The following is a 72,089-nucleotide window of genomic DNA, read 5'->3' on the forward strand; positions in this document are numbered from 1 at the left end:
TGCAAGGAAAAATGATCACTTCAAGTAGCTATGAAAAGAATGTCATCATATTAGCATGTCATCATATTGTCATCATATCCTAATATTGTCAGCCTGACCCAAATCTACTCCCTCTGTATTGCCAATCCTGCTTTCCTAAGGAAGCTTAATTTAAAAGACTGACCATTAGTTCTGCATTCTTGCAGCTTGGAAATAATATATTCTGTGATTTTTCTGCACACAATTAACGCTCTTCCTGTACCAGTAATAAAAATTAAATTTAGATCATATATATCCAAGTAGGTGTTAAAAAAAAGTTTAAGAACCTGAGTACCTGTTGAAAAAGTGTACATTTTTATTCAGTAAGTACCACAACTGACACATTTTGCAATTTTTATGTACCCATAACTACAAAATAGTTTTTGTTAGCCATATAAATATCCAAGCACATTTTTAAATCTCTTAATGACCTGTTTCTTCTATATTTCTTTTTATTTGATTAATTTTTGCTGTGGCTTAATTGCACCTACAGCTTTTATATTATGGGAGAAGGTGTAGAAGCAGTCATGATACGGAAAATAATACACAGTCAAATCCAACTAAATCTGTATGAGGTAATATTCACCTTTATGTCTGAACTAACACTACTTCATCCTCCAAGGGAATACTGCTGACTGAAGGTAATCCTTTCATACTCAACACCCTATGATATGTACACTTTTTTCTTTCAAGAACTTACTCTTTTTGTTTTGACTCTTCTTTTTGTTGATAATTGATCGCTTCTTTTATATAATTGTGCAAGACCATGCAAAAATGTGACAGCAAACAACAATGTAAAAATCTGTTAGTAAATGAAAAAAGCTATCAAAAAGAAATCCACATTAAGGAAGTTGGTTTAGGAAACAAACTTGAAAGCAAGAACCTCCTTAAATTAGATTTCTAGGCTCATTTACGTATTTCAGACCTACGGCACAGCAGAAAGATACCAGTAATGTGGGAAATCTGAGTTTTGTATAAGTTCCTAAGTTTCTTCTTTTGCATATCTTGGAAGTCAAAGGACTCACTTTTTTAGGAAGGTACAAAACCATTGGAAATCTATGAAAACACTTAGACTTCAATGAAGCTAAGTTCTGTAAGAGCATCATGCTCATCACCTGGGTTGTACCGAGCTGTGTCTCGCAGTCTCATTAACAGTATTTTGACTCCATTTCCTCACACTGCTTATTTTCTTGTTCTCCATTCAGATGAGATATGTCTCCGACTGTAAAAGTGTAACTCATAGTTTTTCTTTTGTCATCCCTTCGGTAATGCTGTAGGCATTCCTCATGTGAAACAAATAAGTAAACAGTAATCCTGGAGCGAAATCATAAAAGGCCTTGCTCCCTTTTTCAGCTGCCCTGGATAGCTTGTTTTACAGATTGTCCCACATCACATTTCTGAAAAATATCAGGGCGGGGAAAAATAAAGATGTTCAACACAAATGCAATTTCCATGGCAAAACTGTAAGGTTGCAATGATGCTGTTTTATTCACTGGAAATTTCTGTATGTGTACTTGTATTCTTTTTCCTGCTTTCTTTAACCTTTGGTTTGCACAACATTGTAGATAGCTTAATGTATATATTCAAACAAATTTCTTCCTTCCAGAAATTGTTTGGTATCTGTTTGCCCTTGTTGCTTATCCCCCCTTGATTTCAGTGATGTCATGAAACACCGTCCGCTGCCATGGTAACGATCAGTGGTGTGTGGCGTGAGCTGCGATGATTACAGGTCTGCACTGCTCCACTGTTTTTTCCAGTCAGTTCACAGAGACATCTTTTGTTTCACAGTATATTCCAAGTTGTGTTATTAACATGCTTAACCAATTCTGTGCCTATGTAAGTGCCTGTCACTGTAGAAAACACATTCCCTGAAGGGTTTCCCATACACCCCTTTGTGTACATGCAGACACACTACTCGAACTAGCATTTATGTCTTTGAGTGGCATTACCTTATATATGTGGAGAAAAGGATATGGAAGGGTTAATTTCTCATGTGAAACAGCACTTAAGTAAATTCTTCTTCCTAGGCCTAGAGGGAAACAGGCTCAAGCAGGAAGAATGTGGCAAGTTGTGAGTAGTTATTAAATGAGGGGGAGAGTGCTGTGCGGGGGGCTTTCCCTTAACAAACACTGTCACAGAAATCCTCCTCTTTTTTTTATTTTTTTTCATTTTAAGAACAAAGGTTGAGCTGTGATTTACAATCCACATCCGTGTTCCATAAAGAGAGAATTTCCTGACGACATCTCTGCTTGCAGAAGAACTCTGATTCAGCTGTTGGAGACACACAGCCACAGCTCAGCCTTTCTCACATGACATGTAGCAAACATTTCTTTCTAAGTTTTAGTTACATTTTGCATTTGGAGGGAAGGCAGACAGAAAAGCTCATTCTGCTTAATTTTGTGGTCATCAGTGCTTCATACCAAGATGTAGCTCTGAGCTCTCATGCTCAATTTATTAACGTGAAATAAGCTCAGATAGCATTCATCTGCACTTTTGTCAACTTGTTCCCAAATGCTTGCCAAGGACAGTAAAAAACCAACCAACCAAACAAACAAACAAAACCCAACTACGACAAAAACAAAACAAAACAAAAAATAAAACAAAAAAATCCATAAAGTTTGATGATTGCCAAGTATTTACCTAAATCTCCCCCTCCAAACCTTATGACTACGTTATTGTATGTAGTATCATTTGGAAAGTTAGGGTAATAACAAATACAGATTTTCTATCCATTCCTTGTCCTCTATTAAGTGCATAACCGAATTTCCTCATGAATACTATAGAGCAACACCTGCAGATGTGCGAATCAAGGCAGGTGGAAGGAAGTATTCTGCTATGTGGTGCAGAGGTGCAGTACTCCTGTAGCTTGGCAACACTGACAGGGAAAGGATCTGTGCATGACCTCATATAAATCCTTCCTGTTTTCAGAGCCATGGGACTCTGAATTATATTTACTTTAGAAAACCATGTGGTACAAAAGAGTGGATGCATATACAGCACAACTTCTAGTTTTGTTGCAACCTAAAGGTTGCGAATGGTAAGAGTTTGCTCACTTGAGACAAAAGTACATCAACTGGGAACAATGAGATTCACTTCAGAAATGTTTTTCTCATATGAAATGAAATTTGACCCTGAATTGAAAGCTGTCCAGGGATGTTTCAACTCTTGTTGCTAGTGCCTTCCTTTAAAGAAAAGCCATTTTGTTTGTTTCTGGGTTTTAATTTTTTTTTAAAAAAAGAAAGTTATCTGTTTTCATTCCTCACATTCCTGGATAACACTTGAACAGCTCTGAACCATGCTTCATTGTATGCTTTGCTTCCATATTTAGATTACAGTCTACCTAGGGGACTTCAAAAATTTCAGGGATTTTCTTTGCCCCCAGGGAGAAACTTCAAATTTATTTGAAAAATATCATGAAATAATAGATTTAATGGTGTATAAACATTCGTAGCATAGTATCTTAAAATATTAGTTGAAGAAAATACTTTGCATTTATTTCTTAATTCACCTTTTACTCTCAAATGAGAGCCATAGGGGGAGAAATTTGCCTTTTTTAAAGAGCAAGTCAGCCACACAATGCCTCAATATATTCTTTCCCCTTCAAAAAACCTGCTAGAAGTGGTCACAAATACATGATGAAATCTGTCGATTAATTTGGCCAGTTTGTATTACTGTTTCAAAAATCAGTGACAAAACAAAGGGTTTATTTCTTCTCTGCTGGAATCTAAGATACTCCTTGGTAGGCAGTGATCTTTCCTTATCTCTCAGAGAAAACAGTTTACCTCGAGATCACTGTACATTTTAAATTCTATAACGGACTTTATATATATATATATTAAAAAATATTCCTGATTTAACCACTGACTTTCATTTCTTTCTCCGGTCTTTTTGTTCCTTGACAGTACAGAGGTGAACTGCTATGAGAAATAGAAATTTAGAAATAACTTCAATGTCCAAAGGACATGAACTTTTCAAGCACCAGTTTTATTTTTCTTTGGTAATGAAGGTGAACTGGATTGTTTATTTCCACTAATTCCTTATGCTCCCAGGCACGGACAAACATTGTCTGCTCCTGGACTGCAGGTGCAGGCTGCTTCCTGTAATTTATTTCCATCTTCTTTATCTGTTGCTTTTTCAAGGCTAGAAATAAAAAAAAGGAAGGATAAAGAACATCTTACATATCCTATGGTAAACTTTCCTCTTTCTTCTAAATTTCTGTTCTTCCTGAGTCTCAACAGTATATCAGTGTGAATCATGTGCTTGCATATAGAGAGAGATTACAACTGTATTTGTGCATGAGTGTTAGTCATTAATTCATTTTGGATTTTGGGATAAAATTATAACTAGCCATGTATCTAAGAATGTTGATGTCCTGACACATCAAATACAATAGAATGAAATCACAGAACCATCACTGATTATTTCCCTGTCCAAATGTTTGGCATTTAATCACTGAAATGACACTGTACCAAAACCCAGATACTGATGTAAATTAGCCTGATCCTTTCAGCTGAATATACATTTTTGGGATGTGTTTCTCCTTGTCATTTCCAGCATATGTCCTGTGGAAGCAAAGCAGTTAATGTTAACCAGTTGGTTAGATAGTTAGTTAGACCTTTGCAGGACTCACTAGTTGATAAACATTTGCAGCTAATGGTCTGTCAGCACAGTTTAACTAACAAAGGAATGTGATATTTGTAAAGGGATGCACTGTCTGCAGCCTCACAATCTCAAAGATTTCAATTGCTGCTATTATTTACCATATATGTGTCTCTGATGGTTTTGGGGAAGAACAGGTTGTGTAACCTAAATGTACATAAGCTCTGTAACTGCCCTGTGCAGGCAGAGTTGGCATTGGCAGAGCCTGGCTCTGCTGCCTTATGCTCTCTCCCACAGCTACAGGAATAAACTACTTCTCTTCTGGTCACATTTCAGCCACAGTTATTTCTGCAACGGCCCCTTCCCTCTAAGAAACCAAAAATATCTGTTCAAAATACTGTCTGAGTGTTGGCTGATAGTAGGCTGAACTATCAGGAAGGGGTAGCTTCCAAACACTGTGTAATGTCTCTTTACTCTGGCCACTGATGTGAGGATTGGGTAAATACCTCATGACATTCATGCACCTGTACTGACACAGGGCTCACAAGAGAGCAGAGAAGGCGTTATGGCTGTGCCCTTTTTCTTCATTCTCATAATATCATTTCAAGCAATTGATCATCTGCTTGGAAAAGACCATCTAGGAAATTTTCTCTGTGTGTTGCGGCTGCGATTAGCTGGAGTTCTGTGAGGTGCAAATTACTGTCACCTATTAGAATAATTAATACGCAACTGATACTACACAAATATTTTGCATTTTAACAGGCATTTTGCCAAATAAGATAAATGAACCAATACACATCTTTGGTTAAAATATCAGCAGTGTCAGTAATAGTTGTGGCAAGGCAGTTTTGCTGTTTGTATTCTGGTTAAGAAAGAATATGGGTCTGTCTTGGCATGGAGAAATTTATTATGTAAATATCACAGTGCTTGCAGTCCCTATTAAATTCCACTTAAGATTTGCTGAAGGTCTACTAGCCTATATCAGAGCAACACTGAGGTACCTAAGCATTTTTACATCAACTACTTGCTATTGGAAGGGCGAGATATTGTGCCAATGGTTTAAAAGATTTGTCTTTCCACATCAGAGCTAGCTGAATCCACAGGAGTGAAAGACTTGAAGTGTATCATCTGTTACTCTAATAATGATGCTTTACCTCCTTCAAATGAGGAAAAATGTTTAATGCAAATGGCTGTCTGCATGAAAGATACTATTATATGGAATGCTTCAGATTTCCTCAGAGACCTGTATACTATAACTAGGTGTCTCAGGTGATGTTAACTTTTTCACTAATGTATTGAAATTTTCTCCTGAACAAAGAGTATCGTTTCAGTAGATTTGTATATTGCATTGGATTTTTGTATATTTAATTTGTCAAGTTCATCTTTGTAATCAAAAATTTTTGCACTAAATTTTTGGTCTGTATTTTCTTCTTTCTGGCTTTTTTCTGTCTTTCTCTCATATAACTCAAGTAACTAACAGTTGCTGACAAAAAATTTTCTTTAAAAATAAGCAATGAAATAATGTCTAGTCTTGGCTAAAATGACAGAGGTAAAATAAATGAAAATAGTAAAAAAATTATATTTTGAGATATTTAGTCTTTTAATTTTATTTCCTGAAACTTGAAGGTAGTTATCCAGAGTTACAGAAGCAGAATATTCTGAAGACACACAACAAATACGTCTCACCCAAAATTGTAATTATGATGCATCATAAATAAATCTGATTGCAAAAGCAGCATCTATCTATCTATCTATACTTCAACTTCGGGGTCCCTTTCAACTTATTTTTTCTTATGTTAGTCACAGTAATTCCAGAGAGTCTACTAAAAAATCACAGGTCACACCAATAATCAGATAGTAAGCAGTTCTAGCTGTCTCTTCTTGTTTTGAAATCTATTCAGTAATTTTCCTCTCTGCTGTGAAAGCATCAAGAAAAAGATTTTTTTTTCTTAATTGTAATCTCCTTCTGCAAGGAACTATTTGGGTTTTATCTGTAGTATGTATGTTCTTATTTTTAAGACTCTATGTGAGTTTTTAACCACAAGATATTAAGCAGCCTTAGATCCTAATGCAAATGTAATTTAAGATGTAGGTTAGAAATGAGACTGTTTTACTGTATATGAGAGAACAGGCAATCAGCTTTATGGGGTAAGGCAGAAATGTGACTTTAAGTAACTATGATATTTCCAACAGCTGGAATTTGCATATATATTTTTTCCCATTATTATCAAGAAAAAATATGAAATTAAAACAAATCAAAATTCAAATTGATGAAGAAATTTTTTCTGTAACAGTTTTATATAGATAATTAAGATATGGAGATATAAAGCCTTTACTGAAGGAAAATAATTAATTTTAAAATATTTAACAAATATTTAAATATTATGTTTTGAGTTAAACATACATGAAATAAAATATTTTGTTGGGCTGATCTGGAACACACCATCTTAAGTTAGTTCAGTATAGCTCAGTTCTACTCTTTTATCTTAATTCCTTCTACATGGAAGATATGAGCATTCAGATTAATTCTATGCTCAGATCCTCAGCCTATATTATGAATATATGTTCTAGCTATTAGAGACAGGAGCGCTGGGTTCTTGAAATCCATGCTAGGAAAGAAAAATTAAGTTTATTTAAAGAATGTTGTGCCAGTTCAGAAGACGTTTTGTTCAGGAACATTTTGTTTCAATATTGAAAATGTTGGAATATTTAGTGTATAAAGAAAAGATCTTTTTGCACACCTTGTTAGAGCCATATCCTAATATATGTATTAAAAGTTTAACTTTTTCTTCCTTATTCTTGTCAGAGTAAAAATTTGCAATCTTGTTCAGTATTACTTACTTCCAGTCCAGTTGGATCTCTTTGTGACACAAAATATGACAAGATTTACGATTTTCTTGCCCTAACAGCAAAGTACCCCAAGGAAGGCAAAGCTTTCACTTATCTAAGTAGAGCAGCTGAACTTGGCTGTTTTCATTTTCAGATCTACACTCCTGTATTTTAACTAAAAATCTCTCTTTAGTAAAAATCACTTTGAACCAAAAATGACAATACATGGCAGAACCAATCTTATTAAAGCATTCACAGCAAAGCAAAGCAAAACTGCTTCTGCCCTATTTGGCTTAAGCTCTTCCATTAAAAAACAGAACAAACCACGGTAAGAGATGCAGGAGGTATGGCCATGAAATGGTACAGTGGAAGAGATTTCTGCTTTTGATATGGGACAATCTCCGTTAGCTTCCTCTTCATAATGAACTTTAAGTTTAAAAATACTTGTAAACAAATTCAAAAAGTGAGTTTAGAAGCCTAGTTATAATAATTTAGAAGACGAAATTAAGTAGTAGCTAATTCCAGAATTAAGCAAAAGTAAACAGATAAAAATCTGGGCTGTAGAGATGTCCAGGCATTTACATTCCAGCATTCTACAAATTCAGAATGATAAACTACTTTAAATGTTTTCAAAGGCTTTTAGAAATAAATAAACAAGATCAGAATTTGAGTTTCAGAAAACAAAACAACACTTTAAATATGTTTGAGGACTTATTATAATTACATTTTAAATCCACAAGCTAAACATATTTCATTGTATCTGTGACCTTCATTGGGACTTGACAAATGGCCATGAAAATGATCAGAAGGCTATAACACCTCTTCTACGAAAAAAGGCTGAGAGAGTCGGGGTCGTTTAACCTGGAGAGGATAAGGCTCTGAGAATACTTTATTGCAGGCTTTCAACACATAAAGGGGGCTGATAAGAAAGGTGGAGAGAGACTTTTTACTAAGGCCTGTAGTGACAGGACAAGGGATAAGAGTTCTAAACAGAAAGAGTGTAGATTTAGATTGGGCATAGGGAAGAAATTATTTGTGATGAGAGTGGTGAGACACTCAAGCAGGTCATGGATGCCTGACACCTGGAAGTGTTCAAGGCCATGTTGGACAATGGCAACCATGGCAACCTTATCTAGTGAAAGTTGTTTCTGCCCATGGGACTTTAAAGTCCCCTTCCAAACCAAACCAGTCTATGATTCTATAGTTTTGCTTTTTTTTTTTTTACCCAGTGAAGCTTGAGAACAAAATCTAGATAAATTCCAGTAAAAGCAAACTTTCTTGGGCTCCTTTTGAACATTCCAGTTGTTATAAAGAATAGACTCACCAAAAACCATTCACTGGAATCCAGTGAGTGATTACTGGAAGATGCAGGATTCTCCTGTTTTAAATTTTTGGTCATTTGGTTGAGGTTTTTATAAAAGACCCCCGTTTAACCTTTTGTAACATCCATTTTTGCATGCACAGGCCACTATAGAATTGTATTGTGCTACGCTCTGAGCAAATAAAAGTGTTCTGGTTTTTTCCTAAAACATTTTGTTCCTCAATTTCATCGAGAAAAAGAAATATAAAAGTGAGAACTGTGGCTAGTGTCTGAACCAGCTGCACTTCACTCAGACTAAAACCAATCAACTAGAACTGGAGTCTAGATTTTGTATTGGTTTCTATGGCAAGTTTCAGTAGGGAAGGGTGGGTTCAGAGGTGACTTCTGTGAGCAGATAGCAGGGACTGCTCTCATGTCAGAAACAGCCAATCGAAGCTGACTTTAAAATAAGAGTATTCCATCCCATTGGCATCATGCTCCATATTTAAAGAGTTGGTCTCTTCTGCTTTTTCTCTCTGGGTTCTCGGGGGCTTTCTCTTGTGTGCATTGTGTTTTTTCCTTCGCTCCTCTTTGTTGGAGTTGGGGGAGTTTTTGGTGCAGGACATTTAGTCCAGCTTTTGCCGTTTTGCAGAGGCCTCTGAGCCTTTCTGCCTTTTTCCTCTCTTTTCTCTCTCTGGGATCGGCTTTGGGACCAGGTGTGTCTTGCTGGGACTGGCTGCTCAGTTGTGAACAGAGCTTGTGAGGAATTGCCTTGAGTATCTTTTATTTATATTATGTATATATATATATTTACTAGTAATGTATTAGTATTTTGTTATTTTATTAAACTGTATTTATCTCAATCAAGTTTCTCCCTCCCCTTTTGATTCTCTCCCCTATTTGGGGAGGGGGGGATGGGGTAGGATGGGGTAAGTGAGCAGCTCTCGTGGTTGTATTGCTAGCTCGGGTTAAACCACGACACAAACCCATGACTTACCAAAGCTGAGGCCATTGGTGATGCTGGTGGTGCCTCTGTGAAAACATATTTGAGAAAGGGTAAAAAATGAATCAGAATCAGAAATGGAGCTGCGCTTGGGAAGACGGGTTTGGGGGCAAAGTAGTTTTAGTTTCAATTTTTGATTCTCACTCTCCCACTCTGTCTTTAATTCACAATAAATTAAATATCTTCCCCGAGTCTATTTTTCCATGACACCAATTGGCAAATAATCTCTCTGTCCATATCTTGACCTACGAGCTTTTTCATTTATTTTCTCTCCCTGTCCTGCTGAGAAGGCAAGGTGAGAGAGTAGCTTGGTGGGCACCTGGCAGACAGCCAAGGTTAATCCATCACAGATTTACAAAAGAGAAGAGAGGTGAATAATTATCACATATCTGAAGTGTGTGTCTGGCTTGTAGTTTGCATTTCTTGTGTTCATATTGGTACTTCTTTCTGAAGATCTAGTTATACTGGAAGAGGGTTATGTTACATCTTTTTAGTCTTTTACAAGGCTGTTTTAGAACAATGCTTATTTTAGTATTGGTTTGTTCTATTCACAGATTCTTGCTCTTTCCATTAAAACTTCATAAACGATTTTCATTAATCTGTCCTAGCACCTGTTGATTAATTTGAAGAATGAGACAAAACCACTGTTGGAAAGTAAGAATTACTTAAAACACATTCAAGCTTTTGGAGGCCATTGCAAGTAACAAGAATTTTGAATACAAATATCTGTAAAGTGTATAACAGAGACTATGATCCAAACACAATTATATCAATGAAACCATTCTTATTTCTTTCACTGAGCTTTAGATTAGGATGTCTATTTGCCTTAGGGGACTTAGGGTGTATTTACTTTTTTGTGAGTCTTCTTTATTGTCTGCCTTAAGTTTCCTTTTTGGAAAGAAAATATTGCTCTTTATTAAGTGGTTTAATGAAGTACGAGATTTCAATGTTACAGGTCTGTAGGTTTCAATAATATAGTAGGTATGACAGACACTTCTTAAGACATGAAAAATTAACCTGCTGGTGATTGGATTGAAACATTGCAAATTCTTGGATGGTTTATGTTCTGTGTTTTGATCTTCCTTATTTTTCTTTTTGTACTCCCCATTCTCACCCAGAGGTTAACATGTTTGGTCATTGTTATTATTTCATCTTACCTAAGAAGATTTGAAATTTCAGTTCTAAAACAGCTCAGTCTCCCACATCCAGCTGTTCTCTGCTGAAGAACAGGTTCTTCTGCCTCATACTTTCCTCAGTCCTTTCCTCTCATTGAGTTTTGCCCCACATCTGACCCGCAATCCCAGTGTGATACATTTTGCCTCTCCTGACCTTTTTCCTCTCCCCCTAATATTCTGCGCTCACTTCTGAAGGGAGCAGAAGAATAGAGCAGCCATGTCTGTCACCCCTTCCTCTTACCCTGTGGGATACAGGGAGAGCAGGGAAAGCATCTCACAGGGATGGAAGTGTCACGTCCTGCCCAGAGGTATGAGTGGGAGGAGAAGTGACTCAGGTTTACTGGTCCCCTTGGTTGGAAAACAGTACACACGGTGCTTAAGCTCCATAAACAAGAAAAGCAACACTTTTTGTTTTGCAGTGTGGCCCAATTGACAGATGGTTCAACAGCAGAAAGATCTACCTTCCTTAAGCCTAATTGGTAAAACAGTTTAACAGCAAAAGTATTTACATAAAGGAGTTTGCAGCACATGTAGGGTTGTAAGCCTGATGTTATTACACTACTCACAGAAGGAGAGGCAAAGAAATAGGGATATAGGAAAGAAAAAGAGAAGGGAAGAAATAAGAGAACAAAAGAAAGTGAGGGATCCCACCACCCTTATGGCTCTGCAGCGTGGATGATGGGACTTGTAGTCTGGGTCCAGTGATGTGTGGCATCCAGTGTCCCACAACGAGGATGCTGGGGTTTGTAGTTTGAGAGTGTAGTGTCCTCAGGCGGCTGGTTTGGCTCCCCAACAAAGCTGGTGGGCAGAGTGGTCCTCAGGATATTCGGTTCCCTGCCAGTGCTGGTGTACATGAGCCTTTCTATAGCCCTCTGAGTTGCCTCCTTGCGTAATTTTTTTCTTTTGTCTTTTGCGGAAGTATTATTGCAAAAAGGTAGAAAGGTCTGGGGGGTGATTGCGAAAGATAGACAAGTTTTGGGCCATCTTGAAGGGTCTCAGCTTTTCCCTTTGCGCCATGCTGGGCGTATCAGAAGATGGATCTATGCGCCCTCCAGCACTACTGCCAGCCAGGTGGCCTTTGTTTGTGGCTTCTTAGGGTGTTGTTCGTATGTAAATTGCAATTCACCTTATCCTGAGTGTTCCATCTCCTGCTACTAGGCCACAATGTTTGAGACGTGATTCCTTTCAGTCTCTGTCAATGACCCATCTCCTGCAGCTGGAGGAACTGGTTTTGGCACAATGTTTGAGACCTAATTCTTTTCAGCCTCCAACAGGAAGTGAGTGGAGAGAATGGGAGAGCCGCTGAGCTCGTCACAGTCCCCTCTTCTCAGCTAGTGAGAGCATCAATGACCTGCTAAGCTGAAGTTCATTCTGCTTGTCAAACAGCTCTGATCAGATGCCTCCACCTTGAGAGGTAGTAAACTGGGACTGAAAACCTAAGGAGTTGCCTTCCTCCTTCCCCAGAATTATTGATGATTTGTCCACAGTTCCAATAGAAATGCGGATCTTCTTTTCAAAGTTTACTCACATGAACAGAAGGTAAGTTACGTCAGACATAAGGAAAAAACTGCATAGCTTTTCTAGGTGATACATCCTTTGGGGGGCGTTTTCTCTCAAGGGAGTGCTGTTTAAATCAAATGCCAGTTCCCTATTAAAATATAGAAACAGAACAAGTAAAGAGAACTTTATTTTTACTATTTAGTGCTCATGGCACCACTGTTGTCAATCTATGTCTAAACACTCAGTCACATTACTAAGTGATCCCTAAGTCAGATAAGGAAAAGTTGTCTTGTACTGAAATACTGGTCCGTTAGCTGTTTGTCTCTTTTTTCATGCTTAATTGGTGCCCACCACAGTAGACAAGATTGTGGAAGAGTTGGCATATAGGCAGCTCTGCTGCAGCAATTTCTGTTCCTGCTTACCTCCTTTCTTTTGCTATCAAAAGCTAGAAGATGTAAATACATTAGCTGAAGGCCAGATCTTGGTGAATGGTATTTGAAATTTAATAGCAGTCATGAGGTTGATATACTGAAAAGGGACTTTGGGATGTTTGGAAAGCAATAATAAAGAGCAAGGGAATTCCAACAGTCAGCTATTAAAATGCTTTCATAAAGAAAAGAAATTTAAGTTAGAGGAGTCATTTTTATTAAAAAATATTGCTTGCAGGAAGAAAATTGTATGAACTAATGGAAACTCAGTATGAACTTAAGCTTTAGGGTGGAAAATGTAAGAACTTGTGGCTTGTCCTATTAGGACAATGTTAGGTTAATGTGGCCATTCTGGAGACATATCCACAGCATGCAAATCATTGGCCATCTCTGATAAGAGAGAATAATACCTCTTCCTTATTTAAAAAAAAACACATTATATTTATTTTTCTATTATGTGTTAATGTTGTAGTGTTTCTAAGGATTTAAAAGTTATTCTGTAAAAACTCAAGCTCCCAGGACTCTAAAGATTCAGACTGGCAAAGCTGATTGAGGATTTGTTGAAGAAAAGCACAGAAGTAATAAAATTTATTAAAAAATGAATAAATATTGCAACCACAGGCAATGACTTGTCTTTTGAGACCAGAGAGAAATTATTTATCTCCCTTGATGCATAACTTGTTTTTTGCATTTTTATCTCTTGATTTTGAAGTACTAGAAATGTCATATGAAATTGGACAGTTAGGTGATGACCCAAGACCCTAGAGAAATATCTCTCAGGTAATTTTTTAATGTCTCTTGCTGAAATAGTCGGGGTCCCATCAATGCTAGTGCATATTACCTTTCTACATGGGTGTGGGTGGTCACCAGAAGATATCCGATCCTCCTAGACCATAGAGTTTCTTCAGAGTAATGGGAAACACATGATAGGGAGTGGGACACTTGTAAGGCTGCTCAAAAATCCCAGGTTTGCTTAACGTATCCCTGTGTGACAAACGGCTTGATATTAATCAGTCATCTTGAAAATCACCCTTAAATCAAGTGAGTTAAGGTAAAATATAAGTGAAGGTATTTGTTTACCACATCCAAAACAATCAACAAATTTAGAAATATACATTAAGATAGAAGTGAGGCATTTAAAAAATAATAATAAAAGAACCCAACAGCAACAACAAAACAGCTTGATACTCACTTTAATCCAAAATTATGTTTACAATGTCTCTTTCTTGATTCACATGGACTTTCTTTTCACAGATGCCTGGCACTGCAGGCTGTGCACCTCAAATAATAGCATTCATTGCTAAAGCATGCAGGTTTTACAAACTATTTCTGGATTCTTCCAAGGGTCATCTAGAGGTTCTACTCAAATTTCGGATTTCACCATGAAAACATACTCCAACTGCCAGTAAATCCCTTCACTACCTTTCTCTGCTGACAAAGACTACAGTTTCATATCATGTTTCTTTCAGCAGCACATTGCCCAGCTCCCATAATCTTCTCCAGCCAGTTATTCCCACACACATGGCACCATCTCCCTTTTTTCCTGACTCTTGGTGGTTGAGGTTGGACACAACAGGTGCCATCCCCTTTGAAATATGGTATATCTGGCATGGTGGAGTTTGCAAAAGTAATTTTCAATGTTTGCAGTAGCATAGGAAGCTGTGATTCCCTACAATTTTGATGCTGCGATTTTATGATGTAGCTGCCATTCTAAGAATCCAAATTAGAGATCAGAAGGGGATTTTTGGCTTAGGTCAGACTGACAGGATGAACAGAAAGGATTTTGTAGCAAGTAGTCTGCTTTGCAGCATTGTTTAATGGCCTTTACTAAAACTGTCCTCAGCCTTGACCCCTTGTTCCTAAATTTGCATCTCCTTTATATTCTTAGAACTGTAAGAACAGATCCAGCTGATTTTTTTTGGCATTTTTTCTCTTGCAAAAAAATGAAACTGCAGCCTAATTTAGAAAATCAAAGGAACGTAGAATACTGATGAGGATCTTGATCTGTACTTTTCTCTTTTTGTGGCCAGCACGGTTGTGGATTATGACCTTTGCTTTAGTTCCCAAATGTGTTTTAAGGTAATAAGAAGACCTTGGTAACCTATGTTGTATGCAGCTGCCTTTATGGGTGTTCCCATGAACTAAACTGCTACACCACTGGTGCTTGCAACAGTTGAGAGTGGATTTGGCAACCCAGGAGTTTAATTCCATTTCTAAATTTGAATGAATGCAACTGAGGTTTCTAGATGGCAGTCTTCCCAGGACAGATGTACAACATCTGTCATTTATACTAGGAGTTGGTTTGGGTCTGAAACATGGGATATCAGTTCTGTTGAGAGTTAATATTTGCCTAGGCACTACAGATTGAAGGATTATATTGTGTGCAATACTATCAAATTGATAGGACATATTTGGAAATAGTGTTTGGGAAGTTTGCTGACTATAGAGTAAATATAAATAAACGAGCAGAGAAAAAGATCAGATTGTTTTAATTTGGACCATGTATATGTTTTGGAAAAATGCGAGGAGGACATATGTGCTATAAATTGTTTTATTTTGTATATTATATCTTGCAGTTATAAAGGATCTTATATTCATACCTACCTAGCTTTTCAGTAACAAAGACATTATATTGAAGACTGTCAACACTGAAGAAGAGCATTAAAAATGGAAAGTAACTGTGAAGTATGACCTATAATATTGCAGTATAATATTGCAGTGATAAATATTAACTCATTGCCTCAGGACTACAAAGTGCTGTGATTTATTTCAGCACAAGGCTTTACACTTATTTAATCAGTTACATCTATGCATGTTGCTTTGAACAAGAGCAAATTACAACCATATCATCTAACTGCTTATTTATGTTGAAGTTACAGTTTCACAACACCTGTAATAAAGCTGGAAAGAAAATGATACTGGGGCAGAGGAAGAGGAACTGTATGTGGAAGGGTGTGGTACCGGGAAAGGAGTGGATGCTGATACAGGGGCATATGGCTGGATACAGACACAGGAAGGGAGAGCTTACATTTGCTGTGTAAGAAGAGGAGAATTTGGCCTGAGTTTTGCTTAGTAAAAAGTCCACATATGAAAAGATGAGTGTCAGCAAGAAACAACATGAAGCATATGCAAAGAATTGCAGCTAAACTGAACACACCATTTCAAGATTCCTGTTTCTTGATTTTGAGTTCTAGCCTTTGCTACCTCAAACACACTCAAAAATCTCTAGAAAAGGAATGTGTGTCTTTTCTTTCTGGCATAGTAGCAGTGCCAGAACATGCTGAAGAAGCCAAAGAAGCAATGAGAACAGGAAACACAGTATCAGTAGAGGATTCATCTTACCTTGCTACAGATTAGAGAAAGGTGACATGGAAACATGATGCTAAGGCTGAAGGCTGAGGCTTATCATGACTCCTTCACTAATTTAACAAAAAGAGAAATCCAGCATAGCTGTGCAGTTTTCAAAAAGAGAACCACAAGAAAATGAGAAAACTATCAGAATTAGTCAAAAAAGAAAAATTTTGGAAAGCAGCATGGAAACCATATTGAAGGAATACAGCACAAGCATACCACCTGTAAATGAAGACTTGAGAAATGACAAAGAGAAATAACTAAACAGCAGTGTAAAGGAAACTAATAAATTAAGAAGGCATTAAAAAAAAATTATTTCCAGGCAAATATTATAAATTTCAACAGGCACAGTGTAAAAGCACAACAAGATGGATCACAAAAACATCTGAAGAACAACTTGGAAAGGTCCAAAAACTGATCCTACACATTTTTTTTGTATACAACAGAAAGAGGAAGCTTTCCAGAGAACCTACAGAGATAATAGGACAACTGAAAGATAGAAAGAATGTTCTAAATAGACAAAGGTTATGACTTCTTTTTTTTTTCCCTGCCTTTGTTAACCATGGAGGAGTTTGAAGTGTAGAAGCAAGGTTCCTTCTTCTCAGAGTATGTGTCAGAGGCTTTATCTAAAATTGAAGTATTGGCAGAAAAGGTTATGGATCAAGGAGACGATGTGAGCAACAGCAAATCACCAGGAACAGATGGCTTCTGCCCCAGAGTTCTGAGGGAACTCGAGTGTGAAATAGCCAAACTACAAACTGTAGTGCATAGAAAACTGACTCAGTGTCAAAGGACTGGAAAGTGGTTAAAACAATGCCAATTTTTATAAAAAAGAACTCCAGGGGAACTACAGATGAATAAAGACTGGAATTAAGGGACATATGGATAAATATGAGATGTCACAAACCTACTGGAGTTGTTTAAAAAGATTAACATGCATTTATATAAAGGAGATCTATCATTTCTTTGGATTTGCAGAGTGCTTTCACTCATGTACCTCACCAAAGATTTTTAAGAAAACTAAATGAAGAAAGTACTTTTAAGGATAAAGGCAAATCAATAAATATGAAACAGAAGACAGGAGTCAATGAACAACTGTCCTTGCAGTGGAAGACAGCTCACTGCAGAAGTTCCATAGGTATTCATGCTAGTTCTCTGGTGCTCAACATGTTCACATGTATTCTGGAAAGGGAAGATGAATACTGAAATGACAGAAGCTGCTGATTCTGTTAAGCTATTCAGCAAAAAGTGAATCACTGTAAACTGAACTGACAGCTGAAAGGCAGTGTAGACAGCTGAAAGGTAGTAGACAACTGTAAGTTAAGTCAGAATCTCTGCCTGAACTACTTTCCTTCCAAGATCCAAATCCTATCCTGCAGCAGGAAAAATGCAGCATAGGTTAGAAAATCACCTCCCTGATTTCCCACCTCTCAGATTCTCAAATTTTATATCCCATATGTGTATTCCAGATATCTTGAAACAGTTGTAAAATAAATGTACTGGACCTGGTCCCTATTTACATGATAGAAAAAGAACAAAACCTAAAGGAGGAACAGGCACTTAAACCAAAGCCTGCCTGTGGAAACATGTGGGTGATTTGGTCTTTTCTTCCCAGTCCTTCACTCATGGCAGTTCCAAACATGACTCACTTTATTGTGACTGTGTTAGGATCCAACCAGGATCAGTATATTTTTATGATGGTCAAAACTCTGAAAGATTTTTTTTTTCTTCTTCTTTATATCTAAAGTGAAGAGTAAAATGACAGACAGGGCTAAATTACTTGCTTTTCATATAAAGAAGCTCTTAATTGTTGTGTGGTGTTGTTAAAAGCAGAGAGAATACTCTGTCAAATTACTTTTCTTTACTGATTGGAAACCAAACTCTGTGAAAACGTTGCAGAAACAAAATGCTATGGGGAAGAGGGGAACACAAACGACCATCAGGTATAAAATTGGAGTGAGAGCATTATGCATTGACTGTGCAATTTTTGGATAACTTTGCATACCTATTTTTAAAGCAACATGGAAACTGATGATGTAAGACATTGACACCAAATGCACTGCTCATGTGAAGACATCACATCAAGCTGTGAATTTTATTTTAGCTGCCAAATATTTATTCAAAATTACTACAGTGTCAAATATTCATCTGTGTTCTGACAAGACCTTTTCCATTCTTCAGTTTAAAACATAAAAGAGACCTTAGATACAAGCATATTGGTAAAGAGAGTTAGAAATACAGTCCTTGGTCAGAACCACTTTCACCTACTTTTTTGTTCTGTGCTATTATTAAGCTTCATGAACTCCACAGATAGGTGTCTGTTCTGACATTGTATGATCTTTTTGTTGGCTGTTGGCGAAAGACAACATGAATGGAAACATCAGTCAAAATAGATCATTATATGTGTGTACATAAGGATATGTGTGTGTGGTTATAGGAAGTATTTAATGCACGCCAAGCACAACCTAATTTCCACTTTTGATTGAATTTTGTGGGAATTAATAGTCCATTTACTTTGACGAAATTCAATGGCTGATACAACAGAACAGTTTTCAAGACAATGGACTCAGTATGAGTAAACCATTTTTCTTAAACACTAATTTCATCAGTTCTTTGTTGTGCTACGTGATTCAATATACAGCTTAAAGACATTTTGTTTGGCAATGAAGAAGGTTGAAGAACTGCCAGTCACATTAACTTCCCCAATTTTCATTACTTTTTGAAAATTATTTTGATGGAAAATAGCAGTGCAAATAAATCTCTGTCCTAATGTTGCTGTCCTAATGAGTACAGGTTTAGTCAGGTGCATTACAGGAGCTATTAACTGTGGAGAAAATGCTCTGAATATTCTGACCTTTTATATTGCTCTATCTTCACATTTTTATAGCTCGTTAGTTGTAAGACTCAAAAGACATGCTACTTCAACAGATATATCTGCATTGCTGTAATGTGTCAGGTGTGTGAAGTTTCCTAATGGTCTATGTCGATTATGATTATAACCAAGTCAGGAGACCCAGTACCATATACAGTAAGCACATATGCATACAATGATGCAGTCATACGTATGGCATCAGCAGTGGAATTTAAGTTGCAAATGAGATTTAAAGATGAAATTAAAATTTGGTGGAGCATTGGAGCAGGCTTGGCAGGGAGGCAGTCATGGCCCCAAGGCTGACAGTATTCAAGAAGCAGTTGAACAACATCTTCAGAAACGTGGTGTGAATTTTGGAGTTGTCATACACAGGGACAGGAGTTGGACTCAATGATCCTTGTTGGTCCCTTCCAACTCTGGACATTCTATGATTCTGTGATTCTATAATCATGGCATAGCTGTGTCAGGACTGTGCTCACTGCACATCTAGTGCACTTAAGTCATTAACTCCTCAGTTAATAACCTCCCAGTTATTCATCTGCATAGATGAGGCAATGGACTATTTTGGGACAGTGGACCAACTTCAGATCAAGTGAGTTGTGAGAAATTAATGTTCATCATTAAAGTATTGTTGTTCCTTCTTAAACAGAAAACTACTAACTCTATTACTTCTTTAATGGTAATTACTCGCATGCTATATTACGAAGTACAGTTCAAATAATTGTACCATAACTTCCACAATAAACATATCTATGTATCACAGTTTTAAGATGGAGATTTTGCAATAAATTTAAATAGAAGTATTTTTACTATTACATTTTAAGAGTACCCACATCTAACAGTACCAGTAGTAACTTTCAATAAAGAAGTATTCCACAATTTCTTTTTGGTTTAAGAAAAAAATGTCTTTTGAAGACTGAAATCTGAAAGTGAAAATAAAGTTATACAAGTAAATGTGCAAGACAGCTATAACTGAAAAAAGTAGTGTATCAGCCCATATCACCGCTACTGATAATCAGTCTAGAAATAATGCTGAAAAGAACAAATATAGTTTTTCCTTGATTGACCTTTAGTATTTCTCATTAACTCAAAATTGACTTTTATGCCAGTCTATCACCATGAAACAGAGGCGTAAACAGGAAATGTGCCATATTATTCAGAATTGAAAGGTTGTTTCTACAAAAGGAAGAATCAAGTTCAGGAGATGAGGCAAGATGTTGCAATTAACTTATTTTATGATTATTAAACTAATGCTAACTAAAACCGATCTTGTTGGAAGAGAAAGATGTGATCATCATTTCACTTTTAAAAAGAAGAACTGAAAGAAAGAGCATAAAGAGGCTTTCTGCTGTTACTTATCCTTTCAAATTCAATTAATGAAGCTATTAGGAGTCATGTTAAAACAAGCAAAGAGATAAGTCTTCATGCAACATTTAGCAACCTTTCCAGAGGTTGTTGTGAAAATAAGATTACATTAGTTCTAAAGACTGGTTCAAGAAAAATCCTATCAGTGCCCCGGGTTGATGACACTTAAAAGGTTGGAAGGCAGTAACAGGAAATACCATTTATTCTTGCCCTGTTTTTACCTTTTGCTAATCATTAGTACATGCCTACTCTGCATATTTGTTTTCTCCTGTAGATGGAAAGAAGATATTTCTCTAATATCTCCCTAGAGCCCTACCTGAGAATAAGGTTAAAAAAAGATATCAAGGGGAAAAATATTTTCTTGAGACAACAAATTGGAGGGGAGGGGAAGGGCATGCAATGAGAGTCACAGAATGAACTGAAAGTCAAAAACTCGAAAGTGGAAGAATGCGGAACGCAAAAGATAACCTGCCAGCAACAGACACCCCTGGCAGCAACACCCTCTGCTCCCTGAAAAGAATCAGAGGAGCTGGCTGATGGGCACAGTTGGAAGGAAGATTCTGAGGTGGTGGAACTGTTGGTCTGACCCATTTCTTTGTAGCCTGCTGAAGTGTGTTATGAGTTTATATTGTTCAGCACTGTTGGTTATCAGTGTGTGACTCAAAACAGTTCCCAGTGGGAGTGTACTTACATTGACAAAGTGTCTGTGTTGACAGATTCAGCAGTGGGGCTGCAGGCTGAATAGGTTGTGATGAGAAAGGTGATTTTTGTTCATGCCGGAACAGGATATTCTTTCTTAGAGAAGAGATTAATGACATACAGTACTCGGAAGGTAAGGTAGACATAAAGATGTTTTGCTTGGTTATATGGGTACCTGCTTAAGGTGGTTGATATGCCTAGCCACATAGCTTTGGGCTTTTTTTTATTGTTTGGGTTTTTTACAGAACAGTAAGTAGAAATTTTTCAGTGACTCAGAGGAGTCAGTTCATTTTAATTTATTTCTGTGAAGAATGTGTGAAATATCCAAGATGCTAAAAAATGATAGAGCCAGATATTCCACTCGTGTTAATAAACCATACTTTAACTGACAACACCACGGAGGTCTTTGATCTTACAATATCATTAGATAGCTACAAACTGTCCTTTTTTAAAGATGACACTTTTTCATCTTAAAACACTCAGACAGTAAAAATATTCTTAAGGGTTTTTTTCGCTTGCTGAACACACTTGCTGTAAGGAAGTCAGTTTGTCACACATTAGGTGCAATTTTTTTTAACATTACTTTTCCTGGTTTCCCGTATTCTGTTGTGGTTTTTTTCTACAATAAGTTTTTCTTCAACAAAATGGTCATCAAGCACTGAAACAGACTGCCCAGGATAGTGGTGAAGTCACCATCCCTGGAGGTATTTTAAAAGATGTGTAGATGTGGTGCTTAGGGACATGGTTTAGTGGTGGACTTGGCAGTGTTAGGTTAAAACTTGGACTCAGTTATCTTGAAGGTCCCTTCCAACCTAAATGACTCTATGATTCTATAATTTATTCAACACAAGAAAGCTTTTATAATAGTAAGGGACTATAACAATGAGACATTCAGGATTGAAAGCATTCCAAGCATTGCTGCTTTACTGGTAGAGATTGTTTCTAGTACAAAATCTTCAAACAATTTGTTTTCAATAATCATTCTGTTCACTTCATCTCTGTTTCTTGTGTTGGCAGCCACAAGAAAAAAAAATGCTACTTTTAGTTACTCAGGTACATGCTGTTCAATGTCATGGAGATGCAAATGCTAAACATATCATATCTAGTTCAGGAGCAGGGTCCAAATACTATTCTTCTGTGATTCAGGTAAAACAGGACATCTAGTTATCTAATTAATTAACAGCAAGTAACTGAGCTCTTTTCTTTCTTTCCATATTGATCTTGACATTATTTTGACATTGGGATCAAATTAACATGAGGTTGAAGAATCAAAAGGATTGTTAAAGAGCTACACTGAAACAAAGTCTTGCAGAATAATAAGATGTACAGAATGAAAATTCAACTAACATGTTTATTCAAAAAAATCAGAGTTAATAGCCATATCAAAATTCCTTGACTATAAATTTTTAACAACATTAGTCTCCAAGTTGTATTAAAACAATCTTGTAGAACTCTGCTATTGACTCAGATTCTATGCATACCTAGCAAAAGTAGGTTGCTTTGGTTGGGCTGGTTTGAGGGTTTTTTTGGAAGATTTAGAATTTGTTTATACATTATTGGAGATTTTCTGAAAGGTGTTCATGAAGATGGCAATGAAAGAACTTTGTCACTGACTCGCTGCAGCTGAGGTTTCAACCAGCAATACCTTCAGCTCCACATCTTTCCCTGCTGTAGGATTATTCCATACAATATTTTCTAATGTATTGGTCTTGCTTGAGTTTCTTCGAGTAATGCAGCTTCTACCATTGTACAGTCTGATAAAAATAGCTGTGGTAAGGATTTCTTTAATTTCAAAATCTAGCTAATAATGGTTAGCATTTGGGCTTGTCACTTTGTTCAGGAATTATATAATTTACAATAACATTTTTTAAATTTTAGTTAAAGTACAATACTTTGAAATGTGGTCCTGTCTTCTATTCTATTTTGATTAGTCTCTAACTTGAAGGGAACAGCAGATAAGGTACAACCAGCTCACTTGAACAAGTTCATAAGCAGGGTTGAAAGTAACAGTTACAGATGAGACACCTGGGAGCTTAATTCTGCACTCTTTGAACCACTGAGCATTTGGCTTTGGATCAAGCATCAGATTTATATTTACTGTCAAGGAGCAGAATGTAGAAAGAGTTGCTGGAAAAACAGAATTTAAAAGTGGAATAAAATGGCACTTAATGTACTAAAACACTGTGTATATACGTATTCAAAATTCGCACCACAATCAGTGTAGATTTTTTAGGGGCTGTGATTTCTTCTTACTATGAATAGGAAGGGTGAACCATCCTTCTACTGCAGATATTAATCCATCTTCCATGGTACTTACAGTTTTCACACCAGTTACTAAGAGCTGAGATGTCCCACAATGACCATACATAGGCACAGATTCAAATATCACATATTGATTTCCAGTTTCTTTTTTCTGTTTTCTACATTTCTCCTATAATTCAATGAGAGAATGTTCCTTAGAAATTTCGATTTAAATATATGATGTACTTCACTCCTTGGCCATTGCCTCCCTCTTGGTTTTTTTAGTATTAATATCTCCTCCGAAGTGTGTTTCCATTCCTTTTCTTTCTCCTTCTGACTAGTTCTCTTGTTTTACTAATTTTAACTGTAAATAAAACCTTTCTGGATCCTATAGTATTTTAGTTCTTTGATAAACCCAGAATGAAAAAGTAATCTGTTCAGCCTCTGTTGGACAGTCTTCCATCTCAGTCTACTGTTCTATATCATTACACTTCATATTGAATTGTCAACAAGATTTCTGTATTCTCATGATATTATGATAGAATGATACAATGACACAAATTGGTCTCATTTCAAATTGGTGAGGTGATATTCTCTAATATTTCAATAACATTTGCATAATCTGATGCATTGCATTAATTCAGCACTGTCTTCTGTAATCTGTTGAAGAAGAAATTATTTATCCATCAATTAATTTATAAAACTGTGCATTTACTTACTTACTTTACTTACTCTCTCTGTCCAGATTATCTCATATCACTTCTACTTAATTGTATTGCCACGATGGTTTTCCTAAGAAGTCTTTTAGTCATAATATGTCATAATAAAATTAAGAGAAACTAGAACATTTCAGGAGGAGGACACAATAAATTTGTCCTCTACTATCCACTAAAATTAGTCTCTCTTTTCATGAAGACTAGTGCAGCAGTTGCTTTTCCCTTTCATTTAGCCTCCAGTCCTAGTATTCTTTCAGACTCCTCTGTCAGAAATATTCTTACACAACCCAATATATTTGTTTGGCATTCTAGTAAAATCATACCTCTCGTCCTATTTTAATTCTATGATTTTCTAGGAATTCTTCTATAATCTGTGGAAAAAAAAAAGTGGGGTTTGTTTTGGTTTAGGTGCTTTTCCAATGCACATTGAGAAAAAACATTGGCCTTTCAGCTTGTAGTTATGTTTGTCTTTCGTCATGTAGTTTAAATTTAAATGTATTTTTTGTCCTTCAGTTTTATTATAAGGAGTCATTTCAGTACTATTTCTCTTCCACTGTTAGTGGAGTTTTACTAGATTTTGATAGATAAGTATGTGCTTTGAAATGTTAATATAGTTCAATATCTATTTTCATATTTTTACTATAACTTAAAAATGTAGATAGGATATTTGCTTGTTTATGTATCTGCAAAGGAGGTACTCACCTCCTGTTCCTATTGTTTCTTATAATAAGGTTGATCAATTGAAACCTCTCTTGGTTTTTCAATATGTTCTTATCTACCTAAAGTAATTTGCAATATGTTTCTGAAAACTATACTTTCCAGAGAGGTAACATATCCTAGGGAACCCTTTAGAACAGACTGAATTGGCTACATAAAAAATTATTCTATGCTTTCTAAATGTTTTTGTTTAAACCACATTTGAATTTCACATATGGAGGATCGTCATGTTAGATCTATCAGAGAAAATAAAACCGTTAAACCAAAAAGTCTGGTTTTATGATGAAAAGATGGAATCTGATACATAATGAAGGAAAGATGTCTGCAAGAAATGTGCTCTGTTTACTGAGTCAACATAGCAACAGGGTGGGAATGAGCTTATTTCATTGTCATTTCCATTTAATTGTTCCTTTCAGTGAAATCAAATTCCTGAAATGATGTGATGCATCTGTGAAAAATGCAAATCCAATCCTAAGATTGCTCCAGGCAAAACATTTCCAAGAGAAGTAAGGAAGTATTAGTGCCTTTGTATAAGGCCTCAATCTGAACTAATCTGGAAAATTGTAAAGTTTTATTCAGACGTATTCAAGAAAACAATATAACCAAAATGGGAAGAGGTACACAGAAGGGCAACGAGGAACATCAGGAGAATGGAGGGCTTGTATTTGGAGAGGATTCTGGTAGAAGACCACAGCTCGTTTGCATAAGCAAAATAAAAGTTGAGAAGGAGTATGATCACTTTTTTGGAATACATTATAAGGGAAACTTTAGAAAAGAAAGGAGCTGTTGAAGCTAAATATATCAGTGTTGGCCCAAACACAAATGTGAATGGACTAGTTATAACTAAATGCACCACAAATATTGCAAGATTCCTGACCATCAGAATAAAGAAGTTCTGAAAAAGCTTTCAGATCAGACAAAAGGGGCAAAAAAATCTATTTTCACAGAATCACAGAATCACAGAATGTTAGGGATTGGAAGGGACCTCGAAAGATCAGCTAGTCCAATCCCCCTGCCAGAGCAGGAACACCTAGGTGAGGTTACACAGGAAGGTGTCCAGGCGGGTTTTGAATGTCTCCAGAGAAGGAGACTCCACAACCTCCCTGGGCAGCCTGTTCCAGTGTTCCGTCACCCTCACTGAGAAGAAGTTTCTTCTCAAATTTAAGTGGAACCTCTTGTGTTCCAGCTTGAACCCATTACCCCTTGTCTTACTGTTGGTTGTCACCAAGAAGAGCCTGGCTCCATCCTCGTGACACCCACCCTTTATATATTTATAAACATTGATGAGGTCACCCCTCAGTCTCCTCTTCTCCAAGCTAAAGAGACCCAGTTCCCTCAGCCTTTCCTCATAAGGGAGATGCTCCACTCCCTTAATCATCTTTGTGGCCCTGCACTGGACTCTCTCCAGCAGTTCCCTGTCCTTCTTGAACTGAGTGGCCCAGAACTGGACACAATATTCCAGATGAGGTCTCACCAGGGCAGAGTAGAGGGGAAGGAGAACCTCTCTCGACCTACTTACCACCCCGCTTCTAATACACCCCAGGATGCCATTGGCCTTCTTGGCCACAAGGGCACAGTGCTGGCTCATGGTCGTCCTGCTGTCCACCAGGACCCCCAGGTCCCTTTCCCCTACACTGCTCTCTAATAGGTCATTCCCCAGCCTGTACTGGAACCTGGGGTTGCTCCTGCCCAGATGCAAGACTCTACATTTTCCCTTGTTGTATTTCATTAAATTTTTCCCCGCCCAGCTCTCTAGCCTGTCCAGATCTCGCTGGATGGCAGCACAGCCTTCTGGCGTGTCAGCCACTCCTCGCAGCTTGGTGTCATCTGCAAACTTGCTGATAGTACACTCAATTCCCTCATCCAAGACATTGATGAATATATTGAATAGTATTGGTCCCAGAACTGACCCTTGAGGCACTCCACTAGATATAGGCCTCCAACCAGACTCTGCCTCATTGACCACGACTCTCTGGCTTCTCTCCTTCAGCCAGTTTGCAGTCCACCTCACTACCCGATCATCCAGTCCACACTTCCTCAGTTATGCCGTGAGGATGTTGTGGGAGACGGTGTCAAATGCTTTGCTGAAGTCAAGGTAGACCACATCCACCGCTCTGCCATCGTCAATCCACCTTGTTATGTCTTCATAAAAGGCTATGAGGTTGGTTAAGCATGACTTCCCCTTGGTGAAGCCATGTTGACTGTCCCTGATGACCCTCTTATCCTTGATGTGTCTTAAGATGGCACCAAGGATACGGTGTTCCATCACTTTCCCAGGGATGGAGGTGAGGCTGACTGGTCTATAGTTGCCCGGGTCCTCCTTCTTGCCCTTTTAGATGACCGGAGTGACATTTGCTTTCCTCCAGTCCTCAGGCATCTCTCCCGTTTCCCAAGACTTGACAAAGATGATAGAGAGTGGTCCAGCAATGACTTCAGCCAGCTCCCTCAGCACCCGCGGGTGCATCCCATCTGGACCCATGGATTTATGGATGTCCAGATTGCTTAACTGGTCCCTAACCCAGTCCTCATCAACTGAGGCAAACTCCTCCATTGCCCTGCCTTCCTCTGGAGCCTCAGGGGTACGGGGCTCCTCAGGACAGCCTCCAGCAGAGTAGACAGAGACAAAGAAGTCATTCAGTAATTTTGCCTTCTCTGTATCTTCTGTCACCAGGGCACCCACCCCATTCATCAGTGGGCCTACATTGCCTCTGGTGTTAGTTTTATCTGCCATGTATTTGAAGAAGCTCTTCCTGTTGTCCTTGACCCCTCTCACCAGGTTTAACTCTAAGGAGGCCTTAGCTTTCCTAGTTGCCTCCCTACATCCTTTAACAACAGCCTTATATTCTTCCCAAGTGGCCAGCCCCTCCTTCCATGATTTGTAAACCCTCCTCTTCCACTTGAGTTTGCCCAGAAGTTCCCTGTTTAACCACGCAGGTCTCCTGGCTCCCTTCCTTGATTTCCTGCGCGTCGGGATGCACTGATCTTGAGCTTGGTAGAAGCAGTCCCTGAAAGTTAACCAACTATCTTGGGCACCTTTTCCTTCAAGCAGCCTTGCCCACGGGATTTCCTCCAGCAACTGTTTGAAAAGGCCAAAGTCAGCCCTGCTGAAGTCCAGGGTTGCAATTCTGCTCAGTATTCTGCTCCCACCACAGGAGATTCTGAACTCCACCATCTCATGGTCGCTGCAACCAAGGCAGCCCTCCACCTTTACTGCTTCAACCAGACCCTCCTTGTTAGCGAGGACGAGATCCAGCAGCGCACCTCTCCTAGTCGGCTCCTCCACCATTTGCATCAGAAAGTTATCGTCAATGCACTGGAGGAACCTCCTAGACTGAGGCTGGCTGGCTAGAGTAGTCCTTCCAGCAAATATCGGGGTAGTTAAAATCCCCCATGACAACCAGAGCCTGTGACTGTGAGGCCACGCTCAGCTGCCCCTCAGAAGGCCACATCAACTTCCCCACTCTGATCTGGTGGCCTGTAATAGACTCCCACAACAGTGTCACCCCTGCCAGCCTGCCCCTTAATTCTCACCCACAGACTCTCAACTTGCTCCTCAACCGCACCTGGACAGTACTCTATACATTGTAGTTGCTCCCTCACGTAAAGAGCAACTCCACCACCACGCCTGGCTGGCCTGTGTTTCCTGAAAAGGACATGGCCATCCATGACCACATTCCAGTCATGTGAGCTGTCCCACCATGTCTCTGTTAATGCCACCAGATCACAATCTCCTGCCCGAACACAGGTTTCTAACTCCTCCTGTTTATTCCCCATGCTGCGCGCATTGGTGCACAGGCATTTCAGGGAGCGAGCCGAGTACACCGATTTCACCCTAGGGGCCTGAGGGGTCTCCCGGTCTTTATGGATTCCAGCATGCTGCCCCACTGATGCAAGCCCAGCTACAACCCCATCCCCCTTCGAATCTAGTTTAAAGCCCTGCAAATGAGCCCTGCTAATTCCTGTCCCAGTATCCTTTTACCCCTGTGGGATAAACCTTTCCCACATGTCACTGACCGGACTAGTGTCTTATAAAACCAGCCGTTATCAAAGAACCCAAAGCCCTGCCTGTAGCACCAGTCCCGAAACCAATCATTTACGGACTTCATTTTTCTATTCCATCCCACATCATCACCCAAAAATGGAAAGAGGGAAGAGAAGATAACTTGAGCCCCAGACTCTTTCACCACTCGTCCCAAGGCCTTGAAGTCTTCATTTCCCTCAGACTACGGGATGCCGCTTCCCCCCATCTGTCTGGAAGATCAGTAGGGGGTAGTAGTCCATTGGGAGCACCAGGTTGGGGAGCGCCCTGGCGATGTCCCTGATCCGAGCTCCAGGTAGGCTACAAACTTTTCAAGAGGGTGTTTAATCAGTGTTATGAACGAATTTAGCTGTATATATGGGATCATAGAGTCTTAGTGAGTTGCCTGACTGCTAAATGTGCTTGCCTGAATAATCATGGCATCATATTAAAAAAACAACAAAAAAGGTGCTAAAATAACTGTCAGTTTCAAGATGATATTTTGAGTGATTCTCTTTGAGCTACTTTGATTTTGAATGATTCTCTTTTATTCACAACTGATGTATTTCGTGCTGATTTTTTTTCTTATAAGATGTGTAAGTTAACCACCACCTGTCCCTGCAGGTTTTTCTTACCTCCGCCCATATGCTGAATTTAGGAGAAGAATATAAAATTTCAGAAGAGGTGTGGAATTTCCTCAAGTGGACACACAGTAATCATTTTTGAAGAACAATGCTATGCTCAGTTTCAATCTCAAATTCATTGCATATTGAAATCCAGAAGGTGTGTAACCAAGCAGCAGACAAAGGGCAGCTTCCTGAAAAAAATATTGCTTTTGCAATAGTGATAAGTATCCATCATTTTACACTGAAATTGGGATTATATTTTGGATACTGTATTTTTGTAGTGAATAGTTGCTGGTTTAAATCTATACACTAAAAGACAAACCATGTGAGGTTTGAGATGTACTTGCAAGGTTTCTTCTATTGCCAACAACTTTCCATTGCATAATCAAATTGTCAGTAAAGTGGCAATTAAATGAGTAGGAAGGATCCATATGTTTAACAAATAATGTTAAGATTTTGATTTTGAATAATTTCCAATGCACTTTGTCCATCACCTAGTGAAAATAACATTTGGAAGAGAAACACAGATTAATTCACTGAGTTTTGAAGTGAATATCATAATATGTGCAACAATTATCTTCAGAATTGTTTAAAGACTTACATTAGCGAATACACTGAATGTATCTGGTTTGAGTATTCTAGCCCTTTCACATATACATCACCAGAACAGGAGTAGGAGGAGGTCAGCCTTCTGTTGTGTCTTTCTTTCTGTTCAGTATGCTGCAAAATACCAAGGAAACAAGAGATTCCAGAGGCCAAGCGTACTGTTGATGTAGATATCTAATATGAAGATGAAATCTGTCAACTATATTTTCAGCTCTTCCACAAAGCTCAGTGCCTGAGCTCAGTCAATATCATAAGAATGCTTCAACCCTCAAAATCTTACTTTTGTGAAATAGTTGAAGTATGTTCTGAAATTTCAGCAGAGAGAATGCAGGTAACTGACTGAAATACAATACCATTAACAGTTTGTGAGAAGTGCAAAGGCACAAGATAGGTAAAAGTCCATTTAAAGCTCCCCTACCAAAAGTATGCAACATAAATACTTTCAAGAAATTGCATTTTGTCTGGTACCAGTCCCTCAATTCTGAGTGGACAGAAGACATGGTGAACATACACCATAAAATAGGAATCAGTTGTTCTCAACTCTACTAGCTACCATTATATCTTTCCAGTACCACTTAAATTCCATTAAATTATGTCTTGATTCGAAATAGTATCTCTAAAGTATAAGTTGCTATCTCTGAGCCACTAAGCATTTTTGATCTACCAGTAGCATCATGTCATCTGACAGTATTGGCTCACTAATTTGCAGCCTGGGCCCCTAATATTACCCCTCAATCTGCAGTCTTCTGTCAGGTAGTTTATTTTTCAAAATAGAATTATTTCATTTTCATTTTAAGTATTAATCCTATTAACAAGATCATTAGATAGTGCCTGTTTCTCATATATCACAGGTGAGATTTAAGTATACAATTTACAACTTTATAAGAATTATCAAGCAAACTAACTGAAAACATGATAGCATGGGTATATGTGGGTGTTTATGTATGCATATATAATGTTATTTTCAAGCAGCAATTCTAAGAGTAGTACTCAAGTTTCTGATATCTAAATGAATCTTATATCTTTAAAAAATGTACCACTGTGCAGTTTTGTCCTTTTCATTGAAGGCGGTTGTTATGGATTCAGTATTTTTTGAAAAACTTTCAGGCTAAGTATCAAGTTAGGATACTTTCTGGAGATACTAATTTCTGAAAATGCTGAGCACGGCTGATAAAGCAGAGTAGTGTTCAAAGCAGTAACACATTCTAACATAGTGCAACCTTTCATAAAAATTTGGTAGGATGTTCATTAACTATTTGAGAAGAGGGCAAAAAGCATTATCACTGAATTAAATGAAAAAAATTGTTTTGTCAGATATTTATGAACAGAAATGTTTGGAATGTTTTGCCAATTATTTTTGATGTTTGTTCGCAGAAATATAAGCATGAAATCAGTCTTCAATGGGCAGAGTAGATTTGTAGAGTTAGGGGATAAATTACAGCATGCCAGAATCACTCCTCTGTTGTCCCTTTGTGTTCCAGGTGAAAGTTGTTACAGGTCCTTTTTCCTATCTAATTCTGATCTGGTATTCCTTTTACCCACATCTTGCCATTCAGTCTTGATGTTTTTCCTTCTTCCATGCACATCACTCTACCACGGATCACGCTTATCTGTAACACCCTAATTCTGTTTCACAGATTACCATCATATTAAGCCGGTTCCTTTCCCAGCCTCTTCATCCTGCTAATAACCTTTATTTTCCTCTGAAAGACACTATCTTTTTAATCCTTCTTTTTAGAATTCCTTCCTATGTCTCCTGAATTTACAGTCCTGGACAAAAATAAATTAATTAATTAAGATCAAAGTTTTTAAATCACAGAACTTTTATGTGTATCTAAATGCATATTTTAAAAGCTGTACTTGTTCACCAGACAGATTAAAGAGAGACATAAATTTGTACATGTCCCTATTAAAATATTTTTTTCCACTTAATCTATTTTCAATATTCTCAGTAGTAGTAATGCTCCAAAATGAAACTCCATATATATATGTGTGTGTGTGTGTATATATATACACATATAAAATTGGTTTTTTCTGGAAATTCTACATGTCAAGTGGGGTGTCTTTTTTACTTTTTCTGTATTGTTTTCACCTCTTGCTTTAGATCAGATGAACCAAAATAGTTGTAAGGCTCACGTATCAGAACTGAAAAGAGAACACAATTACAAATGTAGTGTAAAGCCACATCTAAAAATCACATAAAATCACACTTTAGGATACGTCACAATTTATGCTTACTCTCAGGATAGTTAATCTACCTCTAAATTAAATTGCAGTTAAATCACTCAAACCTTAACTTTTTCAAAAACTTTATTACATCATTCCCACTCAAAAAATTTTTGCCACAGGTTTTCTGTAGTGTTAACTCCCTTTTTTCTGCAGCATAAAGAATGAGGTATGAGTGTAATGTTATGGGTTTGATCCTGACCTTTTGCTCAGGAAGTTTAGAGAGGACTGTTCACATATGGGCATATGAGGGGAGTCTAAATGGTATCAGGCAGCTGCCCAGTCCAGCATGTTTCTGCAGGACTGCTTCAGAGGAACATGTAGAAACTTCACAGTCAATTATTATGCAATGCACTTTCCTAGGAAGAAAAGGCTTAAGGGAGTACTACTTTTTCTTCTGTTAAAGCCATAAGGGAAATAATGCTGGAAAATTTTGTACCATTTCTTGCACTGAAATATATTGCACAGATTACATCCCTACAAACCGGCCATTCAGCAATGCCGGCCAATATTAAACACTTTTTTTGAATGTCGTCCTATATCTCAAATGACAAATGATTCTTAATGTGTGAACTTTCAGAAAGCTGGACTTCATGAAATAAGAGCAGTTTTCCTTTAAGCTACATGTAAATGTCATTTCCCTCCTCTCAGCATGCTGGACAGATTCAATGTAATGTGGAAATGAGATCTGAGCCTTAAAAACAGTTCTGTGTCTGCAGGATTCTTGAAAACAGAACTATGTGGTAACTACGTTGATGACAGGCAGCATGAAAGAAAGGAGATCTTTGAAAGAAAATTTCAGCTAACAGTGGTGAAACTTTTAAAAAGGCAACCTAAATTTGAAGAGCAAGTGAGATGCAATAAATTTTTTCCTTATACATAAATAGATTTTTTTTTATTGACCTACTAGTAAATTATAAACCTTTTTCCTGGGTAAATCTTTAAATGAAGTTCCTAAATAATTTCTGTGACTCACTCCTAGGGAAAAAATAACACATAGAAAGGTCAGTGGCAAATTCTATGTACTTTAATGGTGTCAGAATTACAAGTTTATTCACATTTTTTTATAATCATCTGCTAATTGTGTTTCATTGAGATGTTTAATCTCTATTTGGTGCTTCCTAGATGGGAGCTCATCTACCTGATATCTTAATGCTTCTCTGACAGTATCTTGTGTCTTGGAGTATATCTATGAAATGAAGTTGAGGTATAATTACATACTTTTAATGTATGAAGTAGTACAGATCTTACTACATCTTGAAGATCTTAAACATCTTAAATTCATTCAATATTAGTATATTTTTCTGACATAATTTCCTCAGAATTGCTAATCCTGAAAATTATCTGATTCATCTGTTCTCATCTGTTAACAAAGACATGTCTTTTTCTGCCTAACCTTCTAGTTCTTGAATTTATCTACAAGAAATTGCACTGTACTGCAATCTAAGAATAAATTGCATCATAATAAATATAAAATAAGGCCCTGCTACAATAATACACTGGAACTTTACCTGTCTTTTTATTATAATAGCAAAGAATATCCTATTTTAGATATTACTAAATGCAAGTATTTTGCACAACTTTCAACTTCATAGTAATCATACTACATAAAAATGGCAGTACATCACGCTATGTACCAACACATTGAGAAGAGGGAGCCGAACAATTAGAGAAAAATGCTATTGGTCTTTCAGTATGGAAAATATTTTATTCAAGCCGGAATATCTAACTTGGAACATGCTAATAACCCTTCCAAAAAGTACGGGAAGGAAAAAAGTAATTATGTATAAATATTATTTTCTCTAAGACTTTTTTCCTATGTGTGTTCTTTGAAAACATTTTCTCTGGATATTGTCAAGAGAAGCAAAGCCATTCTTATCTCTCTGAAAGTGGTTCAACCATAAGGCTAGAAGCTGATTCCTCTAATTTTTACAGTTATTTTTTTCATTGTCTGCTAGAGAAAGGAAATCTGCTACCCCATTTTGTACTTGACTATTCTTTTCTATGTAGTGATGAAGTCTTGTCTTGATCAAGATGAGCAATGGGCTGTACTTAAAAAGTCATGTCTGACCTCTCAGCCACACTGTTAAAAACCATGCAAAGATTAAAGTCTCAAGTGCAATTCAGCAGCTCTGTATGTGTTATTCCAGCTGATGTAGGTATGATGACATGCACATCTGCAGCTCTGATTTACATTTCAGTTCAGTACTACAGTACCTAACCACCTTCATTTAAAAGCATACATAAATTTGTCCTTATAAGATGAAAATATGTGGAAGGGACAAGAATGAAAGCCCCTGTGTAACCGTATCTAGGCGTTCCTTCTCCAGCAAGGGGGATTGGACTAGATGATCTTTCAAGGTCCCTTCCAATCCTTAACATTCTGCGATTCTGTGTGATTCTGTGAAAGCATCCAACTGACACCTATTTGTAATGAAACCAAAGGACTGAAGTCCAGCATTCTTGAAGTGAAAGAATAATCCATCCGTTTCCTCCCTCTGCATTCTTTTTGTATCAGCCTATCTAGGGAGAACTTAAAGAGTGAGGTGATAGAAAGTCCATGAAACATGTTACTGTGATCTTAGAGAATAGGAGAAATAGGGGGGTTTTACATCATTTTCTGGTTGCAACCTCTATTTCACTCTTGTTGGGATTATAAGGTGGTGTTGCTCCCACTGCTTCTGCAACTGAGGTGTTATTACCATCTGAGTTGTGTTTCTGGGATATGTGGCAAATACAAGCCATTTTTGCACAGGGTGGAAAACTTTCTTGCTCTGTAGGGAGTTTCCATCCCGTATAAGGATAAGTATGCAGAAAAAATAAATATTTTCTTCATTATCTGTAACTCTACTTGGTCCTATTAAGGTTTGGTGGCATCCGCTTCCATCTCCCACAGAGGATGGAGCCCAGCGCAGCTCAAAATTGCTGGAGACAGTTCTGATAGTTGGCATGTCCCCTTATTTTAGTACCGAAGTCTTGCAGAGTCATGACTGCATGAAACCAGCTGGCTACAAGACGGAAAAGGCTGGGAGACTTGCCACATGCCAGTTTACTGAGAAAGCATTCCACCCTTCAAGACCTTCTACAAGTTGTGCATGGAAGCTGTTGCAACTTTCCCTGCAGGTGTGGGCTCTCTGGCACTGCTGAGCCCAGCCTGGCTCCACTCTTAACATCCAGCCATGGCTCACAGCATGTCACACGTCAGCTCAGTAGAGGCATCTCAACCACTGTAGCAGCTAAGCACTGCTCCCAGTGTTGTGTTGTTTCCTGAAATTTGGCCTTCATCTCAGGGTACATATTCTGCAGAGGCCAGGAGCCTGGAACAAATCATTTATTCCTTTCCTAATGGGAAGAGTCAAAGCTACCATTGATACCGCTTTTTACTTACAATGCTTTTGGAGTTGGGATTTAGCCCTGCCTGCCTTCTCAACCTAAAATACTAACACTGGGACTGATGAACCACACAACCATGTGCAGAGTTTGATGAAACATTAATCAATTTTAGATTCTACTTGTTAAATAATAAAAAAAAAGCATCAGAGACAACACAACAGCCCTTCCTTATAAAGTTACTCATATTGTCAAAACAAAATTTATCAACAAAAAGGGTACAGCCACCAATTTTCCAGACCCTGACCGTATTTCTGGTCTTGACCATGGTGACTGTAGCACTGTAGCACCGAGGAGGTATGCTCCATTGCAGCCTTCTCAATGGGGTGGGCCTCAGCATAGTAACCTTTAACAGTAGCAAGGCAGGAGGAGGTTTTTACTTACCTTGGGTATATTACCACCACAGGTGTTGCAAATGTAGAATGTTCTGGAAAAGGGTGATGGGGAAAATACCTACCACAGAGGATGTTAGTCCTAAGTTCCTTCTTACTTCAGGAACAGCTACACTAGAAAACTCCTATCCCTCAGCTTAGTGATCTTCCTGCATATACTCCTGGCAATGGTCTTGGTCCCAGCAGATGAACTCCACTCTACTATGAAAGCTTCTCCCCTTCCTTCCCTTTCTATCCAGTACACAGAGTTTTACAAAAGGTGGGATTTTTAGTCTGGAAGTGGCTGATGCTGGTGAGTTTTCTTTCAATGTGTTTGGGAGGAGACATAAAAAAGGCTTGCTTTTCCTGATCAATATCTGAAAACACAGCAGAATGCACCCATCCCCTCATCCACCTTTACCTCAGCTGCCTGCATTGCAAAGCCAAAGTTCACAGCCTACGTATGAAGAGATTTGGATTTCACTCTTTTGCTTGCACTTTTTTGTCCAAGTGAATATTCACTATTTATTGCTCATATATGGTGTGAACTGTTAAGAAAAAATAGTGATGTGACAGTCTGGCATGTCAACTGCTATTCTTAAAGCAAAAGAGTTCCTGTTCTGTTATCAGTACATAGCAGAGACATTTCTTGTGAGTCCATCTAGATACTGAAGATGAGCTGCTTGTGTTTTGTCAGTGTGGCACTGACAAAGACGATTCCTTTATGGAGACTTGTCTCTTGTCATACTGAGTAGTTTGTACTATCAGTTGTGAAGATTTTCTGCATTTCCTAGGCTTTGCTCAGTCTCCAGCTCGGCAAGGAATCCTGTTGTCTCCTCTGACAAGTGTAGAATAGAGTCTTGCATTAGTTTGGGTTACCAGGAATATCTGGATGTCATCTGGTCCCTCAGCACTCAGAATAGTGCAGCTTAGATCAGGTTCCCAAGGGCATTCAAGGGCCTTGACCTGCCCAGTTTGGCATTCTTCTGAAATGGACAGTCCAGCATTCAGTCTCAAAGATGGGTGAAACAGAGTCATCACAAGGAGTGAGTCACAGCTTTTCTTTGATATTTTTTACCATCATTTTCTTTGAAAAGTTCTATGCAGAAAGTCTGAAAAATGTGCAGGCTCTTACAACCCTTTAAACAATTCCTTATTTATACTGTATTATGAAAAGAAGAGATAATGCTAAATACATATATACCTGTTCTATATGTAATAAATATATGAATATTTATTGGCATTGAAAAATGTTTTGAATTGCCCTTTTATTTGCATCAATTTTTACTTGCAAATCTTTTACAGTATTTATTATAAATGGTCAGTCAGAATAACTAATGAGAAAGCAAGCTACCAGATAGCAAAGCAATGAGGATATCAATTGCAATATTAACTTTCAATTAATATTTAAGTTTGTTATACCTACTGTTTTGATTATCGAAATAATTACCAGTTAGAAGTTCAAATTCTAGTCATAAATAATAGTACATGAAAAAATGTATATGTCTTGTAGAAAAAAATTAAGCATACAAGAATTCTATAATATTTCGAATAATTAGGGGAAAAAAACCAAACAAGAAAACACATTAAAAAGATAAATGTTTTCACATGTATGTATTTTTTCTTTTTATGAAAAACTTGAGATCCTGATGCTTTTATTTCTTAAATTCGGAAAAAAATAATACAAATAGTATTTGCTTCATATATATCTGTCCTGGTTTTGTTAAAAACAAGTTTCTCTTTTAGTGAATTTTCCCTGTCAGCTAAAGTCTTCTTACTAACTGCAGTTTTCCTGAAAGTTAGGTACATGTTTTGGTAGACATAGCAATGGAATGCAAGGTCATTCATAATGATGCATCCCGCGAGATGTACAAGCAGGAGGTAAACTGAAAAACTGACCAACTAAAGTATTCCATCCCATTCACATCATACTTCATATAAAAGTGGGAGATCACGAGTATCTCGTCCCTTTTCCTTATGGCCGACATTGGGAGAGGACCTTGCGAGTTGTCCCTGCGAACTGAGGCCCAGTGACAGACTGAATCCAGTTCCGGTTGGCACCGAGTCCAGTCCAGGACTTCGGGTGCCGGCCCTACATCTGCCGGAGCCGTTGCCAGGACTTTCAAGATTGGTTTTGTATATTTTGTGTTATTTTCTCTATTTTTATTGGTAGCATTAGTAAAACATTTTTAATTTTTCCAACTCTCTTCTCTCTGTCCTTCTTTCCCTCCCAATTGCCTGTCCTTAGTGGGAAGGGGGGCGAGGGAGGGGCTAGAGGGGGAAGAGGCGGGAGAGAGGGTTAACAATACATCTGCCACGGTTTTATTGTCACCCTGCAATCAAACCATGACAATATCGTATGTGTTATGTATAATGTATGTTCAGTATGATACATGTATGTGATATATGTGTAGACTGTGTATCTTACAAATACACTATGGTTATGTCTTGTATGATACATGTGTACACGCCCATATATTTCCTGTCTGTGTGTATGTTTAAATATCAGAGTTCTGCAGAATACAAATTTTTAACTTTAATAATATCAAAAATAATACTATGATTAACAAAATTCAAGTCCTTATCCTGCATTTTTATTGGTACCCCCTTGGAAGAAAGTTTATTTCTGGCAAATCAGTGTTACCTGTGGCACTTTGGACTGAAATGAAAGTATCTTCCAAGTCTTATCCGAAATGTATTATTACAGCAATTTCTAAAGTAATATCATGTCCACATGGGACTGTAGACATAGATATTGTCTTGAATATCAAACACATATATATTTTTAAAATCATAACCTAGGTTTTTATGTAACATGCTCTGATAATGGTCTTTGGGCCCCAAACAATTTAGGGCAGGTAGTTTAACCTCTTCAAATTCTGAGTTCAAATCAAGCAATTAAAAGAAATGATTAATAGAGGAAATCTGATGAGATTACCTTTTTTTTTTAGAACATAACCCTTCAGAAAGTGGCAGCAAAAGCAGTCAGACCCAACAGTACTTCAAGATTAGGATGCCCACAACATACTAAATAAATAAATAAGTAAGTAAGTAAATAAATAAATAAATAAAAGCTGAACTTCACAGTGTAATTTCCTTTCACTTCATTTCTTATTTGGACTCTGTAATTCAGAATAAGTGAAATTTAGATTACAGTAGCTAAATCTCTGCCCTTCATAAGAAAATCAGGGAAAAGCTATGAGATTTTCAAGAAATAAAAGCAGAGCATCAGTTAACAGGAGGTACATGTATTTACAAAAATTTAAACCAAGTCAGGATTGCAAGACAATGGCCAGGGAGAGAGAACATGAACTACAAGGCAGTTCCAGAATGGATGTAATTTTACTGAGGCATTGATATGATCTACCTGCTCTATTTTTGCTACTTCAGCCACATTTTTCACCGTTAACATCACTTCATCACTTTGCACAGAGAATATGGCTGCAGTAGGTGAGAATCAGTAGAATAGAAAGCTCTTTAATGTTAATTGGTAAAAAATTAAGTATGTAAATCACCATGACTTCTGTTCCTACAAGGATAAAGCAGAACATAAGTTACCTGTTCTCCAATTTTGTATGCCAGTTATGAATGTGTGTGAAACAAATGGATTATATCTTGGGAAGAAAGATGCATTCTGCTTTGGAGGAAAAATAAACCAAAAAAAAGCTGAATTGAGCTAGCTCTGCAATAATTTGACATTCCAGGATAGATATCTGAGTATCACGTGCAGACTAAACCTACTGCTCAAGCATCTTGAGCCTCCTGCTTTCCCTTCCCTTCCGTTTGTTTTTTACATAGACGATAAAAACTACTACACTTGTGACTGTGCCACTGCTGGAGACTGAGGTCTAGGATTTCCCTTCAGCCCCAAGTTTGTCACCATTTTCAGTGTGGCATTCTTAGACTTGGATGAGTTAGGAACTGAACTGGTAAGGTTTATTAGCTTTCTCCCTCCTCTCCCCTTTCTGTCTTACCACCCCCTCCCACACACACACTCATACAGGTAAGTAGGAATCATCCCTTTACAATGGGATGAGCTCCTAGCTCCTGGATATAAAACGGGTGGTTTGGTATTAATACTTGCTTTACTAGATTTTCACAGAGATGTAACTCTCTTCCTTTTTGTCATTTTCTTCACTCCTTTACTATCTTTTAGCTGAGGCTTCTGAGCATCCTATGGAATCCTTTTGCAGATATGTCTGTTGTTGAGAGTAGGACTGGTTATTAAGTAATGCTCTGCTCACAAGAAAATACTTCACAAGAATCCTGCAAGAGGCTAATGAACATTGCAGCAGTCTTACCAGTGCAATGTGTCAATGACAGTCAGCTCAGAAGTTTCTTGTCAGCTTAAGCTGGGGACTGCAAAGGTAGTTCTGCTAGGAAACCACAAAGTCTCTGCAAAACTTTCCAGATTTTGCTGGAAATGTTTGTTATCTTGAACCCACCTACACAAAACCAGTGTGTTTAAAATGAAGCCATCAACAGAATTACAAATAATTTAAAAGTCAAAGAAGTTACCTTGAATAAGACTCAACCTTATTTTGTGGTACTTCAGGATTTAATCAACAAGATTTTCTGACTCGGTAAGATCAGCAGAAAATAAAGCCATCAGGGTTAGCCCCTGTGAGAAAATTATTGCCCTTTGTTTAAATGCACACTGATTTAGGTCTCAAAGTGGTAAACAGGAGTTACTAGTGATTGCTATGAGCACTAAAGAGTGGAAGTTTAGCAGTCATTCTCTACATTTAGAACAAGTAATTTCTGTTGTAAATTCATTCAACGTTAATTGTAGGAGCAGTTATCCAGGCTTCAGTGATGTGGAAATGAATGAGAACAGTTTATGAAAAGCCACATTTTGTTTATTTTGGAGCCACAAGGAAAACACAGAGGAACCAAATTATTGAATTTTAAAATTATTAGATTTGTTTTGACATTCCACTTTTGAGTGTTGTAATTTTTACCACAATTTAAGATTAACTGATCACAAATCTTAGAGACATAAGTAGCTAAAACTGAATATTTCTCTGGGCACGTTACATATGTGCAATGCAGTGCAAACATTGGTATAGTAAATCAACATGTTCAGTGTTTCTTGTTTCTATGGGTTTCTTAAGAATCTGTGTCAACACTTCCCTTCCCTTAAGCCCTATTGTTATTTTCAGTTCGTGCTTTCATGAGTACTAGGAAAAAGAAAGTGTCAAGTGTTTGTTTCCATAAGTAGACAATTTTACTGCCCTAATTATTAAAGTTGTTGACTTAAATGTTAAATAAACTTACATCATTATTTCTTGGGATAAGCAAATTTGTTGAAAGGTATTGGTTATGTTTGGAGTACTTGTCTGGAAGGACATCACATGTCTTGGAAAAAGCATGCCCATCGTAATTCCAGAGGGAAAAAAAATTAAAATGCTAGTAGGAAATAATTAACCTGTAAAGACTAAGAGACTTAACGAAATTTTAGAAATGTAGTACTCTGATCACAACTACAAGCAGGAGAGCATTTTGTCAACAAGGCTGGTCCTGAAGTGTCTACTCCATTTGAAATCAGAGCTGTGAATCATAGACATTGTGAATTCTTTACGCACTGACTGCAGTAATTTATTAGGCACATACTAATGACCTTGGCTCAAACAGTCCAGACCGCTTAGGGATGAAAGCTTAAATTAACTGAAAGCAGTCCTGGTCAGCAAAACTAGACAGATTATCCCATTTGAACACTGTCATTCCCAAAATTTGCTCTTTAGGGGAGTTCCTAATGATGCAGGCTGATGAATTAAAGGCTATATTTTATCACCAACAGTTTTCAGTTATTGTCTTCCAGACCTCATGTTTCATTTAGTCAAATCACAGAATCACAGAATCGCAGAATGTTAGGGATTGGAAGGGACCTCGAAAGATCATCTAGTCCAATCCCCCTGCTGGAGCAGGAACACCTAGATGAGGTTACACAGGAATGTGTCCAGGCAGGTTTTGAATGTCTCCAGAGAAGGAGACTCCACAACCTCTCTGGGCAGCCTGTTCCAGTGTTCTGTCACCCTCACCATGAAGAAGTTTCTTCTCATATCTAAGTGGAACCTCCTGTGTTCCAGTTTGCACCCATTGCCCCTTGTCTTATCATTGGTTGTCACTGAGAAGAGCCTGGCTCCATTCTCCTGACACTCACCCGGGTCTCGCTGGATGGCAGCACAGCCTTCTGGTGTGTCAGCCACTCCTCCCAGTTTTGTGTCATCAGCAAACTTGCTGACAGTGCACTCTATTCCCTCATCCAAGTCATTGATGAATATATTGAATAGTACTGGTCCCACTACCAAGCATTGCTTTTGGTTCCAGATAGATTTTGCACATGATCAATTATTTTCCAAAATACATTAATTCAAAGTAATGGTGTTTCTGAGGTGATTCTGATATATCCAAGAGTCAGAAATCCTGTTTTCAGGAAAGAAAATAAAATTTCTTCCTGGAGCATGGTAGGCTTGAGAAAACTAGAAGATTAAATGTGTAGCCAGGCATTATTGCAGAGTGAGGAGGAAGTCAGAAAATACTCAGATTCCTTTTGAAGCATTTAGTTGCCAATAGCCGCTGATCAAATTTTTCTCATAAAATTTCAATGTCTTCTAACTTTAGGCGAGTGAGATATAATGGAAGATCCTCAGACAAAACATTAATTCTAGTTAAAACAAACAAACAGGTTTAAAAGTGCTCATTTTTCATTATTTAAAAAAAAAAAAAAATCCACTCCAGTTTTTAAGTCTAAACTTTCCCTCTTATTCTCTAAGTATACAAACAAACATCTGTAAATCTTTACTCATTAAGCCTGACAATTAGAACTGATAGTCACTTGCACGATGGGTATATTTTCTTCTTGGCAAATAGGACAGATTGACTAATTTTATGATCATGTCACCTAACAGTGCTGCAGTGCCTGAGATTATAAGGGTAGCTGACTGTTCAGTATGCAGATAACCAAAAGGAGTTTTACCCTTCCCCATTGGCTTTAGGGGGTGATTTACAAATGGAATGGTATTTCATCATTCCTGGAGATTCAGTCTAAGACAATATGTATTGTGTGATGTTATTTTTAATTTACATAAGCACTTGAAAATGGATGAATTGAGATGACCAATTGAGAAGTTTGCTTTATCTTTCATACTACCATTCTATCGCATGGGCAGGATATACGCTGTTTCTAAACAAGCTGCTAAAATGAGAATTTTTTTCCAACTAATTCAACAGTTTGGACTTTTCAGACTGTGATTCAATAAATCTCTAAAAATATTCCTGAACAGATTCCATTAAATCATATACATGTTCAGTTATGCCTGTTACCCAGTCATCTGTTAGACATGAATGAATACATTTTGATACAAAAAAATATCTTTAAAGATAGAAATACATTGTAGGGTTTCTTTTGGAAAATAAATTTTATTCTGATAGATATTTCCTAAAACAACAATGAGAAAAAATAAATTACATATAGAATGCTGAACTTCTGTAGTTGGCATTGTTGCTCTGACACACAGAAAGGCCCCTGAGATTAATTATGTAGTGTAAAATATCACTGTGTTTCTTTGTACTTCTTTTGCTCCTTAAATAACTGGGTTTAGAGACACAGTCATTGAACAGATTTTTTTTTTTTTTTGACAAAGAGGGCGGGTAACAAGGTTATCAAGTTTGCAATGAAAAAATAATCCTCATGACAGTCCAAACTAAAACTGACTGTGAAGAACTGCATCAGGATATTATGATGCTGAATAAAAATTGCAAATGGAATTCTATATCCACACAAGAAAAATAAAACATGGGAGCACAGACACCACCATGCACTGACCATTACAGTTCGAAAGTAGCTAACACTGCTTTGGAAGGAGATCTTAATCATTGTGGATATCACCTCACTGCTCACAGGGTGTTCAAAATCATTACAGAAAACAAAACAAAATAGCGATATCCCACTGTATAAATTCATGGCCATCATATCTTGTCTACTGGTTGCAGTTCTTGATTGCCCAGTTTCCTCATTGTCCAGGACTACAGAGAAGATAACAAGGGGTGTCAGACATATACAGTGCTTTCTACAGAAAAGAAGGAGCCAATTGCAATCCTTCTGTCTAAAAAGCAGAAAAATGAGGGATATCATAAAATCATGAACAATATAGAGAAAGTGAGTAGGCAATAATTATTCACTTTCTGTTTAGATGGTCCTTAAACTATTGAATAGCAGAAGCTACTCAGTCATTCCAAAAGGATGACTGAGTTATATTTTTCTCCTTTTATTAAACTTTGATAAAACCAGCATGTGTTACTTAGACCTTTGAAGTGAGAATCAACTTGCAACCTTTCAGGATAAATCTGCTTCAGCATGGGCTGTCCACTGGCTGTGTTCCTTGAGGGAATATCCACGTGCCCAGTGGGGTTCTTCAGGAGCTGCAGTGTGGATAACTGCCCCATCATGGGTCCTCTCCAGAGGCTGCAGGGTAACACCTGCCCCACCAGGGCCTCTGCAGATGCCACAGGGGAATCTCTGTGGGGGTGCCTGGAGCAGCTCCTCCCCTCCTACTCCCCCCTCCGGGCATGCAGGGCTATTTCTCACAGGGTTTCCCTCAGCCCTCACTGCTTCTCCTTACCGGGGCCACTCCTACAGCCCCCTGTCACTACCAAAACCTTGGCACCTGCACTGAATACCATTATTTACTTTCCAAGTACCGTAGATCAGAATCGTTTAAAAGCATTCCTTACATCCTTTGCATTGGATCATGTGACTGAAAAGTTCCTATGTTACAATTTTTAAATAATGAAAACTTTGTACCTCAAAATAGAAATCTCATAGTTCGCTTTTTGCAAGCCATGAATAATCCATAACTGGTAAAAAATACTACATATTACTTTATAGATTCTCCAACTTTTTCTGTATCCACCTTCTTTGACTGTGTTTGTTATTTTGCTGGCCAAAAACTTTTAGCTTTTTTGCAACATGTAATATTATTTTCAAATATTCTTTACCATCTGTATGACGTAGCCTAATCTCATGATTTGTCATGTCAATTGAGCAATAATGGCACAGAATAAAGTAGCTAAAACATATTCAGATACGGTTTTTCAACCTCTTCTCAGTATTGACCATATTATGTTCTGCAGCTGACATAGTAAAATACAGTAAATCTTTCCTGATGTCTGCTGAAGTCATTATGATTTTTCTACAGATTCCTCTTAAGTCATAATTTTAATCTATATATGTTCTTCAGAGATATAACCATATCTTTCATGATGTTTTGGTGATAAATGGCACTCATTTTTTTTTCAGAACTTGAGAAAAAAGTTCTAAAAACGCATATTCACACAGAAGGATTCACAAGTACTTCTAACTTCCTCTCTCCAATGTTTCATCCATTCTTTTAGAGCAGATGTGTAAATACTGTCTAGATGCTCAAGGACGGATCACAAGTCAGAAGAAAAACTAAGTCCTTTCACTAATTATAAATGTCAGTGACATAAAGCTCTCAGTGGCCCACAATTCCATATAAAGTCCTCAATTATTTCAAGTAATAAGCCAATTAATACACTCAGATTATTCATGGTTAATGAGTGAAAAAAAAAATAGAAAGCATCATGGTCTTTGAAGAGCTTGCTGGCTCTAGTCAAAGAATTTTGCTAAAGACCTGTTACTGCACATCAATACTTTTTCAGATCAAATACCACCATCAGCTACCTGAAGCTCTCCAGCAAGGGCCAGATCTAGTAAATTACAACAGTGAACAGCCTGATCAAGAGACGTTTGATGGAAATTCAACATCTTGTTGTTGTTGTGCAACACTGAATTAAAGAAAAATACTAACCAAATATAAGCTTTGACTCCAGCAAAGGTGTACAAAGTTTTTTCATATTGTACTTTTTGTGTTTTCCATCTCAGGGTCTTAGGTAGCTTTTGGATGATCAGGAACAGCTCAGTGCAGAGTTGTTCTTGCATCTCTCCAGTACTAAGTGAGCCTCTTATACACTGTATCTCAGGAAAGAGCAATCTGAAAAATACATGTTGTGATTTCTTGTTTTACCATAATGCATAACATATGCTGCCTTCGTTGTTTCTAGTCTCCTTTATTGACAGTTTTCATTTCAGTGCATTTCCTGCCAAAATGAAAGTCATATTTTATATTCATTACATGCTAGAGCTATGACAATTTAGAGGCACGGAAGAAACATCTGGTAAGTAAATAGAAGATCAACTAAGAAACTGATGTTACTCCTACATGGCAAGACAGTAACGTGAACAGAAGTTGCTCAGTAATGATACAGATTTTCTAACTGAAAAGAATATATCATAAGGTAAGAACAGCTTTTATCCAGCTCACAGATACCAACATTTGTTACACAGCAAAGACTTACTTTTTTTTTCTGTGATTTTCTCCAACTTTTCCTTGGAGAGGTAAAAAAAAGTGAATAGTTTTCTCTTTTTCACTGCTATAACTTTTGTGGGTCTTGAATACTTTTGGGAAGAAAGTGTTTTGGCATTTCTGTACCTGGTTCATCCTCAAGTTCTTCAAGTTCTACCATTTTCTGTTCTATTTTCTGATATTTTTACAGAAGTTTAACAAGGATGCACCTATGAACTATGTCCCTACAAGCACCAATCCTATTTAAGTTTTAATTTAACTCTATCTGAATTCTGTATCAATTCAGGGAAATCCCAAGTGTTTGAATTTTTTCCAGAACTGTTTGTTAATTCAGTGAAATTGTAGGTATGTGCTTATTCCTCATCTTGTAGGATCTGTCACTGGAGCTGGAACAACCATATTTTTCTGAATCAGCATCTTCTTCTCAACGATAAAGATTGAAAATTCAGAATAATTCATGCTGGCAAGGACTTCAGGAGGTCATATATTCCAGACCTCTGCTCATGAAAGTCATAGAGCGAGGCTGCAAACCAAATTTCCTGTATTCTGAAGACTGTTTGACCTAAATCCAGTCTTGGAGTTTCTGTGTCATTCTTGGCCCTTCAAGAGTTCCACATCCATTTAAGAAAAACTCACAAATTAAAGTAGTTTAATGTATTTCCTTCAATATCATCTGAATTATTGTCATGTTTAATAGCAACTTTTTAAAGTGTAGAATCAGCTAGTTATTTCTTGCTAAAGAAGGCCAAAGGATGTCCAAAAATTCCAGTCTTTTGGGAAGTTTTGTTGGTATTTAGGTTCTTGTTTGATGAAATCTGATGCACTAGATGGAAAATGAGAATGCTACTTCACACCTCCATCTTTGTGCCCAGTGTTCTCCAATGTTTGAAAATTCTCCTCACCACTCATTTTTAAAGATTAATTAATATTTTTTTCTCTACAGTGCACATTTCTGCACACCTTCCTAAAGCACAGTTAAAAATTTCAGACCCTAATGAAAACCAAACTTAATTTAGATGTAATAACGTTGTGTGACTGAAATTAATATTTTTTCAAATATTTATTTCATAATCTATCATATTACACAACTTCTTGTTTGTTAATGTATTGTATAGTCTTCAAACAAGGGAGACACTGCTGCTAAATAATTTCCAGAGCTTGTCTGACTTCTTTTCATAGGCTTGTTCCTTCTAGTTAGACTACAAGCCAAACCTGGCCCTATTCTGAACTTCTTTTTCTCCTTTCCCTCTCCATCCACACTCAAAGTTCAGCAATGTCACTAGGAGTTTCTGGAAAAAGAAGCTGAATTTGATCATAATGCCTAGAATATGAAAGAAGTCAAAGACCTCCTCAAACTCTGGTGAGAAAGGGTAGTGCAAGCTACGTTGCCAAGTTAAATACAGAAAAGCTTCCAGAAGGAGACAGTGGGAACAATGCAATAATTTAGCTAAAGCAGGAGCATAGGAGAAGATAATTAAAAATTTCAGAGCTAACCTATTTCCTTACCTTTTTCTATTATGGTCTCTGTGGAGCATCTCTGTAAAGGCTGAGATAAGCATTTGATGGATCTGTGTAGGATCCATGGGGTTTTTACATCAAAATAACAGTGAGAAAAAAAAGAAAGTCTGACAAACTGTGGGAAATTTTTTTAGCATTAAATTATAGGATAGGTAAAGAAGGATTGTGGAAATGGATTCTTGAGCTATGAGAATGTTAATGCACCAAATAGTAGCCTTGTATGTCACTAAGCTTTCTATGAGTTTACCCACAATGAAGCTCTCTTCAAAGTATATTATTTTGCAGTGAAGATATCTGGCAGCAGCACAGCTTGTCTCAGAGCTGTGATGTACTTACATAGTGGTGATGTTACAAGCCAGTAAAGCTTTGCACTGCTATTCTTCCCTTGGGTAGCTAGAAGCAGTTCCAGATATGTTTTGCAAACTGAGACAGTACCCATCAACAGTTATTTCCACTTTGTTCTGCATTGTCTGAGCCCTCTGTAAGTTCTGTCTCACTTTGTTGAAATAATAACCCTTCAGCAAATGACATCTTAAAAGTAACTCACATATTGCCTTTAACTTTTCCTGGCATATATGTACATTGACAACCTAGTACAGAATGTCTTTGCCTAATGATTATATAATTTCAGAACAACATGTATACATTCTTGTGAAATAATCTGATTAATTCACACAGTCCTTGCTTAATTATTCAAATGAGATATTATTTCAATGTCTTTTATATAACTGTAGCACTCCTGATTATATCTACCTGAATATTAGTATTTGCATCATGTGATGCATGAAGGAGTGATATACAGGTCACTTAATCTGAAATACATAAAAACATAGCCACAGAAACTTCTGAGTTCAAAATGCATGGTAGTTCTTTCTTTTCCTATATAAATTTTCTAAATATGGAAGAGAAGGATAGGACTTTCCCCTGGAGACCAGGGGGAAAACCTGGAGCAAAGACGACCTTCCCTTGATGGAAGATCACATCAGAGAATGTTTAGGCAAACTGAACATATATAAGTCCATAGGCCCTGATGGGATGCATCCATGAGAGCTGAGGGAGCGGGCTGAAGTCATTATGAGGCTACTCTCCATGATCTTTGAATGATTGTGGTGACTGGGAGACTGAGGACTGGAGGAAAGCAAATGTCATTCCTATCTTCAAGATGGGCAAGGAGGATCAAGGGAAATACAGGCTGGCCAACCTCACCTTGATCCCTGGGAATGTGATGAAGCAACTCATCTTGAAAACCATTTCCAGTCACATGAAAGACAAGAAGGTCATCAAGAGTAGTCAGCATGGATTTATCAATAGGAAGTCATGCTTCACCACCTTGGTAACCTTCTGTGGTAAAATGATTGACTTGGTAGAAAAGCAGTGGATATTGTCCACCTAGACTTCAGTAAGGCTTTCAGTGCTGATAACCATAAGATTCTCATTAAAAAAGCTGATGAAGCATGGGCTGGATGAGTAGGCAGTGTGGTGGATTGAAGATTGGCTGCATTGCTGGGCCAGAGGGTGATAGTCAGTGGAATTAAAGTCTAGTTGGAGGCCAGTAACTAGTGATGTTACCCAGGGACCAACACTGGGTCCAATCCTGTTCAACATCTTCATTAATCATATGGATGATGGGGCAGAATATACCCTCAAAAAGTTTGTGGATGTCATTGCTTCACTACTTTGCATTACAATAATCTTTATTAAATGACATGCAAGGATACAATTTCTCCTGATCCAAACACTGTTTTTAGTACTGTGTACATTACCAGATTATTTCATTTCCCTACAGTGATAATTAGGAAAAGCTATGAGGTAAACTTCATCTTACATTGAGTAAACAGTTCTTGGAGTGAGCAGCTGTTCATGCAATCATAAGTAAATGAGGTAGATGTCTGATACTGAGCCTTTTTTTTTTCTCTCTTTCTTCCCCTCACCTCCCACTACTTGATTCCAGAGATTACAGCAACTAGCAGTTAAGATCTTCTTTATGCTTTTCAATTTCACTAAACAGTAATATTCCTGATTATACTGTGGGGAAGTAATGGTTTAGACATCAATTGAAAGATCAGCTGGTTCCTTGATGGCAATTGTTTTTGATGTCACCACATGACTTAGACTTTGTTTTAACAATACAAAGTTATTTTCTCCTATCAACTACAGTCCTAAAAAAAATCCAGTAGTGCGCCAATGGATGGCAGTTTGTACTTTCGTCACCATTTATTGCAGAACAACAACAAAGTGTGGCAGATGCCCTCTATTAACCCCCTTCCATCGTCACAACTAAGGAAAGAGAAAAGAAGGAAGAGGAAAAGAGACAAGTCGGAAAGTTAAAAAAGCTTTACTAATGATACTGAGAGAAATAATGCAAAACATACAAAATCAGTATTGGATTTTCCACAGCAGCTGCAGCGTCCATAACAATTTGCTTGCCCTGGAGGCTGGCAACACAACAAAGGCTGCAGGGCAGACACCAGGAAGTCCTGGACTGGACTTTGTAGTAGACAGGAACTGGATTCAGGAATACATGGACTGGAATAAGCATCAGGCTCACAGGCAGGATAAAAGGACAGGATCCTCTTCAGGTGCTGGCCATAGATGAAGAGAGTGAAACTCTCGTGATCCTTCAGCTTTAAACTGAGTATGATGTATATGGCATGGAAAACTTCACTGGGTAATTTGGGTCATCTGTTCTGTCCACCCCTTCCTGCAAGTAATATTCTTTTACGACCCCTCACTTGTGGGACATAAGAGGTCTATCAGTGCCCTTCGCCGCTATAGCAATAAAATGTAAATATGGGCCTTTTTTGCATACAATTCCTACCATCAGCTCAGCAAAACTGTAAAAAGCAGGTGTTATCAGCTCTGGAGCAGACACTGACAAACTTGCAGCCAACTTCAGAAAAATGCAGTTACTTAGAAGCACTTAGCTGAAAGGAAAATTCACAAAAAGAGAATTGGTCTTGTTTTAGCAAAAACCAGAACAACTTTTCAAAGGTGTTTTACTTTTTCAAGGATTGTCAGTGAGCCACAGGAAACAGCCGTGTGCCTCTACCCTGCCTCCAGATATATAATGTTCTCACTCCCCAAGGACTCCTTGCTTCTTTTCTAGCTACATGTCTAGACCCATGGAAAGCCAGAGATGTGGAGAGGTTTACACAAGGACAGCAGGTCCTTTGCAATGCAAGAACTGGAGAGAATAAGAATGATCTCAGCCTGTGGTGCAGTGGTGATTAGCAGAACATATTCCTTTCACGATGCAATGCTGGAACTAGAAGAAAGTATTTTGGCTTGAGTGAAAATCCGCTTGAAAATGCATTCTTTCTCCCCATCCCACCCTGACCATTTCTGAAATACTTGCTAGGTCTCCAGTGTTGGATGTAATAGGAATATGCTCCTGTAAAGCCAAGAGCGAAATATGATTTGAAATTCTAGCTGAGGATATATTTGAGAAATGAATTGTGCCCTGGGTGATTTCTTCATTTATTTTTAGAAAAAGTGTGAAAGAAAAATATTAGTGCTAATTGTGTGAAATGTGTTCTATAGGGAGTATTTCAAGAAATGCACAAAATTAAGGAAATTTACAACCAAAAATCCTGACCTTTGACTTGGAGAAAAAGTTACGTACAACATCTTTTGAGGTTGTTAAAAACCATTGGAAATTAGGATGAGAAATAGACTATGATTTCTGTACAATGTGTTTACACTTCAGTTTTCCTTTGTGTTTTAAAGCAAGCCAGTGGGCTGAATTGGTCATTGCTAAATTGCGTATATTTCCACAGAAGTTAATGAGGATGGCCATTGCGATCACATAATGGAAGTCCCTTTACATTGTTTTCCAGTTGTCCGGTTGTATACCTTGTTATGTCATTGCACCAGGAATTGATATCAAAAAAAATTGATACTCTGGAAACTTTATCTTACATTGGCTACCATGTCTTCTGAGATAATTGTCTATAGCACCTGATGTCATTGCTTCGGTTCTTACCACACAAACCATAAGAGTCTCCTCTGAGAGACCACCCGACAATCTTGGATATGAACATCCCATTGCTATTGTGGCTAGAGGTCAGATGCTTTTTGGCCTATGAGATGCTAACCAGGTGGGCAGCTGGTATGCCCTACGGAGTACTAGGTCCATGGTGTGGCCTGTGGCTGAGACAAATCTCTGCATGGTCAAATGGAAATTTTACAGATGAGAGATTAATATTGACAAATGCATTGATTTGTGTAGTGTGCAGGAGAGGTGGGTCAGGTCATTCCGGCATGTCGCTCCCTGTTGCAGCATCTTGTAATCTACGTGGCTTTTTTTAGTTGTAGCACCATGATGTCTGTAAGATGTCACTAATGGTAAGAGTGCTGGGTGTGTGTATTCATAGCTGGGTACAGACTTCTTCTAAGGGCCATTTTTTTGTTCATTTTCTCCAGAAGTAGTCATAGAATTTTATTGCCAGGTTTCCTCTTAGCTAGTAAGGAACATGTTGCAATGTGTTAGGTTACTCTGACAAGCACTGTCAAACAGCCAGGGAAAGGAAGTGTGAAAAATCAAAGCACTGTCCCTAGAATGTGTTCCCTTGCTCGCTTTATTGTGTTTGACCCCAGATTTCAATTTTGGTCCAGAGTGCAAACTGTCTTCACATGCCTCACAATATCTAGTGTATTTGTGGACGTGTTGTACGCTGATGTCTCTTCAGATGAAGTTTTGGGTGAGTTCATTAAAATACGAGTACATTAAACAAACTTTTCCTGGACACTGGTTGTTGTCGTTGACCTTTATTCAACTAGCTTTCAATTTCCTGAAAAAAAACTATTCTATGCTTCTGTCAGAAGTTACTCAACCATGTTTCTCCATGCGTTCCTACTGGGAAATTCTCCAGGCAGTAACTCTTCTTCTAGCATAATCAGACCAAAAATTCAATTTATTCCAGTCCCCAGGTTATCCTTCTGTGTTCCTAGGACTGGGATTACAATACCTTCTTTTTCTTGAGTAGCAGCTGTAAGGAGTAACAAAATGCACTGAAGACCAAATATTGAAACAGTTGTTTCCCAGCATGCAAGACCTGAGTTTTTGTAGCTCTTTGAAGCCTTGGGCTCACTAGGTTTAAGAAATTTTGGAAGAAAACGGGTAGCAAAGGAATTTGCAGGCAGTTGGTCCATTGCCTTCTGTGGAGAATAGAGCATAAACCAGGGTATGCTTTCATAGTTTTTTGTTTGGTTGGTTTTTAATTTAACAGAAAAGTGGGGCTTTGTGCAACTTTCTTCCCTACTATGTGACACATGCAATATGAGTCATCAGGTAATAAGATACTCTAAGTAACTCAGGTACTATTGCTCAGTACACTTTCCAGCTGATGCTGGAAAATGCTAATCCAGATAACTGAGATTGTCAAATCACACAAGAGATACAGGAGAATCAAGATGTGAAACAAAATTATTATCAATAAAACAGAATAGACGCCAGAGCGCATCATTTTAATAAGTGAAGATACATTTTTCAGAGACACAGAAATTTCAAAGAGAACCATTAGGATTTCCGAAAAAATTTACAGAATTATTGCAGTAAAACCTGAAACTTCACTTGGGAAGAATGACTTAATTGGTACTGTAACTTATGGCAAATGGCAGATTTCCCATACTATGACATACAGTTAAAATATTATTGGGATTTTTATAAAACAGTAAAAAGGATTGTCTAAACAAATTGTATTTGGTGAAGAACAGCATTCATTGAGATTTACACTTAAAAGGATGTAAGCAGAATCGCTGATATTTAGCTGTCTGTTTCAAAGAATGACTCATGTAGTAGTCTGTGAAGACAGTAGGTGGGAGGTAACCTTTCTGCTGGAAAAGAAAGGTCACCACAGCTCTTCAATGGCAAAAGTAATTGGACAACACAGTGGAGACACTGATGTGTGGCTGGCGATGGGTTTAAGTTTGACTAGGTGATCTATGATGTCTCCATAAAATCAAACTCACAGTAAATATCTACTGGTGTAATACAAAACCATGCCCCTTGAAAGAGTTGTGTTCTTGGGGCTTCTAGAACATAGGAGAGTGATAAGACTGAAATGGCTCAAAAAAAAAAAAAAAAAAAAGCCATCATGCCTTTTAAGCCAAAGCGTTTCGAAATGGTTCAGAGCAAGGAAATACTATAGATGTTTTCAAACCTTGCTCTGAACAGGCCAGAGCACATAGATGCACTGAAAATGCTAGTGTTGGCAGTGGCTCTGGCAGTGGTATCAAGCAGATTTGGCAACATCTGTTTTGACAACATTCAACCTTCTGCACATGTAACGTCTGCATGAATACATTTGGAGGTGTACCTCTTTAAGGAGTTAGAACTCCCCTGAGTCTCCCACATTGCCTGAGTGTTCCCATCTGAACCATTCATATCCAAACTGCAAAGAAACAGCATTCTTTCAGATAAAAGCACAGAACATACTTGAAATCCTGGAAAGGGGGGTTTTTCAATCTGGTACAGACGCTATCCCAGCTGTCAAGCCAAAACAATGACAAAACAATGTAGAATTTCAAAGAGTTTTGGTGGTCATCCAGAAACCATGGCTGCTGGGTTATCAGTAAAACACAGCAACAGAATTATCTTTTATAGTACTCTGCTGTACTTGATGTAAGACCCTGAATATTTGTTATGAGACAAACCCAGTACATTGCCAGTAGCAAATATCTGCTTTGAAGTTTCTGTAAAAATAGAGGCTTAGTCTGACAATGGTTTCAAATGGCTGTCTTATCTCTTAGTTCCTGTAGTTAAGACTAAGAGGACTGCAATTTCCAGTTTCAGTGACATAGTAGATGTTTTTTATTGGAGGGATGACTGCATACTTCAGAAAACTCCTCTAACATAAGTAATAGTAAAATTACCATAAAATTCAAAATATCTTAACACCCAACTGGAAACGTTTGAGATAAATTAATCTACAATCTGTTTCCTTCAAGCCATAAAATAGGTAATTGTGGGACAAAAGTGAGATGAATTCTAGTACATACACCTACCTAAAAGGAAAATAAAATATGCTGTTCTGGTTTTGTTTTCTTTTTTAAACTTTGAAGCATGAAAGTAAGATTCCTTAAATGCCAGATATGCAGATTTTTCCACCAATCTTATCTGCTTTTACTCAGGCTTACATCTCCTGAATTAATGTGGCTTTGTCAGAAGAACAGCTACAAGATCTTCTATTCAATGAAGAGGTTTCCCTAGTATGTTTTAAAGCTCTGAAACCCCATAAAGCTACTCACAACACTACATGTCACAGGCTGGGCAGCCCTCAGGTTTCTCCTTATAGCAGTTGATGGTTTAATAGGTGACTTTATGAACTAGCATCATTGACGCATTTTTCCAATGTAGTTTGGTTTGGTAGCTTGGAGTCATTATAAGTGAATAACCAATTCTGTGGGGAAACAAACATAACGTGTTCTGCAGTCCAAACTGGTCCAAATGCAATATAGAAACTGCAATATTCAAAATCCATTATTTGAGAGTATTTACCAAGATGGCAAAATTCTTTATTCTGTCTTCCTGTGTAACTGAATCTTTGCATTTCAAATTTATTGCAATGAATGGTTATGAGAAGTTTTTCAAGTGGGCAGAAATATTAATCATACTTGCAAAACATGAAAGGCAGTTGGAATGAAACTGGGCTATTAGTGAAGATGATTTTGAATCCAATGCACCTTTAAAAACATTAATTGCATGGATTTCCATAACATTACAGACTTCGGATTGTGGTTGTTAAGAAACAGAGTCACCTGAGCATTTGAATTATGTAACTGTTACAGCATAAACCAGTTAATTTTAAATATAATAATCAGAAGAATGTTATAAATACTTACATGTTATAAATACTATACATACACGTATGTATAAAAAAAAAATCAACACAAGTGTTTCTTCCTCCACAGCTCTGTGTTTTAATTATAATAGCTGAATACAACAAAATTTGTGGTGAAAAATAGTACCTTTTATTAGCTCAGCTGATATTACTGGGAAAGACAAACATATCTTACTATATGCTATTAGACATACTGATCTGATAAATCAGACATGTCACCAATTTGGGGGGTCAAGGAAGGAGGGGGAAAGAACAGGAAACCAGAGTTATTAGGCAAATCTCAGTTACCAAAAAATATCTAAATATTGGTTACAGAGATATTTTTTTTCAGGGTTGCATCAAGTTTGGAATAAATGAAAAAAAACTTTAAAAACCATGTATAACATGACTTCACGATTTTCCTCAGTGTTGCTCAAAGATGATCTAGCGGAATTCAGGCTTGTTCCTGCAGACACTGTCTCTATGATATTTTCTACATTAAAATGAAAATGCAAAATATAAACTCAAACAAGAATAATCCCTTAACAGTTATTTAAAAATTACTGTTCATTGTTTATTTTTAAAATAGACCTACATACCCACTGCTATGCTCAGTAGGTTGCAGACAACATCAAGCAGGGCAGGAGTGTTGACCTGCTGGAGGGTAGGAAGGCCATACAGAGGGACCTGGATCGGCTGGATCATTGGTCTGAGGCCAGTTGTATGAGGTTCAGCAAAGCCAAGTGCCGGGTCCTGCACTTGGATCACAACAACCCCAGGCAGCGCTACAGGCTCGGGGAAGAGTGGCTGGAAAACTGCCTGGTGGAAAAGGACCTGGGCATGTTGATCGACAGCCAGCTGAACATGACCCAGCAGTGTGCCCAGGTGGCCAACAAGGCCAACAGCATCCTGGCTTGTATCAGGAATAGTGTGGCCAGCAGGACTAGAGAAGTGATCGTGCCACTGTACTCGGCACTGGTGAGGCTGCACCTTGAATCCTGTGTTCAGTTTTGGGCCCCTCACTACAGGAAAGACATTGAGGTGCTGGAGAGAGTTCAGAGAAGGACAATGAAGCTGGTGAAGGTTCTGGAGCACAAGTCTTATAAGGAGCAGCTGAGAGAACTGGGACTGTTTAGCCTGGAGAAAAGGAGGCTGAAGGGAGACATCACTCTCTACAACTATGTGAAAAGAGGTTGTAGCATGGAGGGTGTTGGTCTCTTCTCCCAAGTAGCAAGTGAGAGGACAAGAGGAAATGGCCCCAAGTTGCACCAAGGGAGGTTTAGATTGGATACTAGGAAAAATTCCTTCACTAAAACCGTTGTCAGGCATTGGAACAGACTGCCCAGGGAAGTGTTTGAATTATCACCCCTGAAGGTGTTTAAAAGATGCCTACATGAGATTCATAGGGACATGGTTTAGTGACAGTGTTAGGTTAACAGTTAGACTCAACAATCTTGGGGGCCTCTTCCAACCAGAATGATTCTGTGATCACCCACAAGTCCTTCTCTGTTTTCGAAGAAGACACAAGGCTCCCGTCTGGCTGCTTCTGTAAGAAGAGACGAAGTCACTGCATCTTCATGAAGAAACTAAATCCACTGCTGTAGCTTAGAAAGAGTAACTTTCATTTGACAGATCTCATTCCTGTTTGTTCACTAACATGCCCATTCCTCAAAACAAAGGGATGGTCTCATTCTAAAATACAGATTATGTCACAAGTTAGAGGTGTGATGAAAATCAGAACTGAGTCTGAAATATATTATTCTGACTATACAGTAAGTCTTGTTTCACTATTCAGAGCAGCATAGTCTCCATTCTCTGTTCTTGCACTGCTTCAAATAGAAATATTGACATATTTTTGCTGATAAAGAATGCATTCTTTTCAGGTTAGAGATATTAGATTAGATTTTAACATCTGAGTAAGAGCGTTTGTTCAAATATGATTAAAACCATCGGTGAAAATTAGGTTACAGCACTGGTTTAGCTATATTCTTTAAACAATCTAGCATTAAAATGCTAAAATTGAGATTATCACAGCATTTTTTTCTTTCAAATTACTTTTGTCACTTATTACTTTGAATGTTATATGTCATGTATGTAATTTTGTGCTCAAGCAGACAGCAGGTGATAGAGAAACACAAAATGGAAAGATTAAAGCTCTTGCTGTCATCATTAAGTGCCATGTTGTGTTCTGCTTTTGTGAATCATAAATATCTTTATTTTCCTTACTGTCTGTAAGGACTACTAAAGGACAGCTATGCAATTTGTTAAGTTCAAATTGTTCTTACCAAGTCTGCAGTCAAAACTCCAGAATTAGAGTTCAGAATTTAAAAAAAAAATAGTTGTTTTTCATGTTGAATCAAAGCTTAAAAAGTTCACTGAGAGTTAGAAAACTTGTTCATCTGGACATCAGTGGACATTATGCTAAATTTTTGTCAGAATAAAGACCTAACCTAAGATGTGGGAACAAATATTAAGTTGTGGTATATCAGCATCAATGTTGCATTCACTTGGAGAAATCCTGAGTCGACTGAAACCTTAATTTGTTTATACTAACTTGATGCCAGTCCATATTCCAAGCTGAAACATGTCCTGATTGTGAATTCAATATATGCAATGTGGCGGTTTTGGTATAGAGAAAATATTACAGAATCCAAGATACTTACTAAAAGGAAAATAATGAAATGTTAAGAAGCATTCTTACTTTAGGATGCTGCATCAGTCTCAAATGTATTATGTCTGATGATAAACCAATTGATTTCTATGGGATTAAAGCTCCACTCATTGCTGATATTTGAATTTGAAAGATACAGTAGTGGATAAAAGAAGATACATTGCCAAGTAGGTTAAATTTGCTAAGTATATTATTAAGTGCTTTACATTAAACAATAAACAGTCTACTGATGCATTGGCAGTTAAAAAGAAACAAGAATATGTCAAAACTGAAAAGCAATCAAATAAAACAAAGCAGATCACTTGGGGGAAAAATAAAAAAGTAATATGGGTTAATTGGGAAACTGTATTTTGACTAGGACAGGAGTGTCAAAACCTTAGGTGAGCAGATGACAAGAACTCAAGCCCTATAAAACTGTTTTGACATACTGGACAACAGTTCTGTGAGCACTTCAAGTCAGCATATGTCAGTGCTGAGCTAACAGAAGTGGTCTCCCTGTCATCCCCCCTCACCACCCTTTCATTTCAGTTCAGCAGCATGCCTCCCCTGCTCTTTTGCTGGTGAAGTGGGTGCACGGCCAGCAACCTGCTTCAGGGAATTCCTCTGCTCCTGCTGAAGCTCTGCTTTTCTGCAGTGAAGAATCTCATTCATCAGGTCAGACAGAGATGAGAAGTTCAAGTTCAGGAAAGCTAAAACTCTACATTACTGTATCTTATTAAAGCTTTTACCTGGAGAGAGAGACTCAGCCTTGTTCCCTACTCCCAGGCACCTTTTGTAATTGATCCAGTGAGTGATTTGAATTAGTGCTTGCTATGGACCTACCTGTGATCTCACTTGGGCCTAAGATATTTCTCTTCATAAATTGATTTGATATAGAAGGTGGCTAGTAGCAGTTCCTTGGTTTATTCATTATTTCAGCCGTTAGAGCTTTTGCTTTGAATACAAATCTAAACCATGAGGCCCAGTATGTTTACTATGTAAGAACTTGAGGTGTGGAAATGAACTTACAACCTTTGCGATTGTAAAGAAGGTATGTATTTACAGTGCTGGACACACGGGGGAATAATGCCACCTAAGACATGCGAATTTCCAGTAGCTGTGAGCTTGGATAAATGCTGTAAACTGTTACATATTCATGAAAGCTCTAGGAACGCCTATACATATTCATAACCTGTCCCTGAGAAGGTGGTTCTTATTACAATGAGTTCCGGGAAATAATTTCCGTAGTCTCCACCTCCAGCTCCTCCTGGTTGCGCCTGTGCAGTGATCATGAACCGGGGTTGTCTTCTCTGTACACATTCACCTCTGGTCTGGTGTGCTGAGTTGGCTGGGACTCAAACTGATGTGTTGGTTAGAACCGTCTCAAGTTTCTGTTACCTAGTTCACCCAAGGATGCACCAAGGATGCATCTGAGGGGTTTTTTATCTTTGCAAGGCCTGTGAAGCCATCAGCGAGCTCCTGTTTCTCATACAAGAAGTTACACAAAGCTAAGCAAGACTAGGCAATTGTGATGTGGGTTAAGGGTTAGCTCTCTAAGTGTTAGCTCCTTAGTTCTTTAAGTGTTAGTTCTTTAAGTGTTAGTTAGTTAATTCCCTGTATCAAGCTAGACTAATAACAAGGTGAATTGTATAGGGGTTGGAATCTGAGCTGAAATATAATGTCTCTAGGAAAAAAAACAACCAACCACCACCACCACCACCAAACAAACAAACAAACACAAAAACCAAAATAAACAAACAAACAAAAACCCCTAAAAACCAAACACCTACTTTTGCTTCTTTTATTTTAGTAATACTTTAGCCTAGATAGATTTTTCCATTTTAAAATAAATTCCTCTTTAAGTTAAAGCCAATTTTGTGTGTGTATGTGTGAGGTCAGTGTATTCATTACCCTTTTCTGTTGATTGAAGAAATATAAATGTAACAGTAAAATGTGAGAGACCTACAAGTTCCAAATTTAACTGCAGCAGAACCTGAGATAAATATGTACATTTGCATATTTGTAACTCAAAAGCTTTTCTGGTAAACGGAATGAATGTTTTTGAGCTGTCCAGCTGTTTCAAGTAAGATTATTTGTACTGTGTGTGTTTAAATTAGTCGCAGAAGGAGGTTAATCCTGGTAGTACCCCTGAGTGATGACTTCCTTTTCTTTAACTGCAATTATAGAATGAGGTATTCAATTTAGTCATTTATTCATTAGTAGAATATAATAGATAAATGAAAAACACAAATCAATGTCTTCGGTGTTATGTAAATAATGAAAATCTATTTCCCTACCATAGTTACACTTTTGATGAGTAGACTAAGATAGTTTTCATTACATGAATATTACATTGTGCTGCCTGACTAAAACAATTAATCTAATTTTTGTGGAAGAAGGCATTGTGTTTATTTCAATGAGATTGCAAAAGGTGATATGGAGAGCTAGTTTTCTTTGACTTCAGTAGCATAATATGTCTTTGCAGTGAGAAACGTAGTGCAGAAAGCAAAGCTAGGCACTCTGCCAGATTTGCAAGCACTGCACAAAAGGTTGTCCTGTTCCATCAGTTTTCACTCTAGGCAAAATCATTTTTGCCAAACACTGTATGTTATAGGTGAGTAGAAAAAAAGGGAGGTTAAAAAGCAAAGTTTAAGGTGAGTTGTTTACTTTGTTGCAGAACGGCAGCAGGTGTGTGAAGCATAGCAGTCTCGCTGAAATGAGTACACAATTAAGCAGAGAGTGTATAGTGGGTCAGTATTGCCATTTCCCATTGAGATATTCTAAAAGGGGATCATGAAAGAAGGTGGTATTTGTGTTTTGTATGTACCTCAGTTCAAAAGATTCCTCATATTGTGTGACTGTGTGTGTGTGCTGAAGATTAGCTGTGAAAAACTAATGTCTGAGGTTTGATTATCAAAGGTGCAGTGAGTGCAGACATCAATGGCCCTGTGCATGGGTTACTGGAAGCATAACACCGTTTCTGTTATCGTTGGGGTTTTTTTGCAGAACTGACAAGGATTTAAACCAGATTGTATGGATGTTACTTGATCTGGGGCAGTTCCTAGGCTTCTATTATCTTCTTTTTCTATTTGTATTGCCAAAAGTAGGGAAATACTCTGTGTCCAAACAGTTTAGAACAGAGGTGTCAAACTCGTTTTCACTGGGGGCCACATCAGCCTCGTGGTTGCCTCCAAAGGGGCAAATGTAATTTTAGGACTCTATAAATGTACTCCTACATTTATTGGTTTAGAATATTTATGTGCAGGTGACATTTCCATTCGGCTCCCCTCTCCGCTTCTCCCCCAGGCTCTGTGGTAACTATGGAGCGTCTGGTTATTCAGGAATTTGATGGATGAATTGTTGACTTTTTTCTTCTTGAAATACCTGAGGAAGGTTCTGTTTTTCTAGAAATTAATGTATGTTGTCCACGTCCCATCTTTTCTTGCCAACCCAGCATGAGATATGAGATTTGTAATGCAATAGGGTACCTGTCGAGTTCAATCTGACCTCATGCATTTGTATGAGGCTCATTTATCTGAAACACTCATTTCAAGAAACTTTTTGCTTGAGACTAATAGAAATTATATTGTCCAAATCTTGTTTTACAGATGAATGCTAAGGGTATTTTTCATCTAAATCTTTACTTTTATAGTATTAGCCTACTAACCACTCTGATTCTTTAGTAGTCTGGCACTAGCATTTGCAAGTTACTGGCTCCTGCTAAATGATACATGTTTTAATCAAATAAAATTATTAATGCATCCTTTCCATGAATTTTGTGGGTTTTTTCCTGCCCAGAGAGAGACAAAACAAAACAAAACAAAACAAAACAAAAAATCTGAGTTAGCTGTGTAATACATGACTAAACAAACTGCTTTACACAACAGACTTCAAATTCTCAATTTATATTGTTTTCTTGCAGTATAGTGAAAGCAGGAATAACATTTATTTCATTCAAATTAGTGTTAATTTAGGTTAGATTTGCTATTAGTTTCTTCTGTCTGTCCCTATGTATAGGCAGACAAACCAAATAAAAGAGCAATACAAAATGCAGAAGGGGTTGACTGTAATAAGGCATCTGAAAAGTTTTATATTTAATAGCTTCTCTCTTTTAGCCTGAACACTGAATGTGATGAGAAGAGAGAGAGGAGAAGGGAGTATACACCTGCTGTCTCACTCTGCAGGCAGCAATGGCTAGATGTCAAAGACAGCTTTTAACTATTGAGAATTTAAAACTGTGTCCACAACAACCTCAGTGCGAGCTAATACTCCTCTCTGGGACAGGCACACTCACTTTCTCACCTTAACAAAGGAGACAAGTCAGGGAAAAAACAGATGGTGGTTTTTCCTAGATCAAATTACTTTGTTCACATTCACTTGGTTTGCTTTGGTAAAAATGTCACTCAGGGTTAGTGTATAAAAGAGTCTCCTCATAGCCACTCATTCTTTCCCAAGGCGGAAATTGTGTTGAAGTAAACTAGGTAAAGTCCAAATGAATGCTTTATGGTTATAAAAAAGTATGTATGATCAATGGCTCTGCAACAGCTTGTTCTTTAAGCAGTCTGTGTGCCATGATCACAGGTGTATGAGAAAGCTGCACTTCAACAACTGGGTAATGTTTACAAAATGGATATTCTTCCTGGTTCTCACTGAGTAACCATTCATAAAAACTGAAGCAAACTTTAATTTACTTGTCAGTTTTTATTGAGTCCTTGCTTAAGGTAAACTTCACTATTCATTGCAATGTAACAATTCAGAACACGTAAGTAGGAAATAGATCTGGAGCCAGAAATAATGGACTATATTTCTTCTTCTCCAGTAGCAAAATATATGCTTTGAGAACTATCAAAGCACTGTTACTCTGGAGTGACGGTTTAAGGATAGCTGAAGTAGATCCAGAGGACATTTGCCAAGAAAATGCACATCCATCCTTCTGAACACCTTAAGTACTTGGCAAAATGCTTTTAAGCTACAGCAGGCAACATTTCAGCTGTAAAACAGGATCTTTAAAGAGGTTTGATTAATTAGCCATTCAGATTTGTACTATATAATTGCATTTTCTCTTGACTGTTTGATTAAAGAAAGAAGAAAACCACTTCAGCATTAGCGACACTAATATCCAACACACTGATCCTGGTGGGAACTTAATATTTCCCTCCATACAGACAGTGATGCAATCTTTTCATAGATGGGGAATTGTATCTTTGTCTTCAGGTGTCACACTATAACTAGTGACAACAAAAGCAAAGCTTTTTTTTTGCCATGGCCAGCTCATTGGTTAAAAGAGGCTGAGTCATTTCTGCAGAGACAAAAGCAGAGGTCTCCCTCCATAAGAGCTCTCTCATTCTGAAAGATTGTGCCACATTTCTTCACAGTAGACTGAAAAAAAAAAAGAAAGTGAAAATAATTAACTTGAGACAAATAAGGAGACTGTAGTCAATGCAGAGGCCTGTGACACTGATAAATTATAAATAGACTAATCAGGATATAATTAACATTAGCTATACTATAACTATTAACCTATTAAATGCTATAATTAACACTAGCCTGTATTTATAAAGCTGTGATGGCAAGGCAGACACAATTTTACTTAAATATGTGAGTAACATAATCACCAAAGAGGCAAACAAAGCTAGGTCTTAGTTGCACATAAAAGGCATCCAAACAACTAAAGCTGCCAGACAGATAACAAGATAAGTGTAAGGGGCACCCTTCCAAATACAGGAGGATGACAGCCAAGACAAAGAGCACAAGATAAACAGTGTGGGAGTAAAGGAGAACCCCTCTTCCTGTCTTGATGGGAAGACAGTCATGCGAACACATCACGCACAAGAGAGGAGAACTGGAGGATCTGGAAGAACTAAGGAAGACAAGCTCACTTCAGTTCTGACTTCTCTTGTTGACTAACTCTCAAGCTGATCAGCAGGACCTCTGTAAATAGGAACCACCAAGGACTGTACCGATCAGTAGTAACTATATGACATCTGCTGCATGGTATTATATACACACAGCTAATTTGGAATGTGATTGTCAAAACACAAAGGGCTTTGCATATGTATTGGTGATGATTAATATTAAAATCTGACCATATATATGCATATATATATCATATACATACACATATGTAATGCGCATATATATATATATGTTCAATAGCAATAAGGTATTTTGCCTTTTTTCCATAATAAGATAATAATAATAACAATAATAGTAAGATAATTTATGCATAAGATGGAGAGTTGCTTAGTAATATTTGGTATAAGTACAGCACCATTTGAAAAGAATTTCCACGTTCGTGTAAGCTAGGACTTGTAACATCTAATGCTTAAATCTTACACTGGAATTTGAACCACAATGGTTTTACAGCTCCTAACCTGGAAAACATAACTGAACCATATTAACAATTTTTTCTTAAAGAACATCCAAAGATGGCCTGATTACCTCTGCCTATCCTTCACACCACTGTTAGAAACAGAATACTCCCACTCCTAAGCCATCCAGGATTCAAAACAGATAGCTCATGTATCTTAGGAACGTTCCCTAATTTACTTTCATTTTTATTCAGGAACTACTTAATGCAAATTGCAAAAGCAAGTTGCTTCATTGCTTGATTACAGATGCAGGCTCTCATGGCCATTATTCTAACTAATGCCATGAATCTTGAAAAGTCTTTCATGCCCTTTCCCTGGTAGCAGCACAGCTGCTATTGTAAAGCAGCCTGACCATTCAGAGGTCTCCAGAACTGCAGAGAATTGTATTGAGAAGTTTGAGCTCAAACCAATTCCAAGTCAGGTGAGCATAAGCCCTTGGGCAAGTGCTATAGCCATTATGGTATTTTCTTCCAGCATTTTTAAAAGGAGCTGTTGCAATGACAGTTAGTGGGAAACCTGCATGTAGGCCTTTGCCACATCTGCTCTGATTCTACTTGTGGCCCAGGGCCTCGCTGGACCTCCATCTTCCCGTGTGGTTAAGACAGGAGAGGAAATGGCAAACCATCCTAAGTGGGCAACATGCAGAATGAGAAAAAAAAAATACAGAAAATTTTCAAGGCAATTAGAAGCACAGCTGCAGAGTGGTGTTTTCAAATATCATATCTACACCATGGATCCTATGTGGGTTTCTTGATTCTCCCTAAGAGAGAAGTGTTCAAGGCCAGGCTGGATGAAGCTTTGAGCCATCTGATCTAGTGGAGGTGTCCTTGCCTACAGCAGAGAGATTTGAGCTAGATGATCTTTTAAGTTCCTTTCAACCCAAACCATTCTATGATTCTATTTCTTTAAACTGCTTTTGCTACAGAGAAAGAGGGATGTGTGCCTTTGCCATAGAGTAGGCTAAGATATACAGTATTATCAATCCTTGATTTTGCAGACAGTTACACATAAGCTTAAGTGTTATTTACCTGAGTGAAAATTCTTGGAAGTAAAACTTGAAAGAATCAGCTTGAAGGAATGAGATTATTTACAGAGGTAAATTCATCTTTTAAGGTTTTTTTTAGTATGTAACCTTGAAAAGCAACGTGATATGAAAACAACTCATTAGCCAAAGAGCAATCATAAAATTGAACCTCTGTCATATACAGCTCTTAAATGAAACTGCGCTGGCTAACTACTGTTTTCTAAAATTTACATAGATTTTACTTTTATTTCAGTATAAATATTTAAACCATTTGATGGATATCTCCATCTGGTTAAGGCATGCTAGTTTTTCAGTTTCTATTCTGGCACCAACAATTGCCACTGAAATGTTTTTAAGCTTTGTTGCATTTAGGCCTAAAAATTTATATATCACTTCATTTCGTTGTAGGGCATGAAGTATGTTATAAGAATTTGAGAGGTCAAAATATTGCTATCAGCAGTACGGAGAATTTAAAATTGGGGTCCAGGTTTCCACAATGATGGCATAATGCCATGATTTATAATATGCTTGAAACAAGTGTAATACTAGCATCACAGTTGCAGGATTGGACATTTAGAAAGAGTGTCACCTGTGATAGTTGAATTCTGGTGCCAAACCTTCAGAAGTTAGGGACTTATAAGTCATATTTTGAGTTTCAGTTCAGTTGTGCATACACCTCTGCATCTTGACTCTTCACTTTCAATTAATATCTTAATAATAGTAATAAACCTTTCAAACTCATGTATTATAAAAGTTAAAAGATGTAGCAAAACCTCTCACAAAAACCACAGCCCATGAAATCACCAAAACAAAGGATTAAAGACCTGATACAGTACAATGTTTAGAATTCTTAGCACTCATTATTTTAGTGAAGGGGTTAAGGGCACTCATTGACTCATGATATTGGACTAAAGACTTCAAACAATCATTGTATCAGTTTTAGATGACTGTAAGATTATCTTACAAATCATAGAATCATAAAATAGTTTGGGTTGGAAGGGATCTTCAAAGGTCATCTAGTCCTACCCCCTGCAATGAGCAGGGACATCATCAACTAGATCATGTTGCTCAGAGCCCCATCCAGCCCAGCCTTGGATGTCCCCAGGAATGGGGCATTTACCACCTCTCTGGTCAACATGTTCCAGTATTTTATCACTGTCATTTTAAATTATTTCTTCCTCATGTATAGCCTGAATCTCCACTCTTAGTTTAAAACCATTACCACTTGTCCTATCAAAAGAGGCCCTGCTAAAAAGTCTTTCCCCATCTTTCTTATAGTCCCCTTTTAAGTACTGAAAGGCCACAATAAGGTCTCCCCAGAGCCTTCTCTTCTCCAAGCTGAACAACCCCAACTTTCTCAGACTGTCCTCTCAGCGGAGCTGTTCCATCCCTCTGATCCGTTTTGTGGTCTCCTCTGAACCCTCTCCAACAGGTCCATGTCTTTCCTGTACTGAGGGCTCCAGAGCTGGACACAGTACTCCAGGTGGGGTCTGGAAGGAAACTGTGACAAGACAATATATAAAAATATCTCCTAGTTGACTTTGAGGCTGAGGAGGAAGGCATTCCACCTATAAACATTATACGGCCCATGGTGAAGCATTTCGGATGACAACTGCTCACTGTGTTACCCGTGGTCTCTCTCTTCAAGGAAGGTGGTCACTATTGAAGTTAATACCCAGTAGGACATTGCAAGGGTAAACACAGTACCCAAGAAAATGGGTAAATATTTGGAGGTTTTCTTGCATAACTGTTTTAGGCATATTAGTCTTAATAATGCTCTGCTGCATTAATTTGCACTATGCATGTTAGTAGTGCTTTTAACTGGTCTAACGATAGATAACTGTTTAATACATTTTAATTAGACTGTGAAGATTTCAATTAGTTTATCAATGAGTCTGTGGCTTCATCTCTGTGGCATGTTCTCTGTTGACTGTTACAGGTTTTTTGAGTACAATGAAAGTATTTCCGACATTGTTACTGAATGAGTGAATACCATGTGCAGGGAAACTAACGTTGAATTAACTAACAGAAGGAATTCAAATAGTACATATTGGATGTTTAAATGTTTGCACTAGAATTCTCTCAGAAAGCTAGACTGAATTATTGGAGTTGATCATTTTACTGAGAAGAATGATAGGACTCAATAAATGGGCAGAAATGAGTAAACAAGATGGTAGAGATCAGTTGGCCTGAGAATACTATGGTGAAACGATCAGACATACAAGAACTTGATGCATAACCTCCTCTCCCTGGTTCCCCAAAATTATTACACCATTGTAGGTATGCAAATGAAGGACCACCTAAATAATGAGATTTTCTTAAAGCTAAGGTGTTCAAAATTGCCATCTAAAGGCAACAACAGCAGTATTCATAATCACCCTACTAGAAGACTGGATAACCATCTGCAAGTCTGAAATATCACCTCGGAGAAGATGGCTGCCTTCTTATTTTGAACCTTCAAGAAAGGTAGCTTGGTCGTTCCAGGTTTCCTAATGTTGCATCTCAGTTATCAATGATCATGTAGCCTCATGCAGGCTTACTCCACAACATTGAACTTGTACTGATGTATAAAATATTTTCTTCTGCTGCCTTTAAACCAAGAAGAGTCAGTTTGAACACATAACTAACATATAAACTCAAAGCTACACAGGAACTAAAAAGATCTAAAATCTGCTTTACAACCAAAAAAACATGGTTATTCAACATCACAGAAAGCTGGTGAAACTAAAGAATAGAATTGGAAGGCTGGTAAAATAGAAAGAGTTTATTCAGGAAACATGAACGGGAAAAAAAGGAAACCAATATTACATTGTAGATCACGAATGCTTTGAAGTCACTCTCTGAAGTTGAGAAAGAGGTGAGAGGCAAATTTGTTGCATTCTCTGGGTGAAGATAAAAGGAGGAAGAACAAAAGAAATGTCCTTATGAAAAAGAAGCTGTAGATGAAATTTCTGATCAGGCAACAGCAGCAACCAAAGCATGACAGGAATGTGGGACTAAGTACTTAATTATTTATTGGGAAAGAGTACGTAGGGCACAGGCCTACAAAATATATGGAGGGTGGCTTTGGTTAGGGTAAGTTAGAGAGGTTCAAATGTGCAAAGAATTATAAAATTAATTGTGAAGTACCTGATATATAGTCCAAACCATCTCATGATTATTCTTGAAGAAATAGTTAGGGAATGATATTTCAGGAATTTTACCCTCCCAAAGGAAATTTTCTCAATGGAAAAGAGGTAGATTATGAATTATAGATTTATTACTTCAACTTCCTTTCTGTAGTGGGTTGACCCTGACTGGACACCAGGTGCCCACCAAAGCCACTTTATTACTCCCTCTTCTCAGCTGGAGAGAGGAGAGAAAAGATAATGAAAGGCTCATGGGTTGACATAAGCACAGGGAGAGATCATTCACCAGTTACCATCAGGGGTAATACACTCCCAACTTGGGAAATCAGTTTAACTTGTTATCAATCAAATCAGAGTAGGATAATGAGAAATGAAAACAAATCTTAAAACACCTTCCCTCCACCCCTCCCTTCTTCCCAGACTTCATTTTACTCCCAATTTTCTCTACCTCCTCCCCCTGAGCAGCACAGGGGGATGGGGAATGGGGCTTACAGTCAGTTCATCACACATTGCATCTGCCACTCCTTCCTCCTCAGCGGAAGGACACCTCGCACTCTTCTCCTGCTCCAGGGAGGAGTCCCTCTCACAGGAGACAGTCCTCCACAAACTTCTCCAAAATGAGTCCTTCCCTCAGGCTGCAGTTCTTCCTGAACTTCTGCAGTGTGAGTCCTTTCCATGGGGTACAGACCTTCAGGAACAGACTGCTCCAGTGTGGGTCCACCACAGGGTCATGAGTCCTACCAGTAAGCCTGCTCCAACGTGGGCTCCTCTCTCCATGGGGCCACAGATTCTGCCAGGAGCCTGCTCCAGCATGGGCTTCCCACAGGGTCACAGCCTCCTTCAGGCAGCCACCTGTTCCACCACAGACCTCCAAGAGTTGCACAGGGGCAGCCAGCCTCACCATGGTCTTAATCACGAGATGCAGTGAAATCTCTGCTCTGGTGCCTGGACCACCTCCTCCGTCTCCTTCTTCAATGACCTTGGTGTCTGCAGAGTTATTTCACTCACATATTCTCATTCCTCTCTCTGGTTGAAAGTGCACGCATTTTTTTCTCCTTCTTAAATATGTAATCACAGAGGTGCTAACATTGTCACCGATGACCCTGGCTTTGGCCAGCAGCGGGTCCATCTTGAAGCCAGCTGCCATTGGCTCTATCGGACATGGAGGAAGCTTCCAGTAGCTTCTCACAGAAACCATTCCTGTAGCCTCCCACTACCAAAACCTTGCCATGCAAACCAAATACACCTTATCAAATAATTGAGTAATCAATTTATAAGCAACTGAAATACAACAACAGTAAAGAACATATATTATTTCTGATCACCGCAATTCTTTTTTGATGGTATGACTGCCCTGGAAGATAAGGATGAAGCAATACCTGTGATATATTTTATCTCAGTAAGCTTGCTGGCATCAGCCCACATGACATTTGTAACATTAGGCAGATCAGGGTAGATACTATGTCCAAAAGCCAAATTCCCAAATCAGGATGTACTCTGTGTCGTGGTTTGATTGTGGAGTGACAATAAAACCGTGGCAGATGTATTGCTAACCCCCTCTCCCCCTCTTCCCCCCTCAGTCCTTCCCTCTCCCCGCTTCCCACTAAGGACAGGCAATTGGGAGGGAAAGAGGCACAGAGAGAAGAGAGTTGGAAAAATTAAAAATGTTTTACTAATGCTACCAATAAAAATAGAGAAAATAATACAAAATATACAAAACCAACCTTGAAAGTCCTGGCAACTGCTCCAGCAGGTGTAGGGTCGGCACCCGAAGTCCTGGACTGGACTAAGCAGCCAATCGGAACTGGATTCAGTCTGTCACTACGCCTCAGTTCACAGGGACAACTCGCAAGGTCCTCTCCAAATGTCAGCCATAAGGAAAAGGGGCGAGATCCTCGTGATCCCCCACTTTTATATAAAGTATGACGTGAATGGGATGGAATACTTTAGTTGGTCAGTTTTTTGGTCACCTGTTTCAGTTCACTGCTCTCGTGGGATGTGCATCCATCCTTATCAATGACCTTGCATTCCATTGCTATGTCTACCAAAACATGTACCTAACTTTCAGGAAAACTGCAGTTAGTAAGAAGACTTTAGCTGACAGAGAAATTCACTAAAAGAGAAACGTTTTTTAACAAAACCAGGGCAGTCTGACAGTAGGAAGTAGTGGTTCATTGTTTAGCTGAGAAGACATTTCAGATGGATACCTGTAGGGATCTGGCTTGGCCCAAGTCCTAATAGATATTTTCATTAATGACTTGAAAGAAAGATTCAACATTCAAAATGTTTGTAACATTTGCAGAAAATGCCACTCTAAGAGTAGTCATTAGTTCAAAGAACAAGAAGAAAATTCAAAATTAATCTGATATTCACAAGATCAAAATAAATGAAAAGCAGCAAGTACTCTGCCAGAAAGGAGACGTCAGATAATACATCAGAGAGAGAACAGTTTGTTCTGTACCAGGCAGTGAGCTCTGTGGATTTCTGCACTTGCGGACTCTGCCAGTGAACCCAGTGCCAAACCCAACTGCAGTGATGGTGACTGCCTTAGAAAAATCAAAGGCAGGAAGTCAAACAAAAATCTTTCCTTCTTCATTTTGAGCTATCAAATGTTCATCCCTCCAGTACAAGACATTATTAAGTTCATTGGCTCCTGCTATGATTTTCTGAGTTGAAAAATCTCATTTTCCTTTTCCAGGGCTGGCTCCAGCAAGAGGGCTGTCTTTAGGTTGTATTAGAGTTCCTCTTCTTCTGCAAAAGCAAGGTATACTTGCTTTTATTGTTTGAGACCTTGAGGAAGGCATATTTCAAGGCAAAATGGTGTTTGGCTGAGACAGGTTCATGCCAAAAAATAACCTTCCATTGTCACAACACAGCCATGTTTGGACTCTGCCCTCTAACTGTTGAACGGTGATTGGAAACATGTGGGTACCATTTGGTAAGTTTCCAGCTTTCATACTTTTTCCCTAGAAAAGAACTGATTGTGTTGTTTAACATCACTACTCAGGGTTACTTGAGGCTGAAAACTCAGTTCCTCTTATCTGGAAAGAAACAGTTCCAAGCTTCGCAAAGTTACATGAAGACAACTTCAACCTTAGGAAAGATAGTAAGTTACAGAGACAGCTCACTCACGTGGCTAT

Source organism: Caloenas nicobarica, chromosome 2, assembly GCF_036013445.1.
Source record: "Caloenas nicobarica isolate bCalNic1 chromosome 2, bCalNic1.hap1, whole genome shotgun sequence".
Taxonomy (NCBI): domain Eukaryota; kingdom Metazoa; phylum Chordata; class Aves; order Columbiformes; family Columbidae; genus Caloenas; species Caloenas nicobarica.